General features: G+C 30.6%; 4 protein-coding genes across 10 annotated transcripts; 3 read left to right on the plus strand and 1 right to left on the minus strand.

Annotated features, from left to right (window-relative positions):
- Window positions 1-16,647: 16,647 nt before the first annotated feature.
- LOC112277635 (uncharacterized) lies at window positions 16,648-21,498 on the minus strand. 4 transcript variants are annotated; one of them, XM_073531769.2, is made up of 14 exons: window positions 21,369-21,498; window positions 21,066-21,187; window positions 20,777-20,845; window positions 20,515-20,563; window positions 19,972-20,192; window positions 19,619-19,720; window positions 19,210-19,367; window positions 18,900-18,981; window positions 18,674-18,766; window positions 18,418-18,482; window positions 18,235-18,250; window positions 18,029-18,109; window positions 17,749-17,857; window positions 16,648-17,333 (listed from the first exon to the last, which is right to left on the minus strand). In XM_073531769.2, the coding sequence occupies exons 2-14, from the start codon at window positions 21,183-21,185 to the stop codon at window positions 17,236-17,238; spliced, it is 1,263 nt and encodes a 420-aa protein (XP_073387870.1). In that variant the 5' UTR covers window positions 21,186-21,187; window positions 21,369-21,498; the 3' UTR covers window positions 16,648-17,235. The 4 variants fall into 4 exon arrangements, with proteins under 4 accessions (XP_073387870.1, XP_024365944.1, XP_073387869.1 ...); XM_024510176.3 differs by lacking the exon at window positions 21,369-21,498 and having other exon boundaries at window positions 18,238-18,250; window positions 21,066-21,328; XM_073531768.2 differs by lacking the exon at window positions 21,369-21,498 and having other exon boundaries at window positions 21,066-21,328.
- Window positions 21,499-28,696: 7,198 nt separating this feature from the next.
- On the plus strand, window positions 28,697-35,065 carry LOC112278174 (LRR receptor kinase BAK1). The gene is made up of 13 exons (XM_024511348.3): window positions 28,697-29,684; window positions 29,939-30,335; window positions 30,715-30,847; window positions 31,044-31,115; window positions 31,293-31,436; window positions 31,743-31,814; window positions 31,985-32,044; window positions 32,371-32,468; window positions 32,943-33,080; window positions 33,343-33,684; window positions 33,906-34,300; window positions 34,433-34,528; window positions 34,652-35,065. The coding sequence occupies exons 2-13, from the start codon at window positions 30,197-30,199 to the stop codon at window positions 34,868-34,870; spliced, it is 1,908 nt and encodes a 635-aa protein (XP_024367116.1). The 5' UTR covers window positions 28,697-29,684; window positions 29,939-30,196; the 3' UTR covers window positions 34,871-35,065.
- Window positions 35,066-41,433: 6,368 nt separating this feature from the next.
- Window positions 41,434-46,020, plus strand: LOC112278165 (uncharacterized). The gene is made up of 9 exons (XM_024511336.3): window positions 41,434-41,619; window positions 42,188-42,388; window positions 43,299-43,392; window positions 43,658-43,807; window positions 43,914-43,990; window positions 44,280-44,319; window positions 44,451-44,508; window positions 44,688-44,757; window positions 44,923-46,020. The coding sequence occupies exons 1-9, from the start codon at window positions 41,608-41,610 to the stop codon at window positions 45,496-45,498; spliced, it is 1,278 nt and encodes a 425-aa protein (XP_024367104.1). The 5' UTR covers window positions 41,434-41,607; the 3' UTR covers window positions 45,499-46,020.
- A 5,450-nt stretch (window positions 46,021-51,470) lies between these two features.
- Window positions 51,471-54,799, plus strand: LOC112278182 (uncharacterized). Of its 4 annotated transcripts, none has more exons than XM_024511361.3 (4): window positions 51,471-51,852; window positions 53,459-53,565; window positions 53,805-53,894; window positions 54,211-54,799. In XM_024511361.3, exons 2-4 carry the CDS (start codon window positions 53,488-53,490, stop codon window positions 54,418-54,420), a joined length of 378 nt encoding a protein of 125 aa, XP_024367129.1. In that variant the 5' UTR covers window positions 51,471-51,852; window positions 53,459-53,487; the 3' UTR covers window positions 54,421-54,799. The 4 variants fall into 4 exon arrangements, with proteins under 4 accessions (XP_024367129.1, XP_024367127.1, XP_073387868.1 ...); XM_024511359.3 differs by having other exon boundaries at window positions 51,471-51,741; XM_073531767.2 differs by having other exon boundaries at window positions 51,471-51,545.
- The last annotated feature ends 17,290 nt before the right edge of the window (window positions 54,800-72,089 follow it).

A 72,089-nucleotide genomic window follows, 5' to 3' on the forward strand; every position in this document is an offset into this window, starting at 1 on the left:
TATACTTCTAAGATAATTTTTTATAATATTTTTAATTAAATTCTTCTATAATAATTTTTTTATCTAATGATAATTCTATGATATGATAAGATATTATAAACATACATACTTATTTTAATATTTACCTATATGATTAAGTAGAAGTAGGTAAAGTAGTTTTATTTCACAATGTTTTTTTAAATAGCTTCTTAGAAGCTTCATAGACATTACTTTGATTTTACATGTATTTGTAGTTGATTAGTAGGATAGAAACTTTGTCAACAAGTTAATCACATGTTGGTAGCTTATAAAATAAGTTAATTATGTGGTGTATATATAAAAAACTTGCCTTGCAAGTTAAGATACATGTCTTGCAAAGTCAACACATTTTAAAGTTCTTATAAGACATTGTCACATAATTCATAATTAAGAATATATCTAGAGGCAAGAGTTAAGCGTGCTTCACTCTTCAATACTTTTTTAGTCCTTAGTCTTATTTCAAGACTTTCTAGTCTTCTTATCTTTGACAATAGCTATTTTACTTTAATACTATATCATCTTTGAATGATTATTTAATATTTTTGAGTGATACAAGAATGTATTGATATTTTAGTTTTTTGATGTTCATGTTGTTGATAATTTGATAAGAATCCTAACTTATTTTTATTATCTTATTTTAGAAATAAGTGAATTATTCTACTTCTATTGTTATATTTTAAAGATTGTAGATTATCCATCTTTAAACAAATTTTTTAATTTTCTAAAATTGATTTTTTTTCTTTTAAAAGAAAAGGTTATTCCTTGTTGTAGAAATTTTCATTTGATATTGAAGATTACGAATTACTTTCCTCTAATTTGACTTCTGGATTTGTTAAGTTATTTAAAATAAAATAAAAAAAATTATAGATGTTATACTTAGTAAAAGTGAAAATAGATTTGTAACTATTGCAAATCTTCAAAAGCTTGTCAATATTCTTAGGATGGAAATTTCACACATTATTAGTGCCAACCAAGAAAATATTAATCCTACACCTATGGAAGAAGTTCAAAATCTGCATCAAAAAATTGTATAGTCAAAAGAAGCAAGTAGATCGACCTCACAATCAAATCAAGGAGGTTTTGCTTCTATAATTATAATGTAAATAAGGATTATTATGCTTAAGAAGTTTCATAGAATAAAATCAAAATTTTGAAGATTTTTGCAATAAATCAATCTCTACTTAAGGTTGCATCTCCTCCAATGTCTTCATGGATTTACTTAAGTTGGAGTCATAGGCGCACTTCTATTTGAAATTCCTCTCTCTTGATTTGTATCTTTGATGGAAAAGAATTCACAATTTATTTATGATTTGAATTTATTCCTAGAAGTATTTATAGCCACATTCAAAAAAAATAATTAATAAAAAGTAGCACAGATCAAGCTCTTATCTTTACAAAAAAAATTACAATCAGCCATCATATATGTTGTTGAATTCTAAAACCTTGCTTGAAACATGAACTAGAATGACAAAGCCCTTATCAATCAATTTTGATATGGATTGAAAAACAACATCAAAGATTTGATATTGACAATGTTAAAAGCAAAATCTTAGAAATAATTTATTACTCAAGCCATTGCATGTGAAAATCAATAAATTAAAAAGTATCAAGAACAAAGATTTGATTGAAGAAGAATAAGTCAAGTAATAACAACTTTCAAGTTTTCAAAAATTTATTCATCAAGGCTAGAATTAATACAAATTAATAAGATATATTTACTTACTCTTACTCAGCAACAAAAGACTTATTATTATTAAGAAGGTTTGTACATATATTGTAGAGAATTTAAGTACATTTTTCAATATTTTCCAAAAAAATAATACAATCACAAAATAAGGAGTATAGATATCAAAGAAGATAATATGTCAAAAAATGAGTCTTTCTAACTACAATAGGAATTGTGTAATTAGAATCTTATACAATTCCTAGTAAAGATCATATTCTCTCTTCAAATCCCTCATCGTGTTCTACAATAGAAGTTTGTTTAGGACCAAAAAATCACAAAGTCTTAGTCTTATCGGATTTGGGAGTCTCAACCTCTTTTAAAGACAAAGACTTTGTCAAAAAATAAGATATATCTTTAGTTAAAAAAATCAAATTTGTGCACGTAGAAGTAATAGATATTTGTTCATTATTTTTTAAAAATGATACACATGAAACTATTCCTATAGAAGAAGCAATTAGTGGTTATAATAGTTTAATAATATTTAATGTAATTAAATCTCTTTTTAACTTAATTATTTTAGGATTATTATGGTTAAAAAAATATAACCTTCAAATAGATTGAATTTCTTGCAATCCTAATTTTTTCTATAATTTAGTCAAAGATTTTGCTAAGCAAACAAAAATCTATAAAACTAATACATCTAAATTATTATTGGTAAGTGCAAGAACTTTCATGAATGTTGTAAAAGAAGGATCAACTTTTATTATATATGTCACACTTATTATAAATAGAGAAAATATTTTAAGTGGTATTCTAAGGTAATATTAAGATTATCAAAATGTCTTTGAAAAGAAGAATGCAGATATTTTTTCAAAGCATTTTCTTTATGATTGTTCCATTAATATTTAAGAAAGTGTTCAACCACCATTCAGACCAATCTATAGTCTATTACAAAACAAGTTGGTTATACTTATGAATTATATTACTAAAAATTTGGCTAAGAACTTCATACACCATTTTAAATCTCTAGTCAAAGTTCTTATATTGTTTGTAAAGAAAAAAGATATATTTCTAAAGATGTATCTAGACTATCAACGACTCAACAAGATCACCATCAAAAATATGTATGCTCTTATCTTAATTTCAAGACTTTTTGATCAATTGAATCAAGCAAAAATCTACATAAAAATAGATCTATAAAGAACATATAATTTGATATACATTTAAAAAAAAAACAAATAAAAAATTATGTTTTTAACCAAGTATATGCATTTTGAATATAATGTCATGCCTTTTGGACTCACAAATGAACTAGTTTCTTTTCAACATCTAATGAATGATATTTTTTATAAATTTCTTGATAATTTTGACATTTCTTATTTAGATGATATCTTAATTTATTCTAAGAATACAGAAGAGTATAAACTTCATATTCATTGTATATTACAAAAACTAAGAGATACAAGATTATATGCTAAGATAAAAAAAAAAAAAAAAAAAAAAAAAAAAAAAAAAGTGAATATTTTACACTACTCAAATTAATTTTTTACGATACATCATTTCAAACAATAGACTTATGATAGATTTTAAGAAGGTTCAAACTATCATAGATTGAAAGATTTTAAAAAAAGTCAAAGAGGTGTAATTTTTTTTGGAATTTTCCAATTATTATGAGATCTTCATTAAGAACTTTTTTCAAGTTGTAGCCTTTCTTATATGCTTGATATATTAAAAAAAACTAGAGTGGAACAAAGAAGCTGAAGCATCTTTTTAAGCCTTGAAGACAATATTTATTTTGTACCAATCTTGTATTACATTAATTTTTTGAAGACATTTTTTATGGAAAAAGATGTATTAAACTTTGCAAAGAACAACCACAATTCACAACAAATGATAAAATATGGCTATTTTGTTACAATATCAAGACTACTTGTTCTTATGACAAATTGGACTATTATAGGCTTGAATCTTTTTTTATTTGTAAATAAGTCAATCCTATTGTTTATTGATTATAAGTATCAAAGTCTATAAAGATCTATCTCATATTTCACATATCTCTTTTTGAATCATATAAGATAGTGAATATCTTGAAAAAACGACAAATACCACATCTTCCTATAAAAGTGAATAATAATCAAGAATTCAATATAGAAGAAGACTTAGATTCAAGGTGGTACCAAAAGATATTATAATATGTTATTCATTGGTGCAAATATGATATTAATGAATGTACATAGGAGCCAACAAAGAATCTTATAAATGCAGTAATAAAAATTGAGGCTTATTATTGATGACATCTATCAAAACAAAGATAAAGAATTCTAAGATCCATAAAAGATTATAACTACTCCTTATAGAACTCTTCCTTTGAAAGAATGATAGTATCACAAATATACATACTTATTTTAATATTTATCTATATAATTAAGTAGAAGTAAGTAAAATAGATTTATATTATAATATTTTTTAAAAGAGCTTTTCAAATGCTTTATAGACATTACTTTGACTTTTTATATATTTTTAGTTAATTAATAGGTTAGAAACTTAGTTGACAAGTTAATTACATATTGATAGCTTATAAAACAAGCTAACTATCTAGTACATATATAGAAAATTTGCTTGCAAATTAAAATATGTATCTTGCAAAGTCAATATGTTTTGAATGTCCTATAGGATATCACCACATAGCTCTTAATTAAGAATATATATGGAGGCAAGAGTGAAGCCTTCTTTACTCTTATCAATGCCTTTTTAGTTCTTAGTCTTATTTTAAGACTTTTACAAGGATAATATTCACCTCTCAATCCAAATTACAAACAATTGAATTGTTTGTAATTGGTGGTATAAAGCGAAAGTAGCAAGAAATAAAAACAAAGGAAGAATAATACAAAAAAAATAAAACAAGTATAGTCATGTAATTCTATATTACAAAACTAATTATAGTCTATTTACTAGATTTTTATCCAATAAAAATAAAAAATAAAAAATAAAATAAAATAATTTAGATAAATATTTTTTTATCTTTTCATTGATATAAAAAATATATAAATCCAAATTACTATGAGTAAGTTATGATAGATTAAAGATAGAATATAAATAATAAAAAAATTAAGTGAATGATTTTTACCTCAAGTATAATTTGCTTAAGAGATGAATAGTTTGAGCCTCACCAAAGCTCACAAATAGTATATATGGATTTTTAAGAGAGGCTATAAGGCCTTAGTTTTATCCTTTTAATTCTTTTTAAGGTGCTACAATCCATATAGGACTTGTGCACCTCCTTTTCTACAACGACCACACTAGTTTCTAGTCCTCCTATTTTCTATTAATAAAACTCATAATTTTTCATTTTTGACTTCACCAAAATATTTAAAAACATCCAAATAGCTTAGAAACCTTACATTGCCTTCAAAACTTGTTCCATTTTTTCATAATAGCTCCTGAAGTGATAAAACTCAATTTTACCAAGGTCTTAAAATCTTCTCTAAAAATTCTTAATGTTTTTTAAATAAATTCTAAATAAATCTTAAAAAATCTTATAATATTTTTATAATACTAACATCTATTTAAGGCTATATTTTCTTACCTTTATAATTTTTTATAGTAATAAAATAAACTTAAATCCACTAAAAATCTTATTTTTTATGTAATTAATTAAAAATATATGAAATTCTTTTTATGCTTATTTTAAATATTAATTAATTATTAATATTATTTTTATAAATATTACATGTAGATAAAAGGCAAATAAAGATATTAGTCTTAATAACTAATCCTTAATACTTAACAATAAGTAAAAATAATAAATCAACTAAGATAATTGCTTTCAAGATTTACTAAGAGTCCATTGTTATAACTTTTCTTTTAATAAGACTTTTGTAATTTATAAATACTTCTAAATTATTTTAAATAAATAAATAGTCAAAAAAAACTTTCTAATCTTAATATTTGTATAAAGAAATGACTTAAAACTATATTTTTGACTAATTTATCAATTAAGATGCATTGATGGGAGTCAAAAAAATTTAGTCTTATTTTCTTTAGCAATAGCTATTTTAATTTAATACTATATCATCTTTGAATGATTTTTTAGTCATTTTGAGTGATACAAGAGTATATTTATATTTTAATTCATTGAAATTCATGTCCTTGATACAAAATTATTTATTACTATAATTGAATTGAAAAAACTACTATGGATAGAAGTATATTCGATACAAGAGAATCAAGAAAAGTCTTTGATGGAATGAGAATGAAACTTTCTTTGATAATTACATATAATCTAGAAGGTAATAGAAAGAATAAGCATAGATATTTATTATTATTAAGGCATTAATACATACACGTAATAGAAAAGTATATCATTAGCTTAAGCTACTATCATTTGTATTAGTAAAGATTGTACAACTTACAACATAATGACAAAATATATACTTTCTAATTTAATGTATGGATAAAATCTAATAATGTCAATAGAAAAAATAGTTCCTACATAAGATATATTATCATAAAAGAATGATCTTAATTAATAAATAAATAAATAAATAAATAAATAACTTTTAGCATTATAGATTCAATAATTGAACCAAAAAAAAAAAAAAAAAAAAAAAAAAAAAAAAAAAAAAAACATGTTGAAGCAATAATAGAGACATTAAAAGAAGCAAGGAAAAAAATAATAATAAAAGATTTTATAAAAACCATTACTTAAAATTTAAGGTAATTAAAAGAAGTTTTGCAAACATATATAATTACTTAGATAAGAAGTATCAGATAGAAGATAAATGTAAGTAGATATCATGGACATACATAATTATTTAAATAAGTAGTAAATAGAAGTTCAATGAAAGTAGATTTGATAATATCTTGATAATAAAGATGGGGATTTGACTTTATATATTTTTGTAGTTAGATAATAGGTTAAAAACTTATTAAATAAGTTAGCCATGTTGTTGTATTTTGTGAATTTTATTTGAAAATGCACAAAATACCTAATTTTGGAAGATAAAATGGAAATTACAACAATAAGGTCTTAACAATTCTAATATAATTTTAAACGAATTCCAATTAAATCTTAACAATGATAATCAAAATTTCATCAAATCTAAAATAAGTCTTATAGAAATTATAAAAGAAATATTAAAAAAAACATATGTTAACTTCAAAGATATAGATATATATATATATATATATATATATATATATATATATATAAAATTAAAAATCCTAAAAAAATTAAAAAATAGAAATTTTAAAGAAATATAAAAAAATATTTAAAAAATATCTAAAATAGGAATTTTAAATGAACCTTAATTAAATCTTAATATAATTCTAAATAAATCATAATAAAATTCTAAATCATTTCTAATAAAATCTTAGTCAAATCCTAAATTTTAATCAAATTTTAATTAAATCCTAAAATAAATCTTATTCAAATCTTAATCAAATTCTAACCAAACCTTAATAAAATCCTAAAAAAACTATAAATCCTAAACCAAAATTTAATCAAATCTTAAAGAAATCCTAAAACAAATTCTTAACCAAGTCTATAGTAGATTGAATCTTTAATTACTAATAATTTAATTGCCAATTTCAACTCAAAATTTGCATATTTTTTAATTACTAAATTAACATAAAATATAAAAAAATTAAAAAAGATCAAACTTACAAATAAAACATAAGTCCTAAGATCCACTCAAGTATTGACTAGCCTCCTTCTCCAAAATTGTTGCCAATCTTTCAATGTTGATATTCCTAAATAGAATCATTTAATAGTTTTTAAATTAAAATAATTTTTAAAAAATAAAATAAACTACTATTATAAAAATTTATGACTCAATTTAACTAAAAACAATTATACATCTTAAAAACTTTCACTTGTCTTTTAAACTCCAACTCTTAAGATCTTAGTATACTTAAATTCCAACAACCTTTAAAAAAACCATTAGATCAAGTTCAAACTTATGATACAAATTCAACACAACTATATTTTCATAATTATAAAGTTTCATTTATAGATCATCTACCAATTTTATATAATTCTCTAAAATATAAAATCTTTATATTTTTCAAAATTCAAAGTCACTCTAGAAATAACTCTAACTTTTCAAAACCTTTATAAATTTAACATAAACTCAAATCACTCAAACTTAATGCCAAAAAAACTTTTCACAAGTTTGATTTTGAAACTCTCTCCTCAATCAACTAAAAATTGGTATAAATTGGCCATGTGGTACAAATTGGCACATCACCAATAAGCATACAAATTCATTCTTTTATATTTTTTTAAAAGAAAATAGTTTATTTTAATTCTATTATTATATTATAAATTTTATAGATAATCCACTTTAAAATTAATATTTTTTATTTTTTAATATTAATTTTTTTAAGAAGAATAAACTATATTTTTTGTAAAAATATTTATTTGATATTAGAAGTTATAAATTATCTTCTTCTAATTTAATTTTAGATATATTAAATTCATTTATATTAGATGTAGAAAAAAATTTATGGATGCTACATTTGATTCTATTTCTATTCCTATGGAAGAAATCAATAATAAAGTTCAAAATCTATTCCAAGAAATTATGCAATTAACAAAAAATAATTGAATCCAAAAAATCTTATTATTACAAGTTTAAGAGAGGCAATGATAAGTTTTTTGAAGAAGTTTCATAAAACAAGATAATAATTTCAATAATTTTTACAACCAATGAAGCTCTATCTAAAGTTGCATCCTTTCCAATACTTCGATAGATTTATTCAAGTTAAGTTTATAGGTGTACTTCTATCCCAAAGTTCTCTCTCCTGCTTTGCATCTTCAATAGAGAAGTTTTATGACTCTTCTATGATCTAAATATATTCTTAGAAGTATTTATGGCTACATTTAAAAAGAGTGATTAAAAAAAGGTAGTAAAGACCAAACTTTTATTTTTAAAATAAGGATCATATTTAGCCACCATATATGCTATTGAATTCCAAAACCTTGCTTATTAGATAAAAAATATATATATATAAAATATGAATTTTATTAGCTTATTTGATAGTTTATTATAATTTATGAGTAATTACAAAAATTTTAAATATTAATAGAAAAAATCATTAAAATAGAATCTTAATCACTCTTAGAAGCAATTAACTTTGTTGGTTTAATATTTTTACTTATTGTTGAATATTAATAGCTAATTATCAAAATTAATATCTATATTGGTCTTTTATTTATATTTTTAATTATTAAAAAATCTATAAATTTTATTTATTATTTAAAATAAGGATAAAAAAAAATATCATAATTTTTTAATTATTTATATTAGAAATATAAATGTTAGTTGATTTAAATTTATTTCATTACTATTAAAAATAAAAATATATATATAAAAAATTATAGTTTGAAATTGATATTAGAATTTTAAAAATATTATAATAATTTTTAGATTTTATTTAGAATTTTTTAAGAATTTTTAGATATAATTTTAAGACTTCAATAAAATAAATTTTTTCCACCTTAGGAGCTATTTTCAAGAAAAAAAAGCAAGATTTGAAGACCTCACAAGGTTCTGAGAAAAAATAGATATTTTTAAACATCATAGTGAAGTTAAAAATTCAAAAAATAATAATTCTACTAATACAAAATAAGAGGATCAGTAGCTAGTATAGTCCTTGTAAGAAGGAGGTGCACAAGTCCCATATAGATTGTAGCACCTTTGATGTAGATAGGAAGATAAGCCTAAAGCCGTGATGCTTGTCTATAACACTTATATACACTATATATGAGCCTAGGTGATGCTCAAATCCTTGCTTTATGAACAAATTATCCTTAAGGTAAAATATTTTTACTTAAATTTTTAATTATTTACTTGACATCTTTAAACCTTCATAACTTATTCATAGTAAGTTGAATATTTATGTTTTTTATATCATTGAAAAGATGATAAAATTAATATTTTATAAACTTAACTTTTAATTTTTATTAGATAAAGACTATGTGAACAGATTGTAACTATGTTTTAAAGTATATAATTGCTTGATTCATGCATTTCATTTGTTTTTTGTTTGTTCTTTTTTTTCTTACTATTTTATTTGAAGGATTAATTTTATCTTTGCAAAAATATTTTATCATTTAATTTTGATATGGCTTGAAATTTAATGTTAAAAATTTATTATTGATAATATCAAAAGTAATTTCATGCTTTTTTTAAGACACTAAGAATAAATATTTTTTTGGAGAGATACAAGTCAAATCATGGCAATAATTTCTAAGTTTTTAAAAGCTTATTTATTGAGGCCAAAACCTATGCAAATTACTACAATACATTTCAAACCTCTAAGCAAGCTAAAAAAGATTCAATATTATTAAAAAAATATTGTGCTTATATTATAGAGAATCTAAGTACATTGCTTAATATTATCCAAAAAAACTATGCAATCACAAAATAAAGAATTTGGTTGTTGAAGAAGGTAATGTGTTGAAAAATAAGTTTATTTTGCTACAATAGAGATTATGTGGCTAAAATCTTATGCAAAATCCACTAAAGATTATATTCTTTTTTTAGATCCCTTAGCTTATTTTATAATAGATGTTTTTTTAGGACCAAAAAATTACAAAGTTTTTATCTTATTAGATTTAAGAGCCTTATTTTATTTTATAGATGCAAACTTTATTAAAAAATATAAAATAACTTTAATAAAGAAAATTAAGTCCACGTATATAGAAGTAATAGATGGTTGTTTATTATCTTTTTAAGATGTTATTTATAAAATTATTTTTTTAGATATATCAATAAATAGATTTAAAAACTTTGTAATATTTAATGTAATCAGATCTTCTTTCAATCAAATTATTTTAGGATTATTTTTGTTTAAAAAGTATAATTCTTAAATAGATTGGATTTCTTACAACCTTAAAGTTTTTTGTAGTTTAATTCAAAATTTTACTATGCAAGTAAAAATTTATAAGTCTAATAAAATCAAAAATTTATTGATAGATGTAAAACTTTTATATATGCTACAAAAAAAGTCATCTTTTTTTATTTATGCTACATCCAATTATAATCATAGAAAGACTTAAAGTAACATTTTAAGCCAATATTAAGATTATTGAAATATTTTTAAGAAAAAAAAATATATAAATATTTTTTTAAAGAATTTTTTCTATGATTATTCAATTTATCTTCTAAAAAGATCTCAATTGCCATTTGAACCAATTTATAGTCTATCATAAAAAAATTTGTTGTATTTAAAAAATATATTGATAAGAATTTAGTTTAAAATTTTATATATCATTTAAAATTTCCGACAAAAGGTCATATTTTATTTGTAAAGAAAAAAGATGAATCATTATGGATGTGTATAAATTATTGAAAAATAAATAAGATCACCATCAAAAATAAATATCTTCTATTTTTTATTTTAAAACTTTTTAATTAATTAAATCAAGCAAAGTTTTATATAAAAATAAATCTAGAAGAAGCATAAAACTTGATACACATTAAAAAAAAAAAAAAAGATGAATAGAAGAATGTATTTTAAATCAGATAGAAGTATTTTAAATATGTTGTCATGCCTATTGGACATACAAATACACTAGTTGCTTTTAACATCTTATAAATGATGTTATTCAAGAATTTTTAGATGATTTTATCATTTATTATTAAAACCATATTTTAATCTATTCTAATAATATAAAAAAGAATCAACTTCATATTTTTTATATATTATAAAAACTTAAAGAGAGGAGATTATAGGCCAAGATGGAAAAGTTTGTATTTTATAAAATTTAAGTTGACATTTTAGGATACATCATTTCAAATAATGGTCTTATAATGGATCTTATGATGGATCTTATGATGGATCTTATGATGGTCTTATCTATCACAAGACCATTATTTGAATATAATTTTTATATAAAAATAGATCCATCATAAGACTATTATAAATTCAAACTATCATAGATTAAAAGATTTTAAGAATATGACAAATGTTCAATATTTTTAAGAATTTGTCAATTACCAATGAATCTTTATCAAGATTTTTTTTTCAAATTGTAATTTTATTTATACATTTGATTTATAAAAAAAATTAAGTAAAATAATAAATTTCAATAACCATGTAAAAAAATTTAAATAATTTTTATTTGTGCACCAATCTTATATTGCATCAACTTTTTTAAGGAATTTGTTTTTACAAACAGTTGCATCAAACTTTGCTTTGAGTATAGTATTGTTACAAATGAGTGCAATTGATAAACTTCATCTAGTAGCTTTTTATTCAAGAAAATTTTCAAAAGTCCAAATCAACTATAAGATCTATAATAAAAATATTTTTGCAATTGTGGATTTATTTCAAGAATAGTGCCTTTATTTGAAAGGCCCTTGAAGTGCAGTTCTAGTATATATAGATCATAATAGGCTCAAGTATTTTACATTAATATGTAATCTAAATTATTGCCAAGCCCAATTGGAATATATCTTTATTAAGATTTGAATTCAAGATCATTTATCAATATAAAAAATAATAAGGTTTTTTAGATTTTTTTTTAATTTTTCTTATCTTATATCAAAAGAAAAAGATATAATTTTTGTTCAATAACAAAAAAATCTTTTAAAGCCAAAGAAATTTCATCTTTGAGCTTTAAAATCAATATTAATTTTTGATTTAATTTATTTTAAGCATATTCAATCAAATATGTCTTTAAATCATCTTGTATATATATTAAGAATTCTATTTTTTTAATTTATAATATTTCTAAATTTAAATTCAATAATAATCTATTCTAATATAAGAATGGTTATATATTCTAAAAGTTGAAATACAATTATGTATTCTTCAAGTTCATCATGATTATCTAACTATAAGATATTTTGAATACAACAAGATCTTGTAGCTCATAAATAAAGATTTTTAATGGCTTTAAATGTAGAAGGTAGTCAAAAACTTTGTACAATCATGTGATGTTTATTCAAGCTGAAAACTCCTTGTCATTGACTTTATAGACTTCTTCAACCATTACCTATATTCAAACAATTATAATCTTTTATTTGTATGAATTTTATGACGAACCTTCAAATCTTAAGTTTTTATGATTTTTTTATTTGTAATAATAAATTTTTTCACTAAGATGATGTATTTTTTATCATATAAAATATCTATCAAAAGTATGAAAAAAAAAAAAAAATTATCCTTGACAATATTTATTAGTATCATCAATTGCTAAAGAATATTGTATTAGATAAAATGACTTAATTTATATTAAGGTTTTAGATAATTCTTTTAAGATATTAAAAGGCTTTCCATCTTTAAATTGATAGATAAACAAAACATGTGAATCAAGTTTTAAAGCAGCATTTAAAATATACCATCAACCACCATTAAGATTATTGACAATACTTTTGTTATTAACAAAGTTTATTTATAATAACACAATACATTTTTCTACTCAAAAAATAATATTTTTTTAATTATAATTATCATTCATGATTTGATACCTTTAACTTCAAAAAAATTGATAATTTTGTATCAAAAGATTTGAAAAATTGTCCAACAAAGCTTTAATAAAGTTATAATTAAAAAAAAAAAAAAAAAAAAAAAAAAAAAAAAAAAAAAAACTCAAGAATAATAAAAGAGGAATGCAAATGTATATTATAAAGAATAATCTTAATTTTACATGTGTGACAAGATATGATTAATTTTTTATATTATCAAAACTAATTATTCTTATGAGAAAATGGATTATCATAGACTTAGATTATTTTCTATTTGTAAAGAAATTAATCCAATTGATGATTGATTAAATCTATCAAAGCCTATAAAAATCTAACATATATTCTATATGTTTCTTCTTCAACCATATAAGACAATGGATATATTAAAAAGAAGACAAATATCACCTCTTCTTATTGAATTGGATAATAATTGAGAAGTTGAAATTGAAGAAGTTTGAGACCTAAGGCAAAGCCAAAATAGGTTGGAATATCTTGTATATTAATATAGATATGATATTAGTAAACTCATATAGGAGCCAACAAAGAATCTTAAAAATATAGCAAAAAATCTTGCAAATGCAGCAAAACAGATTCATGCTTTTTATCAACCAAATCCATCAAAACTAAAATAAAAAATTAAAATATCATCATTGTTCTTCATAAAATTTGTTTTTAGAAGAAAAATAATTTGGTATGCATATATAATTATTTAAATAAAAATTATTGAATAGAAAATAAATAAAGGTAGATTTAATGATATCTTATAATAAAGCTTTATAGATATGAATTTGACTTTATATGTATTTATAGTTAATTAGTAGGTTGAAAACTTAACCAATAAGTTGACTACATGTCATACATGGCAATTTGTAGTACAAGTTGGCTATATAACGTACATGAAGGAAACTTGTCTTTTAAGTTAGGTACATATTTTATAAGTTAAATATGTCTCAAATCTTTTGGAACATTTCGACATAGTTCTTATCTAAATAGCATATGTAGAAGTAAGAGTGAAGCTTTTTTTACTCTTACCAATACTTTTTTAGTCTTTAGTTGTCTCAAGAGTCTCTAATTTTCTTGTCTTTGGCAATTGCCATTTTAATTTAAGATTATACCATCTTTGAGTGATTATCTACTTTTTTTGAATGATATTAGAATATGTTTAGGTTTTTATTATTTATAATTCATATGCTTGATCTAAAGTAATTGGATCTTAATTTATGATAATAATTTATATAACCAATATAGTACATTATAAAAGTTTTCTAAACATTTGTTTAGACCATATGTTGTAAAAAAATTTTATAACAATAGTATATGCTTGTTATAAGAACTTAATAGACAAAATTAAAGAAACTTACAACATGCAAGGAAGTAAATTTATTTTTAAAAAGATGTAAATGTACATATTTTAATAAAGAATAAAATCCATAAAGTAATATAGAAATGGAAGGAAAAGAGATAATTGAAGACCATGAATTTTGCAAAGATAAAAAAGATTCCACATCAATGTAATGATAAAAAAAAAGTTTGAAAAAGGTAGATATTATGTTATAATATTTCTAATAAATAAAAGAAAAGAAAATATGTATATATATATATATATATAAAATCTTATTTCAAAAAATAGGAGAAAATTACCTTAGAAATATAGATAATAGTCAAAGAGGTAGTAAAACTAAAAAGTATTTTTTTTTTAATTAACTTCTATTTACTTTGTAGAACCATAAATAAGACAAAACAAGGTAGATTAGCAAAATTAGTATCATGGACATCTTAAGATAAAAATAAATGATAATTTCTAATAAAAACTATCTAAAAAAAATTAGGTGTTGATACTCAAAGAGAATAGTTATGAACCAAGATTATAATCACATTCCAAGGCACAAAACCGAGCTCTATTAACAAATCCAAGGTTCCATGTTTTTTATAAAAGATAAATTAGAGAAGGAACTTACTAGGATTTGATTGAGTATTTATTTTCAGTGATTGGGATTAGTATTTAATTTTTGATAATTTTTCAAAGTAAAAGGCGTTTTAAATGGTTTTGATTTTTTAGAAATAAAATAGAGTTTGTATGTTTAAAACTTTTGTGAGCATTTCAGCATATAGAGAGGTAAAATTTTTAAGCTTTTGCATCTACATATATTGATTTTTTTTGTGAGTTTGAACTCAATCTAATAATTAAATCAAAGATTAATAAAATCCAACTAAGTTAGGATCTTACAATCTAGATTTTAAATGACAATAATAATTTCTTTGATCTAGGATAATTTGCTCGTTGGATTCAAGAAAGCTTTTATGAGCAAATTGCAAACTTATTGAAAAATAAGTTTGCTAATTTTGAATGTAAGTGAATAGTTTAATAATGAGTTATTATTGCTAAAAGTTTAATATTAAGGTTAGACAAAGAGGACAACCAACACTTGAGCTATCAAGGAGGTTTCTCTTCTAATTGATAAGTTGGATTCTTCTTTATATTGTTGTGATTGTTGTTAACTATTAGATTGAAATTTATGCAAAATTTTAAGCACGATCAACAATTTAATCAATAGTTATTGAGGTTTTAAGATAGCCTAGGATTGAGTAGGATTGGTTAGGTTTCAAGTAGGATTTTATTAAGATTTGTAGGGTAATTTTAGGATTCATTCAGATTTTTAAGGTTTTGATTAGGACTTCATTAATGTATATAGGATATCATTAGAATTTCATAAGAATTTGTTTTGATTGGTAATAATTGTTAGGTTAAATATTTTTAGAAAATAAATAATTAATTTTTATATACATATATATAAATTTTACTAGATTAGAAGTATAAAACATTCAAGTCTTGAAATAATTTTTCATAAATTTTAAATATATTCAAATCAATCTAATTTTCTTCAATCTATTAAATTAAAAAATAATTATAGACTTTGAAATAAAAAGCTTTTAATGTCTCTAAAACATTAATAATAATCATTACATCCTTGAAACCTCTATACATACAATAAATTATTCAAATTAGAACAAAACATTGAAAAAGGCTATTTCTACATGTTTATAAACTACAATCTCAACAAAAGCAATCTTTTCATATTTTCACAGTATTTAAATCCAACTATTTTATAGCATATCCAAAATTGGTGTCTTTATCAAATCATTTAAAACAATTTATTAATGAAACAAATAGAGGAATGATTCGACAATGACATAATGGAAAAATCCAATTAGTTTGCTTTTGTCATTCCCTTTTCCAATTCTAGACAAGGAATGTTCATTCCCTTGGCGAAGGTTTGTCGTGACTAGCTTTGGCATCGAAGTCAAACGATGGTGTAAGTTTCCAGTCCATTTTGATCACTCTCCCATGGCCTTCATGTTCACAACTTCAACTGGATTTGATGTAAACGTTAGGTTTGAATCCAGCAGCATTTCGAACCCCAACGATACGAAGTCTGACAACAAAAGAGACAAGTCTGTGTCACCAGGGTGAAGGAATACCAACGATGAGGAAGGGTGATCAATGTCACGCTTGAGATTTACTTGCACGTAAATCACAGCACAATTAGGAGTGGAGCACTGGGGACCAACTACACGAATCTTCAGGAACGATCACTTCACAAGTCCAAAAGAGCATGGAATTCCCCGAGGCAGCAAGTCCAGTGGCTGACATGGAATCTATCACTGGACCTGTCAACACCCTTTCCACAATTACAGAATTATGTGTTCTAAATTCACAGGATGGAGTAAAGCAATGGCAACGAAATTGGATAACATGCAACACAACAAGGTTGTACAAATCTAGATGATTCTGGTGCAGCTATGGCTTTCACTACACAATGAAACTCAGTCGTGGGTGATTTTCAGTAGACTGCATTCGCTGAGGAAGAGTCCCAAATATGGAGTTTCAATGAGACTACGGGTTAATGCGCCTCCCCATCATAAGTACGCTCCATGGTCAGAATCCCATCAACCTAAGAAGTTGACTTCGTGTTGATGTTGAGCTGTAAGAAAACTGGACTATGTAACGTTGCACCCGAGTTGATCCAAGTCTGCATTGCCTGTAACGTTATCTCACAGCACTAGTTTTATGCATCATGCATCTTCATTGACCCGAATGCGGAAGGCATTTTCGTCAGTGATGAGGGGAGGAATTGTCCAATCTCCTAGAACGTGCACAGACTTGCTCCCCCCTGCCAAGTTCAATATAAGGGCTATAAATACCATCTGAGCAACACCACTTCAGCCTCTTCAAACAGCTCGGACACATGCCAATGAAACCAAGTGCACTAGAATTGGCTAATCATTTCTTTAGGGCATATCATGTAGGTCAATTCTTACAAAATTTTCATTTGTTCACACCACTTATGTATTTATGTAACTTTCATTGAATAGCACTGGTTCATATCCACTAACATGAGCAAGTACAGTGAAATGTCTGATTAATGGAAATGACATCAAGAACTTCTCACTGCCAGTTCAGAACTGTTTAGAACCAAACACGAGCCAATCCCACAGTGGCGCAAAATACAAGGCCAACCATACATGGATACATACGCCAATGATTCGCAAACTATCAACCAATTTCATTGTAGATGAAGTTGTCACCTTCTTTTACAGCCTCCTCACACCGCTGTGTGTATTTATCTCGAATATCCGGTTCCAAAGCCACTAACAGTGCTTGGTATTCGTCTTCAATTTTACTAATGAATTGAGCCTGTACATTGGATATTTCAGATACTAATACTTCAGACAAGAGATTCAGTAAATACACGTCAAGTCTTACTATGTCCGGCCCCAGTGATCAAGGATATATAATAGGAGGTAAACAGATATGCTAGCAGCACCTGGACTCAAACAGTTGAACTGGTCAGAGATGATATCTTACGAGCTTGATGGGGGCATCATTAGACCCATACGTGTGAACAAACATACGAAGCACATTAAAGGTGTTTTTGACTACATCTTCCTGCACACACATACGCATCAAATTGTAGTAATTCTCTGAACTCCCAGATAATTTTTCTTAAACAGAACCAGCTTCCAACAAGGGCTAAGCAAAAGATGCAGAAAGTCCTTTAAGCAGATAAGAACCACCTCATAGTCGAACCTGCCAAGCCAGTGATGAAACAGAATTTAGGAAGACATTTATTTACGACACTGAAACCAGAGTACGAAGAATTTCTAAAATCTATTTTTGGAGATAACAGCAAAATGAATTTCAGAAATGCAATGTAATTTAAGGAAATATCAAGAGGGATCCAAATCCACACTTACAAATCATCGCTTATCTCTACAAGTAGTTCCGAAACGGAGAGAAACTCAAAATGAGCCTCATTGACCTGTTCAATAGCAAAAACTATCAAATATCAGAGCCCCAGTCGGTGCAAATCAGAATTCGCAAAACTAAAACTTTGTCAGCATAGTTCGCAGTCTGAGAACGAGAATTGAGACATAGCTCCAAGGATAAAACAACATAAAAGATTAATAGAAACTAGATAGAGGATTAACGACAAAGATGATAGGAACTGACCGGTTCATGGAGCAAGCCATATAGAAGAAGGTTAAGTATACGATAGTCAAATGATTTGAGTCGTAGAGCTCGTAAAACATCTTCAGGCTTTACCTATTGAAAACCACTTTGCTATTAGTTAAGTACACTCGCTATTGCTTATGCTAGACGAAGACATCAGCACACAAGACAAACAGAAATATGTGCAAAGGGCGGAATGAGATAAAGAGAACTCTGTACAACGTGCCTCTTTTCCAGTTGAGAGGGCAGTACAAAGGGACTGCTCCAAACACCAATACTTTAGACCATCCTTTAGTTCATTATCAATCCTGCATTCAATGCAGATCCTATAATCAATTCCGAAATTTAGGATTATCAAGCCTCATCCATATGTCGACAGCAATAATCGGTAGCAATAGCCACAACCACAGCATAGATTGATGTTGTACATATATGCATTTATGGCGTACCTGCCCCAACTCAAGTTGGCGATGATCGATACTAACAGACGGTTAGATAAACCGCACAAATAAGAGTAAAAACTCCAGTCTTATTACCTCTCCGTTAGTAAATCCTGTTGTTGAAGTATAGACCGCATTCCTGTGAATGGGTCCTTCCCTAAACCGTATGCAAATTCACTTGAGACATCATGTGACCGATTGGAACCACCCGTCCCTTCCGATAAGCATAGTTGATCTTCATTCTCCTCATCCAGCTATTTGCACAGTCACAACCATTATAATTATCTTACCAGATGACAGATATGGAGATGCTGAAACCTACAACGAAACTCAAGACTTAACTCATAAACGTATACCTATCCAAGCTAGGCACAGCTCTTTATACTTCAACAACAACACCAGCAAAGGTTACGTATCATTTAACACACGGTACCTCCAAAGCCTAGGATCAACGAACATTATTAAAGCCATAGCATAAATAAGAAGTGCAACATATAGGACGAACCTGATATATGAAGGACTCGACAAAAACAAGGAGCGGGAGATAGCGAAAGATATGTGTGGGATTCTGTGCGTCCATGCCATGAAACATAAAGTACGATCTGCACTGTCAACAGGGACCCCATGATCACAACCGAAACATCATGCGCTGTCCAAAAGTGAGCCAAAGACCTTGCAGCGATCTGCAGGTTAACTGAAAGAAACTACTTGATACCCAACTTTTCAGCAAAATGTATTGAGTTTAAAACATGAGCTTAAGTAAAATGCTGCAGATGGATTTCTGGTCTAAGCCTCGAAAACAAATGGCGAAACCGCAAGATTAAAGATTACTACTTCGAGGTGTCGCGGGTTACTTACGAAATCCTCTAGTGTGGAGCGAGCTCGCTCCATGCTGTTAAAACTAATCATGCAACTCAACACAGAACGCTCACAAGGAGCACTTCGTCGTTGTTGTGTAGTCAGTACTTCTTCACCAACAACTTCGCTCATTTGCAAAGTTACAGAATCGGCACGTACATGACCTCCTCGGTGATTCAAACCCTTGTGTAGCGTGAAATTCTCCATCGTGAGCTTGTCTTCTGCAAAAGATTGTATCCTACGTGATATAAGGATCGGCTTGATACCAGCAACCGCACACCAATTGCAACCAAGAAAAAATCCTCTTTTACAGAGAAGACGACAACACAACTACATATTGAAACAGTCATCATATTCCACAAATCTATATGAAGACCGTATAATGAACATGAAAGACAAGACATACTAAGAGGGAATTGCAAAACAACGGTACATTAAATATTCTGGATATGTACAAATGTATCTTGTATATTTTATGCAATACCACAATCACAAGGAACAAGGGCGGAGCTTCATAAAAGTGTGGTAGAGGAGTCAACATACCCGAGGAAGTTGCCCTCGCCATCTCATCAAACAACGACGAACCCTTCATCTGTCAATAAAAAAAGTGATAACATTGTCACAGTCTCGTCCGGTGTTTTCTTTCCATTCAGAAACTGAGGCTGCTGCAGAAGAGAAACCCCAAGAAGCTTTGTATCCATGGGGCAAAGAGACTGACCCATTTTGAGCTACTTAACACATAAGATTTATCAGTGGAGGTGAGGAGACCGACACACTGATTTTGATTCAATGAAAAGAAACTCACCTTTGGAACCGCGTCAAGTAAGACTTCGCATAACCTCTGCATCTCGACATAACTCTTGCCTGACTCACCCTGTATCATCGAACCGAAAACAAAAACCAAATCATAGACTGTGGTAAAAAAATAAAGAGATGCCTGAAAATGAAGAGATGCCTGAAAATGAAGAGATGTACCCAAACCCCATTTGTTCGTGGGAGAAAATCACAAACCATAAAAGCACACGGGTGAGACTGTTGCGCCAGCTGGGTTATGCCCCACATGGCATCAAACGACAATGAGCGGCGTCACCCACCAGCAGCAGCAGGAAATCGGCGAGGAAACGATTGGATGGGTCATGCGAGGTGGCGATCCCGTGCGTGTGGAGCAGCTGCAAGTGGACATGAACTACTTCCAGACGCTCCAAGGCCTCCATTGCTGATCCTCAAAAGAGCTCCAAAACCATTAAAGACAAAACCTCTACGCTCACCCAAACACTCACGTAAACACACACACGCACACATACAAACAAATAAGAGCTCCACACACACAGACACACACACCCACACCCACATGAACATACACACACAGAAAGAGAGAAAACCCTTGTATGTGAGACCTTTGCATTAATTTGAGCAATCCTATGTGATTGCCCCACCGAAGCATGAATTCCTGGAGCATGAGAGTCTCATGTTGCTGGCATGGCACCTCATCGGCACAAACTCATGGCTGCCTGCTATTCTCATGCAACACCTGGTTTGTAGAAGTACCAGAGCACATTTTGTCTTCGTTACTGCAAATTTGTGTTATTTGAGCATTTGTGAACTTTTGCAAAGTTGGAGAGGTCTCTTCTGAATTCTATGTAAAGCTCAATTCATGAATTTGTTATGGAGAATTGTCTTCTGGGTTCTCTTTCTCCATTCTGTGTAAAGATTGGTTAATTCTTTCTTATTTGAGAGATATTACTAGTGAGCTATAGTTGATGTTTTTGAGGATTAAATAAAGAGTATGATGTTTGGTGATAAGAGGCTTGTGGGTGATTTTGTTTTATTGCTTTGTTGTGTTTTTCTTCTGTAAAACTAATTCTTTTTTGTGTAACAGGTGTATCCATGCTTGCTTCACGAAAACTATGCATAATAAGTATTCTACAGAATGCCGTAGTTACTTTTCTTTTACTAGTTTTAAGTATGTCCAAAAAAATATTCACAAACAAAATTATAGAATTAAAAATTATGATTTATTTTCTTAATAAATTAAATGAATCTATGTAGATTCTACATGTTAGAATAATTTGTTTGAATGCATATTTAACAAGGCACCAACCACAAACCTTATTGTCGTAAAAAAATAGCAAACTGCTACGTGGAAAACTCCCTTTTAATGCATAGACACTCCTTTTTACTATATGTACACACCCTCATTTTATTGTATAGACACCCCCTATTATCAAGTGGATAACCTCTTTCACCACTTGAACACCTCCTATGTCACACCAATAATACACCACTACTACAAGTTTTTCAAATATTTTAACACTAACGAACAATATTATAACAAACAAAAGATTATTGAATTTTTAGTTGAATCAATTCCATCTATACTAACATGTTGAGTTTGAATAATAAATGCACGACAAAGTAATAATCTGCTGTATTATTGAAAAAAACTGTACACTATTATCATAAAGTATAGTTGGTATAAAAACCATCCGGCATTTATTTTATATATATATATATATATATATAGATATTTGAGATAACCCAATATTAAAAACAGCATTATTTTTCAAAAGAAAAGAAAAGAAAAGAGCTTGATAGTCTAATTGCTTTTGATTTTTAAGCACAGTAGTATTGTGAAAAAATGCATGATTGAAATTTTAAAATCTACTTTAAGAAATCATTGGGTGTGCTGTACCACACATAATTAAATATATAATGGCGAACTACTGTAGAAAAATATTACTGAACACATGGAATGATTTTTGGTGTTATAGTCGAGTGAAAAAAAAATAAGATCTCATATAAATATATAATTCAAATCAAATTACTCTAAAACCAATAATTATATGTGATATTTTATGTTCCAGTTTTGACCTTCAATGTTAATCGAAAGAATTGAAGGCCTTAAGCACAGCGTGTGATTTTGTGAGATTTTTTTAATTATAACTAATAAAATAAATAGAAGTACCATTTCATTGTATCAACAAAGATTCTAATATTTTAAACTAGAAACTGTAATTATCATTTATTTACAGAAATGGTGAATTGCCCATAATACCTTGGATTTTTTCAGAAAAAATAATATATTTGTATATGCAATATTTGTTTCTAAAAAAAGAGAGGTTATTATTATATTATATTTACTAATTATAAATATATGTTTTATTATTGTTTTCATTTGAACTAACTACCCATCAATGTTTACATATGTACACCAATTCTTTTTTTGTTATGATTGCACATTAATTCAATTATTGTGAAGCTATTGTAAATTAAGACATTATTTTGCTTAAAAGGTAAAATTTTATGCAAAATATATATTGCATCAAACTTATTTAATTACATTCTACAAAATGTATGCTAGGCTACCAAAAGTTATAAAATCCTTTTATGATACCTAACCACAAACTGTTCTTAACAAAAAACAAATGCTCAAAAAATAAAAATCACTTTAAATATACATATATATATTGAAATAGTAAAAGGAACTAGTGTATTTTATTTCAGCATTATTGTGTATATGCATTTTAATATATTTTCATTGTATGTGATTTTTTTTCAAAAAAGCCAGCAATAAAAATTATCACAGATTAATTGTCACAAATTTTAGAACACATATTCAATTATTAACCTGGTTTTGTTTTAAACGTCATAAAAAAATCAACTTGGTTTAAGTACAAGATAAAAAGGGAGAAAATTGAAGTTTCCAACAAATCAATGAAACAATATAAAGTAAAATTAACTTTCTAACAATTAAGAAAACACACTCTTCCTTACAATTTGCACTAATACTAACATGGTAACAACCCTACAATGTGCATGATACACAACTGATATCTCAACCTTGTGATTACATTAACATGCAAATTCTAATCAAATCACTTATCCATCCCAAAACCCAATTCCTCTGCACACCCACTCATATGCGAGCAAAAGACAAATTCACAAATAAAATAAAACCGTTAATTGGCATCTAGTGGAAATGATGCTTTGATTGGAATCCCACTTATTAGATTTGCTAATAACATTGCTAACCCACCACACTTCCAACCTGGTTTGAATTCAACATCTCATCATCTTTTCAGGGGGGGGGATTGTGAAAATCCACTGGGCAACAACACTGCCCACTGCACAATTAGCAGCATGTTGACCACATGGATGTCAGAATTAGTGGGCTGGATTAGAAGACTAATTACAGGGAGAACGAGCAGAGTAGCGAAGAGTAAAGAGAGAGAGAGTCTAGTCTAGTCCTGGCATTAGTCTAAATCTTATCTTCTGGTAGCCCCTGGAGGAGTCTTGTGGCTGGTCACATCCCTTGTACGTGAACCTTGGGCTTGAAAGTTGTGAGGCAGAAAAGTAAAAGTAAAAGTGATAGGGAAAAAGCAAGCGAGAACTAGGCCAACAACTCCTTTGACCCTGTCTCGACTGTTGACTGTGGACTTCTCGATCCGGGTATAGCTCCTCCCCTCGATACACGGATATCAATACTAGCCTTCACCCTGGATTTACCCCTCGATTCTTTTGTTTTTGTATATATTTTTATATTTATAGGGTTTCAATTCCTAGCTGAGATTGAATGCTGTTAGCCCAACTGATATTGTCCTCTGTACTTATCCACACATCCAGAAAAAAAGTTGGTGTTTATCCTTTAAATGCAACTCTAAAGCCTGGGCTCACATCGAAAAAATAAAAGTGATCTTGAACAATAACTATATATGTGTAGATATTTATATACAAAACTTATTGTGAAGTAAGCATGAGTTTCTGACACCAAATCTGAAGAATGACGCAGAAGCTTTCAATTGTTGTGTTCATTCATTTTGGGTCATAAGAGCTCTGTTCCTTGGGATAAAGTCCATCAAATGAGCCCCATTAAAGGGCCACAATGAGGGTTATATTCATTGAGAAGCATTTACTTTACTTTTCTTTTATTTATTTTTAAAATTTAATTAAAAAAAAAACAAAATCAATCTCTGTCTAGGAGCGGTGATAGGTTCCATCGGACACGGGTCAACACGCCGTCACGGACCCATAACCGTGGCGTTTGAAAGCCCATGTTCATCAGTCTTTTCAAATGTACGTTGTCTTTGATGGCTTCTTTTTCTTTTTCTTTTTCTTGAATGATAATAAAATTACGAATGGCATTAGAATTTTTTTTTCCCTTGTTGGATTCCCCTCCTTATGAGTTGTATAATTGCTCAAAAGAATTGAAAGTCAATGAAGCTAACAACTATTTGAAAGCCCTCATAATGTTTAAGGTAATCTCATCTATTTATTTCATTTTCATTGTGTGAGAATGTGTATTTATATATATATATATATATAAAATGGAGACTTGATGAACAAGTGTTGGTTGTGGGTGATGTGATTGTAGGGTACTCTTTTACTTGATGATGTTGGTGTGGACCATACTTGCCATCTCTCTCTTCATTTTTTTAGTAATTTTTTTAGTATTATGACAACTACATCTACTCTTGTGTCCGACCCTCCTTAACTTGTAAACCTCTCCTCTTTACCGTATATATAAATATATATACTTTTTATTGTGTATATCACTATCATCATCTTTGTTGCACAAAACTGTTTGCAAAACAAAAGAAAGAGGAGGAGAATCCAACCAGAATGTGACAAAGTCTTGCTGTTAGAATTTGATGATTGAATCAGTTTGGAGTTTAGGAGCACAATTTCAAACCCTCTCAAGTAAAATATAACCTACCAATAATATATTAAAAAAGAGTGTTTGAATATTCTTAAAAATAAATAAAAAAATAAACTCTTGGAATGTTTACAACAAATCTAAGATAAAAAAATGAAGATTACTGTGTTTTGACATTATTTATCTTTGTTTATTTCATGTCATTGGGATCTGGTGCATGATTTGTATGTATCAGTGTGCCAAATTGAAACATATTGATACAGTTTTCCTTAAGCATTTCAATCCTCAGAAGCAGTTCACCCCAGGTTCCTTTCTAAAAGCAACAATAATTTATCTGGGAACATTTTTTTATAGTAAGAATTAAAACCACTCTTGGCTTCATGTGAGGTTTGCATTAGCATCAAATTGTTTGAGCAGTTAGTGCAAAGAGTCTTTAAGCACAATGATTATCTGAATAACTTTTTTAAAAAATTTATTTTATTTGACTTTATTTCACTTCATTTTTCAAAGTAAAAAATACACAACATTATACTTAATTAATTTTTGAAATATATATAGACATACATACATATACAGACATTTCCATTTTGGTCTACAATCTTCATTCATATAGAAGACTACCATATAAAAAAATATATACTATTTCAAGCAATACAAACAACTACATGCTGGAAGCAATTAATAATTGTTAAAGTATTTTTTATTTTTTTTATCTCTTAAATGCAATTAATTGTTGTACTCAAAGTATTTTACAAATACATCATAATAGAAATTTGAGGGTTTGTAAAATTTAAAATACTGCTGTGATTGATTTACATATTACACAAAAATTACTTATCTTGAAATTTTTAGTACAAACAATATTTAGTTCTATTTATAAGAAAATTATGATATCCTACAACAATTGGTGGTTTTGCTGTTTCATTGGAATTAAATTTTATGTGTAATGAAATTACAGGAGATTGATTTTTACATTTAAATCTGGTAGGATAGAAAAAGCAAATAAAATTTTGGGAGTTGTAAACAGATTTATTTATTTTAGTTTCTAGAAATACCTAACACATGGTTGGTAACAAATATTTTTTAATAATAATATTATTATTAGGATTACTGTTTTATGATATTTTGACTTAGAGACTGAACTTGATTTTTTTGAAATAAGTATTAGCTCAGAAATCATGGTGGAAGTAAAATGTGTGTATACATATATATATATATATATATTTTTTTCCATGGTTCCAAGCTTTGTAATTGAAAAGGAGTAAAAACTCTCGTTGTGTATTTGGATATTAATATGCTGCTGATATATACTTTAAGATCTTTAACCAATGCCAAAGGAATGAAAACACTTGTAGGTAATTCATTTGTTGATAATCATTTTTTTGGTGATTTAATTTTAAATCTTCATGTTTTACTTAAACAAAAAATTATGATTCTCAAATTGTAATTTTTTTTCATCAAGTTATAACCTCAGTCTGCATCTACAACTTTAGTTTTTGATGCTAAACTTTTAACATAGAATTCATTTCCTTTAATTCCAATAAATATTCCTCAACTGCTTGTTAGTAGATATTGTGAAAAGAAAACAGTGGTAGAAATACTTGTACAAGCTAATTCATTGTAATTTAATGATTTATAAGTTTTATTATGTAAAATACTCCATCTTCTAATATCATTTGCATTTTATCCTTTAATTTGTAACCAATTAATTTGTCAAACACATTCTTCAATTAACCATAACATGTCTACTCAGTTCATGCTTCAAAGTTGCTCCTTTAAAATTTATCCTTAACATCATAAAAACTAACAAATCTGAATTATTATCATTACCAAGAGGCGCTTACTTAAGAAAGACTAGCTGACTAACTAACCAACTAACTATAAATATACACATATATTTATTGTTATTGCAACTTGCAATGTACACTTTGAAAGGCATTTATATGTTTGTTTCAACATTTTTGGTTTCTAAAGCTTTCTAGGGCATTACAAAACCGGGTTTCATGTGCTAAACCTCATAAACAAAGGACACAAGCCAAGAGTCAATTTCACACACAGCCATCATGTTTCTACACTAGAAAATGTGCATGCCTTTTCTATCCCTTGTACCTCAATGTTAATTTTATTTTTATATGTGTACTTTTATTTTTAGTTTTTTTTCACTCCTTAGTAAAATCCAAAGCCTACACAACGCTTTCTTCACATGGGAGGTGGGTACAAGTGCCAAGAGAGCTCTCAAATGAGCCAAACGGGCCTTGGTTGTCATGGCCCCCTTTTGGTTGTTTGGGAAAAGCATTGGGGGTTTCAAAGGGGAAAACAAAGCACTAATTGGGAACCATGCCAAAATGAGGAGCCATGGGGAACAACAGCCTAGAATGTGAGGCAACCCCCATTGGGCACCAATCCCTAGAGAGGGAACAAAAACTGGGGCACAGTTATGTCTACATTTTTCTTTACTAATATATCTATTAAATGAGGGAGCCACAGCATCATTTTGTTGTCTTGTAAGCTTGCAACCCAAGGAAACATTCTCCAATGACAAAATAATCCCTTGTTCCCACCCACACACAATCATGCTTCTGGGTTCTTAAAACAATAATAACAATAATAAACAAAAAACAAAAATAAAATAACTCTGGGAACAAGGGGGGTGCTCAGGGGGGCCCGCGAGCTGCTGTTCCGTTGCGAGAATACGAGCGCCGTTTGCAAAGCAGCGCCTGGCTTTGCACCGGAGTGCGAGTTTCCGCAACTGATTGATGCGTGCGACAATGCAATGGGAGTAGAGCATGAAGAAATGGGTTGATTTGCGGAGAAATGGAGCTGGAAGGGCTGTGGTGGTGAAGCTGTGTGAGGAAAACTGTTGTGGAGAGACAAGGCCAGGTTACGGCACCATTACCTGGAGGCGCAAAGGCGTGAGCTCCATGATGAGGGGGTGGGGATGGGGTTGAAGGCACCAGTGCCGAGGGGCAGGATGTGTGTGTGCGCGCTTTTGTGAGAGGGGGAGCAGAGCTGCTGCTCTGTCAAGGAGGGCGAGAGAGGGGGAGGGGGGGATGGCTTCAAAGGGGGATTATCAGTGCTTACTATGTCAGGGCTAGCTGGGGTGTGGCCCCAGCGCGGTTGTCAGACGGGAGAAAGCCTCTGAGCGTGATAGCTCTAGCTGGCAATCAAGACTGTACATGGCTTGTCACTTCGTCCTGGACAAGTTACAGCTTGCCGGTGGCGGGGGTGCTCTCCATTGAGAAGGAGGAGGAGTCTGCATACCCCTCTTGCATTCCTTTGTGTTGCTGGGTTTGATACCTACTAACATTTGTACATGTATTCTACGTTGTGAGGAGTGAGTGAGTGAGGGAGTGAGTGAGAAGGGGTTGGTGGGGTAAGTTGGTGAGATGGGGACGGAGTCACTGCAGAACGAAGCCCCACGGACTTGATGAGACCGCTGCGTCGCTTGAGGGTGATTATACAGTGCCACAGACATGACACGGGCGTCATTTCCATGTCCGTTGCTGTTGTATGTCATGGGTCTCTGCAGCAGGGCAGTGTGCAGCGCAGATTAGACGTATGCATGGTGTTGAAGACGAATACCAACGACGCTATGGGTATTGTGTTTAACAGGTTTAAAGCTGAGGGACTGGAGAAGTGATTGGGAGTGAATAGGAGTGAATGAAGGGGGTCTTAGTTGTTGCTACAGAGCTGCACTCATTTCTTGCTATAAACCCCCTGACAGCGGAGTTATAGTGCGCTTGTGTGTTGATTAACCCTCGTCTTCTTTTCCTAATCGAACTCCCTTTAATCTGCATAATGACGTGCTGCTGCGAGGGTAGAACATTTCTGGCACTTTTGGATTGCTGGTGAGGCCTCCTTTTATGCCGGATCAGCTATCTTTGCCCTGAAGACACCAAGTGCACACAATAGACTAGTAGAGTATGTACCAACTCTTCTTTCGAGAAAGGTTGGCGACTTTGAAACGGTCCAGCGCCTGTGATGGAGTTGAGCTGGAGAATGACAAGGGAAGACTGTCGTGTTTGGTGCTCAATCGGTGATCACTCTGAACTTGAACCAGGTATGTCAAGTTGTGCACCCGCCATTAGGTTCTTACCCCCGGCTTCGAGCTTTCCGGGTGCTCACTGACAAGGAGAATAAAGAGAGGGGAATTGTGAGCGTTATGTAACTTGCAAATTTGGGGAGAAAGTGCTGGCAAGAGTGAAATCTTTCAGACTTAGGGTATGAGATTTCTTGTCACTCTCTACTTGCATCCTGCATTTGTCTTCGAGCATATTGCTGCCCTCCTCAGTTCCCAAGCCGTGTGTATTGTAGGATCATGGCAACCTACAGTTAGAAGACTTCGATTTTGGAGACTGCAGAATCTGGACCCTTGATCTGTAGATACTGGAGTAGGTGTGTTTACTGGAATTGTACCGTGACCAAACGCCTGTCATTTTGAGAAAAGAGAGATGAGCGTATTTACAAATGAATGAAGAAGTGAGTGTGGGGATCGACAAGTGATAGAAAACGGGTAAATTAGCCCTACAATGAGTACAATTACAACAATCAAGAGAAAAGGAGCTGCCACCAATGGGGAGAAGAGTTAGCCACAAGGTGTGCATGCCAGGCCCTGCTGCTGGAGTTCAGCAATGGCTATGGCGAGCATTCACGTTACTCCAAGTTCTGACTCTCTTCACCAGTGTTTGTAGCCTTGACGGAAATCCTGAAGGTATGGTCGCTATTTCCTATCATATTGCCTGTTTCTTTGGAGAATTCGGGATCTCCTAAAGTATGGTCGCCATAGCAGTCGAAGTACCGCTGAGAGTGATAATCTCTTGCCTTAATAAGGTGATGGGAGATGCAAATATTGGTTACACTAATGAAGATGTTATCCTCTTTACTATTAGTATGCAGAGGCCTGGTTACTCAATTAAATTCTTTCGTGAGCGTCCAAGAAACCGAATCAATCACCAGCTGAGCAACATGCACTGTGTGGTGCGACAGGAAGTTTCGGATTTCATGGGATCTTTGATGTCTAAATTTTAGATTTAACTCACTGAATTCGAATTTATGAGGCGTTAACGTTGAGCTGTGGAGTAAATGTGCAGTTAGATCTTTGGCTGCAATAAAGCAAGCGTTCGAGGATCCTGAGAATGTACTTGCCTCATGGGATCCGAACTATTTGTCACCGTGCACCTTCGCCTTTGTGGAGTGTGATGCTAACCATTCTGTCTATGGCTTGTAAGTGTTACTAAGCCATTTCAGATGCACACGAGAAACCATCGTTGTTTTTAGAGATTTGTTTTCATTAAAAATGATTCTGAATGTTTCATGTGTACGAGTGTTAGACGAATGAACATGTAACAAAAGTATAGATCTGGTGAACCAAATCTGGGGGAATTTAACCATTGCTTGTCGGGGTTCTTTGGCAATGCAGGGCGCTTCCTTCGCATAGTTTATCTGGAAGTTTGTCCCCTCTCATCGGAAGCCTCCCAAATCTTCAGCGCCTGTATGCACCTTCATCACTCATAGCCGAACTTACTTGCAAGCACATATTTCTTTGGAGGCGATGGCATTTCTTTTTGGTTTACTTCAATTTATTTTTAAAATATTTGTTTATATTGTTGCTGTTGTTGTTATTATTATTGTGCCATGTAAATACATCATTTCCTTGAATTCTTGGCAGGATAATCACTAACAATTCGATATCCGGCCCGTTACCGTCGGAGGTCGGGAATCTTTCAAAGCTTATGGTTTTGGACTTGTCCAGAAATGCCTTATCTGGTGCAATTCCTCGTGCTCTTGCCAACTTGACAAGCCTTGTAACTTTGTAAGAAACACTTTCATGCGTGAGAAGTGGCCAGTGGTTCTGCTAACCTTCTTTCTGATTCGAGTTTGATTCATGCACTCCCTCTCGTATGTTCTTGTCTTGGCTTAAAGGTAGTATGATGATTCACTCTCAAAGCCTTTCACCTTTACCCCTAGACATTTTCAATTGAAATACTGAAAGCTCTTTTTTGAAAGCTTATCACTTTGTCATCTTCTTCGGCAGTGGTACGCTATGAATCGATGGAACTTAACATGACCGTTTTACAACTAGAGACAATTAAACTCACTTTTTGTGCGGTTTGTTCAGAAATCTGGGAAGGAATCACTTCAACGGAAGCTTTCCAGTATTCGTTTCCAATATGCCCTCCTTACTCTCAGTGTGAGCTCCTGTATTTCTCGCCCTGACCCCAGAAAGACTTCCATACTGGACATGGTTGTGATTTGAGAAAATTTATGTGTGCGGGAGATTAGTGATGCAATGACAAGCGTGTATGTTTTATGCTATCTCGTTAACACTCAAGTCTGATAGTTAATCTTCCTCAATGTCAGGGATGTTTCATACAACAACTTGTCGGGCTTTGTGCCTAATCAGACTTTGAAGAACTTGATGTAAGCATCTCAGATACCTGTAGTTGAGACACCAAGTTCTATCACATATCATATGGAGCCCTGAATTCGTCTGATTCGAATGCACTGTTTGTTTTCAAAGAAGGGTGTATTAACAAGTGCAGAGAGAATGCGGAAGCTGCAACAGGATAGAATGTACTTGTAATTCTCTCTCTTGATTTTGGGGTGAATCCTGAAGGTTTCATGTAGGATGAGGGAAATTGTTGCTTACTACTGGTTTTATGTTAAGATTTCTTCCAGAAAAGAGCTAAATTCTACGAATACTTACTGACACTTTTGTGATCTGGGTGCATCTTGCAAATTATTAGGGCGGATGGCAATCCGAGTTTGTGCGGATGGGCCATAAGGAAAGAGTGTCCCGGTGACCCTCCACTGCCCAATCCTGCAAATATAAATATTATCGATAGTGCGTTTCCATCCTACTCTTTCGTGAATATTGCAAATCAGTGCTCTTTAAATAGCAATAACTGTCAGGCATGGTTCTGGAATGGGTTGTAATGATTGTGAGAAAATGATGTCGATATTGCAAACTTTGAGAATCTGGAAGGACTGCATTTATGGCAAATCAACACTTGCTACTTTCTTGATTATTTGTGTAATACAAGCTTTGCCCTCCTGACCGATTGTGCTGTTTTTATTTTTGTTTGTTTGTTTTTTGTGTTGTGTTATGTTATTTTAATTTATTTTATTTACTTTAAATAGTTGTACCGTTCGATCCACTGCAAAAACTCCTTGTTCTTGCCCTGCTGTTAGTGGATATATGAATTTGAGATGGGATAGCCATTGAACAAGAGGCGGAGTAAGAAGTTGGTCATAAGAGATTCAAAGAACAGGTACATCAATTTATGTACTGACTTTCAGTATGAATTGTTGGCTTCAGGCAGAAATAAAAGATCAAACACTTCGGCTGTGGCGGCTGGTTTATCATTGGGAGCTGCAGTATTAGTCGGATCGTTTGTGCTGGGATTTTTATGGTGGCGTCGCCGCAACGCTAAACAAATTTTCTTTGATGTGAATGGTACAAGCACTTTACCAGTGAGTCCATGTTGAAGTCCTACTTAAAATACCATAAATCGAATGGGGAGGCGGAAGCTAACATCTCTGCACTAACTCTCTAGATTACCTAAGTCACAACACCCATAAAATTTAGAGATGAAAATTACTTACCACAAAAATTAGCCAATGATGTGTAGAACAATGTGGTCTGCTTGCTGTGTTGATCTTTGTTATGCGTTGCAAGGTTGCTCCCATCTCTCACGTGGAAAATTGCAATGTAACAGAGCAACAAGACCCAGACGTGCTGCTAGGTCAGCTCAAGAAATTTTCATTTCGAGAGCTTCAGATTGCAACTGATAATTTCAACACAAAGAATATACTCGGGAAGGGCGGCTTCGGGAATGTTTACAAGGGTCATCTGTCTGATGGGACAATTGTGGCTGTCAAGCGTTTAAAGGGCGAAGGCAGTCCTGGCCATGAAATGCAGTTCCAGACTGAAGTTGAAATGATCTCGCTGGCTGTACATAGAAATCTTCTGCGCCTGCGAGGCTTTTGCATGACCCCTACTGAACGTCTGCTTGTTTATCCGTATATGCCCAATGGCAGTGTGGCATCTCGTCTTCGAGGTGGATTCATCTTCTATTTCTCCCATTCTTTTGAGGCCTTCTAGTTATTACTGCCATCTTTTCATTCACTATCTTTTAACGCATGAAAGCCATTGGAGATTTTCAGCAGTCATCGTCCCCTTCTAGAGTCCGGGCTTCCACAGTAAGCATCATCACCTTGCAGCCATATCCATTTGTTTGTAAATCACTGGACTAACTTTTTCAACATGTGTCATTATTAGATACCGTTGCGGGCAAGCCAGCATTAGATTGGCCGACACGCAAGAACATCGCCCTGGGAGCCGCTCGAGGACTACTCTATCTGCACGTGCACTGTGACCCCAAGATCATACACCGGGATGTGAAGGCAGCAAATATACTTCTTGATGAAGATTTTGAAGCTGTAGTCGGTGACTTTGGTCTGGCGAAATTGTTGGACCATCGAGACTCTCATGTGACCACTGCAGTTCGTGGCACGGTTGGGCATATTGCACCAGAGTACCTCTCTACTGGCCAATCTTCTGAAAAGACTGACGTCTTTGGTTATGGCGTGCTCTTGCTCGAGCTCATTACTGGCCAAAGAGCATTTGAATTCGGCCGGCTATCGAGCCAGAACGACATGATGCTTCTTGACTGGGTTAGGCTGCTTTCTTTGAGCACAATGGAAGAAATACGGCACCCAAAACGCAAGAATAGTAATCATTTTATTTGATTAACTTCCTGAGATCTTCATGTGACTGACGGTGAATGGTGATTGTTTGATTACCAGGTCAAGAAACTTCAAACTGAGAAGAGACTAGATTTATTGGTAGACGCACAACTCATGTCAGAGTACAATTCACTCGAGCTGGAAGAGATGGTGCAGGTGCAAAGTCACAAATAAAAACTCTCAAAATCAATTAGCAGTTAATATTGTTCGTATTCTTAAGACGGTTTATGATCTGCTCCCCCAGAAATGCTCATATTTTTGCTCTGACATGCAATTCAGGTGGCACTGCTGTGCACACAAGTCCTCCCCTCGGAGCGCCCCAAAATGCTAGACGTTGCACGAATGCTGGAGGGCGATGGTCTGGCAGAGAGATGGGAACAATGGCGCGAAGTGGAGAACCGAAGGAGTAGGGAAGCGCTGCTCCCACGGAGGTATTGTGAATTAGTAGAGGATTCTTCATGGGACATTGAAGCCATTCAACTATCAGGGCCCAGATAGCATGCATCCAAGCCTTCATTGTTCACTGTCATGTTTTCATGATTATTTTGACCATTTTTAGAACACACAGTTGGAAGACTTGCAGGAAACCAGGCACAGAAGCCCTAAGATGTGACCTAGTCCTCTTTTGTGTATTCTTGCTAAAAGCATACCATTTTCCTTTAAAAGCTCAGATCACTTCGTTCGCAACAGAAACTCAAGGTACAATGAGATGAGGTGGCAATTGTTCCTGTATCTTAATTACCTTGATTATATTACCTTGATTTATTTCGTTGTTAAGTTTCAAGATATGGAAGTGTAAAATCAGAGTTTGCCATGGACAAATTGTGGATCTCTTCACAACGCACCTCCAGCAGTCCTTATACCGATTGGAATTACTAAATTTGCAGTAATCATTAAATCTCACACTAGAATTCACTACTGAAAATGCGGATGTGTGCTTTTCCAACAAGAATGTAGGAACTTAGTGTCGAAGTTTATGTTGCAATTGGCCAAGAGAATCTCTCCGCTTTCTTCTTCCCCCTGAAACGTCTGTACACCGCAAAACGTCGAGAACATTCCTAAGAATATTCTGTGTTTCCTTCTATTTCTAAGTTTCTATTCTCAAGTCACTTGTCACCAACAGCTGTACTTTCCGATGATCGACGACATGAAACATGTAATAAACGCTGCGCGAACATGCAGAGGTTATGCAGAGATCCACCAACTCTTTTCGGAATCCTCATCACATGCTGTATTGATGAGATTAATCTGCAGATTCTCCACATTTCATCAGTCGTCGCATGCTACCACACTGCGAGCATAACATGCTAATCGTGATGGTTCTGAACGAAAGTTGTTACACTTTGCGCCGGAAGTGTAGAACTAAACTGACCGTGAGAAAGGTGGATTGGCTCTAGAGCCATAATGTTCTCGCTCTCCGAAGTTCTGAAAGGTGTAACAAAGCTTCCTCACACTTCCCAACACTTCAAATTCTTGCTCTGGTGCCATTCCACCAGTATTGACTGCAAGGATCACTAGTTCTCGTGAGCCTTCGTATGCACTTACAAACACATTGTCCGAAGGATTGTGAGTTGCATTCCCTCGTCGAAACCCAGGACGAATGTACTTAGAAAACTGCCCAATTATGTTCCCTTTCTAATTAATCCTGCCGTCTCGAATAATCGCACAATCGAACACTTTCATAGCCCACCAGATATCGCATTGTAATCCGCGGCTGCCAAACAGTCATGGATTTCGACTGCAATGGATGACACTCAAACTGCGAAAACTGCGATTTGAGTGTCATTTTCCTTTAGAAAATGTGAAGTTTCATGAGTTTCTTGAGTTTCATGTATGGTGAATCTTTCATGAATTGCATGAATTGCTGTTTTTCTGGTTAAACGACTATATGTTTGTCTGTATGTGTGTACATAAATACTTGTACATATACATGCATTATATATTTGCCAAGGAAACTTGATTGTGGAAGTAACTTGATAAGAGCGTTGTGTATATATATATATATATATATATACACACACAATATATTGTATATGGGGGTAGAACTTTAAATTCCAAATATGGAAGTAAGTATCATCCACTATATATGGAAGTAGAACTTTAATTTTCCAAATATACATACAATACATATGTATATATAGATATATTGATTTATTTGCATCAGAGTAACCATTGCTGGTGGATGATAATTTTGGAAGTAGAACTTTAAATTGCTAAACTCATTCTTGAATTGTATAAATAAAAGATAAAAACCAAACTGTTGAGCTGTGCATGAAATATGGTTCATTCGGTTTGAAAATATGTCATGAAGTTAAAATATGAATGCACTTTAAAAAAATGTATACATTTTGAAAATTCAAATATGTCTTGTAAATTTTATTGACACAAGATTTTTTAAGAACTTGTTTAAATTATATTAATTTAAGATAATTTATTGTAATTTTTACACAAAGTCATGTTTGTATATGATAGTAATTTTCTAACTTTGAAAATACGTCCACAAGAACCCATGTACATTTCATAGGAAAGTCTCTACTAAAATGAGTTAAATGATTTCACCTTGTGCACATATTGGTAAGCACATAAAATTACTAAAGCCATTGATTACTTCAATAATATCTTCAACATGAAAGTGTACATCTTCTCATATATATATATATATATATATATATACATATGTCTAAAAAATGTTCCATGAAGATCAAATGAAATAGAAGATTTCTCCCTTGAAGCAACAACCCAAGACAAAAAAAAGAAAAAAGAAAAAAAAAGAAGCTATGTTTCCTTTGAAGGTCCAATTTAACTTCTTCATAAACCTCCTCCCACTTTACAAAAAGATTAATTTGATAAACTAAAGTAAGAGGGAGAGGAAGAAAAGCCACCCCCAAAATTATCACAAAGACAATTCTAGTTGATTGTTCAAAAGCTTGTTATGATATGGCCTAATGTGCCTTTTCAAAGCAGCAACTAAACACTCATTGGCAACTCTATAATTAATCCTATTATCATTGGTGTAATATTTGTTTGTATTTGCAATAGTTGTCGAACAACTCACAACAATAAGGATGTCACAAATGATCCAAAACAAAATCATGGGGACCCTCTCCACCACTCCATCAATTAGATGAGAGCCGCAAGGCAAAGCTTGAGTAAGCCCATGCCCACAAAGAGCTTCTTCCATTTGGAATGATATGAGACTGTGGGATATAAAGCATTGAAAAAAAGATGAGGAATTGGAGGCACCTCATTGAAGTGGCACTTGTCATAAGACCCATTTCTTTAATGGATCCCGCATCATCTTCACTTGGCTCTTTATGTGAGGCCCTATGTATAGTAGACAATCTTGGCCTCATGTGGACAAATTGCTTCTTATGATGGAGCTTGGCTTTTGAACATTCTTTGAAACATTCTCTTGGGAATATGCTTATTCTCACCTTTATATTTATTGATGATTTCAAGTTTGAAGGAAAAACAAAATAAAACAAAGCCTTTGATATATATACATACATGTACATGTGTAGTGAAGTAATAATACAAAAATGATGCAGATTTTATTTTGTTCAGGCAACCTTTACATGACTGATTCCCAGTGATCAGAAGTTGATATTAAAAATCAAATATTGATTATCCAAAGGTTCATATTCGAATTTGTTTTGATTTTTTTGATTTTTTTAATGAAAGGCAAGAATTTCTTCAACAACATGCTACTGTTAATAACTATATACATACATACACATATATAATATACTGTTTGGTGTGTGTATGTGTGTGTGTGTGTGTATGTGTGTGTGTGTGTGTGTGTTTTTTTTTTTGAGTTCTGTTGTTTTCTTCTTTCTTGTATCAGAATTTTTACTGCTAAATTATTTAATAGTTTTAGTATCTATTTCATGAAATACGGATTAGTTTCGTTTGATTATTTCAATGATAACTGAAACCAAATGCTTCAACTCAGAGTAATGGGACCCAGCAAAAGTGGCAATGGTGAACCTGGGTGCCAACTGCTGGATGCAGCCCCATTCAAGGAGCCATGAAGTTTTTATTTACCATTCCAGAATGATAGACATTTTATGTTTCTTTTTTCAAATGATCATAACATCTATTATTACAAGGAAGTTCAGGTATAAGACAAAGAGACAAAGAAGCCTTCTCATTTGCTGAAACCAAAGAAATTGTTAGCCAATAGAAAGCCCTTCATAACTTGCAAAAAGATTTTAAGTTTACTATCTATACAACAAATCATTTTACATCTTTGTTGTGCCTAACTGCATGGGTTTCCACTAGTTTAATATATACATATATATATATATATATATATATATATTCCCCATTTATAAGCATTAAAAAGATAAATTAAAAGTTATCCAAGATATTACAATAATACTATTCATAACATTCATTCTTATATATATATATATATATATATATTTCATGAATTTAAGTTTTTCAGTGCAGATTCACGGTACAATCCCACAAAATGAATCCATGTGCAATAAGAAGTTGATTTCTAGAGGTCCTAATCTCTAACCCCTATGTCCTGTAGTCTTGCAGGCATGGCAACATCCATGCAGACATGGTTTTGTAAAACCTAAGTTCCGAATCCTGAGCTCTCAACCCTAATTCGCAATCCTGAAGCAGCGGTGCCTCAAAGCTCCGCCTGGGTCGAGAGCTACGATCACTCATGTACTTTTTATTTATTTATTTGTTCTGATTTCGATAATGGTCACCGGTAAACAACGCCGCAGACTGAGATCGGTCTGCAAAACTTCCTCTCACGCTATCGTGCAGACGTAAAGTCAGTCACTCGTTCGATCCGAAGTGTTCATGCTCTGCAAGCATTCAAGGTAGAGTAAAGCACATTGATGATTCTAGGGGGTTTTCAACAGTGAATTCCGAAGCAGAATTCTATGGTCGCCGACATTGCAGGTCTTTGATATCGGTGGGTTTCGATCGACGGTGGTTCAAGTCCAATGCAAACTCCACTCAGGGAGGCGTCTTCATCGAACCTGCATCGACATCGACCAGTCACGCCCCAACCCGGGACTTCGCATCTGCAATCCCAGTCGTCAAGACCAACGCTGAGACGACCACACTGAAGCGGAATCGGTACTAGTAAGCTGTTCCGACCCTGGACTACGCATGCATGAACAAAAATCATGCGCCGCGGACCTACGGTGGTGAGATCGTTGCAGATGATCTCAGCCACAGTTTGATCGGCACAGTCGGGGTGCGGTCGTGGAGGTAGAGTTCGAAACGAGGGGAGCTGGATGGCCTCGCGATTCAACGTTCGTGGCCATGGCCGCAGCATGTGCCGGGAATCTTGTGAAACTGTGGCTGCTTCCGACGCCGAACGTGCTCTTTCTCCCAATGCTCGCGTGCTCGTCGGCAGCTCTTCAGCAGCTCACGTCACGAGCTTGTGTGGGTGCCTCGCATTCGTCTTGTGCTCTTGTCCTTGGTCGTCTTCTGCCCTGAGGGTTGTTCGTCGTGTGCTGGAGCTGAATCTTGTGCCGCGGAGTATGTTCGTCATGTGTTTTAGACCCTTGGAAGTTGAATGTTCAGTTTCTACGACTGTGCTAGTTTTCTTTTGCATTGATGATTGAAGCTTTTAAATTTATTATTGATCAAATATTTTAAATTTCAAAAGGTTTTTATAAAGTTGAAGTTTTACTCCTGTTTGTATTATTTTCATTATTTTAAAAAATTATGAAATACATATATATATATATATATATATGTATTTTCCCCCTTCATACTGATAATAAAGATGAAGTGGAATAAAATTGTAATTGTTTTCAAATTAATTTTAATTTTAATTTAATTAATTATTTCGATAAGCTGCTTTGTGGTGTTAAGTCGGTTTCGTTTGTCTTTTTCATGATTGTAGAAAATTTTAAGTATAATTTTCAACTAATTTGAATCTGAAACTCCATTTACCATTTTAAAGACAACACGTCACAGTGCATTAGTACAAAATAAAAATGTTGATCCATAAATTCATTTGAATATAAACAAATTTAAACTTTAAAACTATTTTTAAATCAGATTTATGTATACTAAGAAAAATTGTGATAAGTAAAAGTTTAGATTTTTTTTAAATGTCATATTTTTGTTTTTATTTTGATAAATTTATCCACAATTTTATCCATTCTATACACAGCTTCAAAATAACATTAATTCTAGAATATTGATTTAAAAATAAATATTACAAACTTATGATTCAAAGAAGCATGCACTCATTTCATGTGGAAAATTATGTATAACAATAAATTAATCACTCTTTTACACCTATAATAAGCAACATATGATTAAATTATAACTAATACTTTGTAATATGACAAATTACACACACACATATATATATATATATATATATATATGTATATCTTACTCAAGATAGGGTAAATTCAATGCTTAAATTATGTAAAGTGTAAGTACATAACATAACAACTTCCATCCTAAAACTTGTGAACAGTCTGGTAGAAAGTTAACCAAAACTAGACCCACCTGCATGATTTGTTTATGTTCTACTGTATCATGCATGATAAGACCATTTTGTGGCACTCTTGAGTTCTAATGTACACACATATTGAGTCTAGATTTAATCATATTCCTAGTCATCCATACATTGTCCCACTTATTTAAGAATCGAAACTTATAGTTTTGGTTATTTTCCAACCTTTTGACACATTGAATTCATTAGATTTTTCCTCATTCAATAAGACAATAAAAGGGCTTGTAAGACAAGACCCAGGTGAAGCGAAGTGGTGGTCTTTCGAACCATTGTGGGTCCAACAAGACACAGACTTCGTCAATCTCACCCCCGTTCGTTCGCAGTCTCGTCCCTTTGTCCGTTCTTCCGTCCGTACATTTGTTCGTCACTACCAACGATCTCGTTCGACGATGACAACTGCAATTTATTGTCGGAAATACCCACGATTGCGTTCGTCGAAGAGAATCGTTCGATTGTTGGGTCAGTCAGAGGCTCCGCCTGCAGTGGCCGTCGCGAGGAGAGCCACCGGGAAAATCTCACGTGCGCGCCTGCCGTGGCCTACCTTCTCATCATCACCGTAATCGCTTTTGTTTCTATGGCTCTTTCTATTGCGTCTTGTGCAGATGCCGCGGGATTCGTCGACTTCCGCCCACGGGAGGAAGGAAACCTCCGCTAGCAAGATTTGTCAACTTGTCTGGGGTTGAGTTTTCCGTTCTGGGGTGTCCAACAATCTCTGCTGCCCGCTCTCATGTGGAATTCGGTAAGTTGGTGTCGTTTGAGGGATTGTGAATGAGAAAAAGCGTGCGAGTGCGGCAATAACGGTGGTTTGCGTGATGACTCGGTTAGAGTTGGTGATGTCGAGGTTTAGTTTGGGGTTGAGGGAGTGGTATTGGGTGTGTGTGTGTGTAAGTGTGTTTTTCTGATGGTGGAAGAGATTCTAGGGGAGTTTGTAGAATTTGCTGAGTTCGGTTTTGAGCATAATTCAGCGCGATTGCTGAAACCGGTGGGTTTTTGTGGCGAAGTCGGTGGTTGGTAATGGGTTACGTTGTTGATGTCTTAGAATTCTGGGGTAGAGGTTGCACGGATGCTTTTGTGAGGTGGGTTACGTTGTAGAGTTAGCGGAGGGTGTTTAATAGGTTTTGGAGGGTTTGATGATGAGTGGAGGGATTTGCAGCCCTCTCCTTACCTCTTTCGGGGAGCATTTTGCGCAGACTAATGTTCATGGCGAGGTCACGCTCTGTGCTTCGAACTCGTGTGTGTTCTATGGAGTTTTTGATACAAGTCTGTGAGAGTGGAGAGGTGACATGAGGTTTATTTTGTGTTATCAGGATATATTACAGTCTCCGGAGGAGCAGGCAGCTTTGCCTCCGGAGGGCGTGTCATTACCTCCCTTGCCGACAGCTGAGCCGGAGACCGATTTATTTGGGGGTGGAGGGGAATGGTTGACATGGAATCAGCTTATGCCTGAAGAGGACGTTATTGCCAGTTGCTGGACCCAGCTTATCGATGTCGAGCAAGACGATGGAAGGGTAATTTTTTCTTGCGTTTGCGTTTGCATTTATTTGTGTGTTCAAATTCACATATATGTAGCCTTGAAAGGTAGAATTCTTTGTAGCATTTACTTGTCTCAGGTTACAAACTGTTACACTATGCTGAAAAGAATTCACTATGAAAAAAAGAAGTGGTGGGTTAACAAGAGCAGTGACAGGAAACGGGAAGCGACAAATGTGAAGTTTATTGTTTAATGGCAGAGTTGAGACAAATAATTTGAAAGAACAGAAGCGCACAAGGATACAGTTCGGAAGGGGAACTTCATTTTTGTAGGGTTTGGCCCTGTAGTGTGTCCATGGACACGTGATTTTTGGGTGAATGTATGTAGAGTGGGGAATAATGCAGGATTTGTTTTCTACAGGTCCCTACAGCATGTTCCTGCGTTTTAGTCCATATGCTGAGACCCCTCAGGGTGGAAGCAATTCTTTATTATTGAAGATAGATACTTTCTTAGGGTTTTAAATCCAATAGTTTTAATACAATTTTCAGTCCATCAACCACACCTGATATTGCCTCATCCCTAGATACTGAATAGCTGCAGGGTACGCGTTGCTTAATCAATCCGTGGGAATAATCGCGATGGAGAGACTACTGGTCTGCTCATGTTGAATTATCTAGTCATTCCATTACGTCACGAAGGGGCATGCATGTGGTGAACCTAATAATGATATTCGATCTTCGGGGGGACTACGAGACTGGACCTATGATTTTCATTTCTTAGATGCATGCCTTCTATGTTAGGAACTTCTGTTGTTATTGGAGTAAGCTTTTGAGTCAACTCGAAATTTAGGAGCGTAGGCATCTCGGAAGTATTGTATGCTGTGAATATTTAACTGGAGCACAATTTTCTTACGTCTCAGCTTTGTTGCGATTTCTTTCATGTCACAGACCTTGAACCAATCCATAAAGTATGTGCCACTTCAGACGCCCCTTCAGGTCGAACCGTTGGCTTCACACCCGCCTACTTCTGAATATCCAACAAGTGAGTTTCCTACTGCTATTTTCAACGTTTTAAGTAATATTGGTTAAAATAATATGGTACCTGTGCACGGGATGGTATTTTAACGTTGGAGGACATTTGAGTAAGAGTGTCACTAAAAGTGTTTATTGATCAAGTTTGGGTTAGCGTTTCTGTGTCATCCACGATGTTGCTGATAGCCATATCAGATATCGACAGACTGTTGAAATTATTGTCACATTCCTGATAACTTGACTCGGAAATGATCGGGTCTTTTTTGAATTCGTAGGTTCATCGGGTGCCGTGTCTTGCGGGAGTCCGAAACCATCTTCCTCAGCAGCTGCCAAAGAAGCTTCAGCTTCAAAGTCTCGACTTCGATGGACTCCAGAGCTCCATGAGAAATTCGTAATAGCTGTGGCGCACTTGGGAGGAGCAGATCGTAAGTCAGCTCTAGGAAGGGTCTGGCTGGTTGCGGTGGAGCTGATGACAGAATTGCCAATTCTTAGCTGGAAGAGATGTCTGACGCGCTGTTTGTCCCTGTGAAGGTGCAACTCCGAAGGCTGTACTGAGATTGATGGGTGTTCAAGGCATAACTATCTACCACGTGAAAAGCCATCTCCAGGTTTGAGATCTGCTCTATGTCAGTTTTAGATCCTTCTCCCTGTTATGTGATTGTACTCTTGCAACTTCATATTTCACTCATCTCAGGCGTCTACACAGCATCTGTAAACTAACAAAAAAATGGTCATCATTGTCAAGTTGTTAGTAATGAACACAGTTTTCTTTCGTTGTAATGGATCAGAGATGTGGTCGTGGAACATAAAATCAAGATAAACTCTTGTAAGTTTCATTTTGCTTAAAACCTTGGTTTTCCTGATTGCTTGTGATGCGGCGTGGTTATTGTGTTTCAGAAATATCGACTTGCAAAGTATATGCCAGAGATCTCGGAAGGTGTGATTCACATTGGTGCTTTAAATTGTTGCTTAGACTAGATGTGGATGTTGTATTTGAACTATTTTATGTATCAAAAGTTGATGGGTTTCTATTAATGTTAGACTGAAGTAATTAAGTTGAATGTACAGAAGCAAAAGCTGAACGGAGAAAGCACGACTGTTTGTTGACATCTCTTGATCTTGGATCGTAAGTTGGCATTTTCACGTGAACAGATACCAGTTCAATTTGTTGGTCGATTAACTTAATCGATTTGCAGTACTCCATTGCGTCTTCAGTCTGAAGTTGTGGTGAAAGTTAAGAATTGGCCATTGGAGTTCTCATTCATTGATACTTTTAAATTAACATCTTGTTATTTCTGTGTACAGGGGTCACCAGATTGCACAAGCATTGCAAATGCAGATGGAAGTGCAGAAGAAGCTTCATGAGCAGCTTGAGGTCTGTTCTTCATCTGTTTGTTAGAGTTCCATGTTCATTCGCTGTAATGCTGATCGAACCACTAGGTTTGTGGATTTCATATATTTCTTGTACAGCACCGGTAATAACCTCTATATTTCTGATACGCTTCTTGACTTTGTTCTTGGTTTAACTGGCATCGTACAGATCCAGCGAGAGCTTCAACTACGCATTGAAGCTCAAGGTCTATCGCTGCAAAAAATGCTTGAACAACAGGCTAAATTAAACCACCCTGACTTGCCCAGTGGTGAGCCCTCTGCACCAGCAAATGTAGTTGTTCCTACTCCATCGTCTCTGGCGCCCTCTAATAGCAGTAATACAACCACTCTCTTGGAGGAGCAACCTACAGGGAGTGGTTTAGTGACTCACACACCGTCATATACTGATACGACGATGGAGAGAAGCAAGCAGAAGCAAATTGAAGCAGGATCAACCTCGCCCACATCACTTGATGGGCATGCTGCAAAGAGGGCACGTACAGATGCTAGTCCCCAGGTGAATTTGTCTGGCCAAGAGCACAATTTTCTGGCTCCAAGTACCAAACCTTCTTGTACATGGGAATCTTTCTCACACCAGTCGCCACAATTCCAGCGGCTTACAAGAACAGGACAAGATCCACAGTATTTGCAGACCCCAACTTCAGGAGGTTCACCTCAACAAGCTCATGCAGATTCTATACCTCAGCACCCTGGGCGTGCAGCTCAAAAGCCTGTGCAAGCGTGAGGGCGGATTTGTCTTCTGTACAAATTCTTATGTTGTTCTTTTTATTTAAAATTTTTATATGAGGCCAGCTGGTTTGCCCCGACCCTCTTTGTAGAAGGAGAGGTCGGAGAAGGAGCTTTATACGATGTTGCTGCCAATCTGCCATGAGCTGAACGAGTTTTTTTTTCGTTTGGGATGAGATTGTGGTCGGATGCAGTACAATAGCAAGTCGAGTTTGGGTAATCTCTGAAGTGCCAAGTTTTGGAGGTAGCCGGCATAATGGCGAATTTTATGCCATTTCATAAAGAGATACGTCATGAGTTCAATCCAGGTGGTTGGATTTAGAGCGCTCAAAGGTGAGCACATTTCTGGATTTTAATATGTATTGAATCCCATGGTTGCTGGTTCATTCCAGCATTCATTGCCCTTCGTTGAGCCAGGTTATTCTTTGGTTACTTAACCTTCCTGTAGGGTGGCTTCTCCTATCCTCACTTCGATGTAATGACACTGATTGTAATATTCTCTTGAAAGAGCTTGACACCCTGTTTGCCCTCTTTACTAATATACTGAAGTTGTGCTGTTGGGATGCGACTGATAAACGACACTGAAAAGTAACTTGTGTCCTTCAAAGCAACCTTCTCGGATTGATTGTTTACGTTTTTAAAATAATTTTACAATGTCTTGGAAAAATCAGTCATATATATTTTTTTTAAGGATACAATGCAGGTTTGATGCAAGAGAAGTTCATTTGGAATATTGATTTACAATTGTAAGGATGATACTAGTGTAAATGTCTGGTATTTGGAGTACTTCAAATACATGTTGGTATTACTTATACTACATGTATATGATGTTAACTGATTTAATTTGAAATAAGAGTCACAAGTACTAAAAAAATAAATGTAAGTAAAAGATACATAATAACATTTGTTCTGAAAAAATTATTGAAAGATGTTTAGACTCATTAAAAAGTTTATTCATTTAAAGGAACATAAAATTTATAACTTGATGCAATTTGTTGTGAAATTGAATAATGTTTTTGCCATTATTATTTTAATATTAGATGTTCATAAATTTATTTTAGACAATGTTTAATAAGCTTCCAAGTAGCATTTCAATAATATGACTTTTTCACAATTTTATATCATGTTTGTTGCACTCAGTTTCTATCAAATATATATTTAGCAAAAATGTAATCAATCCTATACTTCTCATTATTGTTGTTTGAAACTAGTGAAGCCAAATGTGGTTTATGGTGAGGAAAAGAAGATTGATAAATTTCATATATATATATATATATATATATACATGTGTATATATAACATAATAAAATTGTATAAAGAATGTAAAGTTTCTTAAGATGATGAAACAATTTTTGAAAGTCACAAAAGGATCTTGAATGTTTAGATTTTAATATTGGACTTTGAGTATGATCTAATTTGTACCTTCTTTAAAAAAAAAACAAAAGAAAACAACAAAAAATAAAATAAAGAACATTGCAATATGTATTGTATATATTGGTTTATTTTTTATATAACTTGTATTATTTGATTACAATATTAAAAGAAATTTAATAATTATTATTGAAAGAAATATGCAGAAAGTAGGACAATATTACGTTGATCAATTAGTATTTTTACAAATTATAATATGAATTCAAGAAAGTGCTATTAAAGTGTTTTTATCTTTAAGTTTTAAGCCAAGAAACATGTTTTGTTAACAATTTTAACAATTAATCTTTTGATTTATTTTTAAGAAGTTGAAAAAAAATAATTTTAATGTTTAAATTATTTTAGAAAGAACTATGAGTTTTTAGATGTATAACTACAAGTGAAAGATATGCAAATTTGTATTGCATAAATTAAATTTCTTATGGCACAAAACATAACTCTTTGTCAATAAAATAAAATAAAAGGTTTTTAGTTACATTGAAGAGAGTCTAAATATATTGCATCATATTAGTAAAAAAGAAAAAAAACAATACAACTACAAAATTATAAATGTCGTCCCAAAAAAGAACAACTTGTCTGAAAGAAGCTTGTCTGGTTATAAATAAAAAATAATAATTGAATTGTTGTACAAAATTATGTGATAAAATAATCATCTAATCATCAATTAATTTTTTTAAAAAAATGGAATTTAATAATTATATAATTTCTAACTTTATCATGTCGAACTCTAGACCCACTACTTATTTTTGTAGTATTTTTGTCACTAATGAAAAACAAATATATATATATATATATATATATATATATATAATTTTAGTGACCAACTACTAATTTTTATACTAAGATCCAAGGTTCTTTGACCTATTAAGTTTTAATTTTATATTTTTAAAACTTTTTGGAGAAAAAAAATTAAATAAGTATTTTTTGAGAAGAATAGAATATAATAAAAAAAATGCCTATAACAATGTCTTATAAATACTTTGTTGAATTGAATAAATAAAATTCTATTAATATTATTAAAAGATTAGTTTTTTTTAATTTTATATTTCCATAATTTATAGTTTTTTTTTCAGCAATTTTTTTTTTTCAATATATATAGGCATATTTTTATACATAATAATTATAATTCCATATTTTTCATAAATAACTAAAACAGATAATTATCTTTAACCTTCATAGATGTTTTATACACTAAAATTTCTAATTAAATTAATTTTTTAGAAATATAATAATAATTTTTTGAATTTAATTGAATTGATATAAAATTTAGATAGAATTCTAGTACAAGAAAAATTATTAAAATATTTATAATCAAATTTAGATAAATCCTGAAATATTTTGTTTAAGATTGTAAAATTAAGCTTATTGCAAAGACCAAAGACAAAGTAAATTCAAAAGTACAAGAGAAACAAGATACTAAATTGAATATAAGATTCAATACAAAATTGAGGACAAGAAAATATATGTGGCCTTTATATTTATTTTGTAGCAACTTAATTCTGTAAATGTTTTCAAGAAAGGTTTTTAGAGTTATAAAATATTTTAAAATCATAATAATTTTTTTGTAGAAACTTAATGCCAAATTCATAATCTTTTAGATATTATTGGGATAATTTTAGATACTTTTAAAAGTCTATAGAAGATTTTAACATACAATAGAAAGTTCTAATGGTTTTTAAACTTCTGCAGAAACTGAAACAAATATTTATAAGATTCCAAAAGGCTCTAGACTATCTTACAATATGTTTATGATTGTGGCTTGTTGTACGTTTGTAATAGAAACCTACATTAGTTTTGCAAAGGTCTTCAAAAATGTCTAAAAGAATATCTTGAAAAGATGTTTAAAAATTATTAGATATATATTAAATATATATAATTTATATAAATTTTATATAACTATATAACTTTATATACAAAATATAGATATATAAATATAGTTCTTTTATAGATATATAAATATAAAATCGTAGTCAAAATAAAATTTTGACAACACCCTCTTTTTATTTTGTTCCATACCTTTCTGGAACCTTCTGTGAGCCCAATACGTTATAAAGCTGTGGGAGGTTGCAGTTCCATAAATATTTATAATTCATAATTTTTTTAATGCCCTTCCACTTACTCTCACAGTATCACGTCTCCACTGCTAAGGCTTACATCAGCCACTTTCCACGAGAACTAATCCACAAATACTTTAAATACATTTATTGAATTGATTTGTTTCTTATTTTTAAAAAATAAAAAAGTGTATTACTCCAGACAAAGCTGTACATTCCACCTTCAATGCTGATGTGGCATGAATTAGAAAACGGAATTTGATGACGTTGTCTGCCACGTGTGAGGTCCATGTGGTTGATTGTAGTGGAAGGATTATTTGGGTTGTATGGTGCCCATAGCACAACCTCCAGAAAAAAATATTAAAAAAATAAAAATAAACGAACCATATATATATATATATATATATATATATATTGTTATCTTTTGCTTGTGTGAAGCATCAAGATATTCTTGTGATGGTACTTCTCTTTCTTTTTCTTTTTCTAAAATGAGGTTAAACAAATGAAATGCTTATAGGGGTAGATGATTAGCACAATAAAGGAGAATCAATATTTAATAAAATGGTAAATGTGTGGTACAAGCCATTTTTGAAGTGGCAAAAATTGTGAACTAGTTGGTTTAGCCTGTTTTTACGACTTTAAATTGATTGATTTTAAAGTCGGAAATAAGACTTAAACATTTCTGTATTAATTTTTGCAAAAGAATGAAGGAATTCTTTGATTTAATTGAATATTTACAAGAAAATTATATTTTACGAGTGTTTTTATCACAGCGTTGATTTGTTCTGTATAGATAATCTTTTGCAATTTTGTAGATAAAAATGAGTTATTATTTAATACTTTTCCAACGTGATTCTTCAGAAGAAATTGATAGTATTGCCAAACAGTTACTCAACAATGCTTTTTGGAGATAAATGATAGAATGACACAATGTTAAGAAATATTTTGAATGCAATATTAAACATTATTTCCCATGTTGTAAATAGTGTATGGATGTAGTTATTTTTAGATCCATCAACTACTCTCCTTATGAATCAATGATCATTCCCTTTGATATGAAAATAGATTTTGACTATAGCATCTTCTCAAAAGGTATCGGAAACTCTAGTGATAACTTTTATTACTGATATGATACATTGTTTAGTTGTAATGAAAATTGAAATAATCTCATGAAATACTTTAAAGTCTTAAAATGAAATAAGATAATATAAGGTCTCCACCAAGTTTAAATGTTTTCTTATTTTATTTCAATAATTTTACACAATAAAATCAATAGCTTGGTTGAAATCTAATGTGATCAAACCATGAGTTATATTAATTTTGATAAATATTCATATGAAACATGAGTCCATTTTTTACATTTCATTTATCGTAGTGATTGTTTGTTTGACTTCAAACTGTTTGGTAGTTTAATTTATTTTTTACGGATGTTTTTGTATGTGTATTCATAATGCTTAAATTTTATGCATAATTTCAACCCAACTGCCTTTTACTTTAAAAATGTACTCAAATGGAATTAAAGTGTTCATTTTACCTTTAAATTAACCCTTATTTATTTGTTTCATGTGTGTGTAAGAATGGTATCAATTGATAACAACAATCCATCACAATGTGTAAGGACAAGTCTAACAACAAACCCAAATCTAACAACAATGTGTGTGTAAACATATTTAATTATGTATATATTCTCCAAAAAAAGGGCGGTTGATTGCACAATCAAACAAAAGATGAATAAAAATGCCATATACATATTAACATTTTTTAAAAAAAAAATCATTCAATAATTAAAAAACTATTTCCCTTAATGTATCATGAAACGGTTTCTTTCTAGTTAGTAGTTCAGGTATTAAACTTTGATGTTTTAATTTTAACCACAAAGGAAAAGAATTTCCTCTAATAATATACAAAGCTAAAAAAACTCCATGTGAGAAAACTTAACCAACCCAAAGCCAAATAATTTGGAAATACAAATGACTATGAATCCCACATTTTTTTAATTCTGCTTTAATTTGTGAGTCATGTATGCTACACCAATGGTTATGTATATTGAAGTACATGGCAATGTTTTATTTATGTCTTTCTTTTTGGTTTTTTGAAAATTCTCTTGTTATGCAATTTTTATATAAGCATATTCAGCCCTGGAATTAGCATAATTTTAAAAAAATAATTCACGACATATCTCCAACAAAAATAGAAGTGTTTGGGCCTTGATCAATTAATTAGGTTTTTAGATCCATTTAAACCGGGATTCAGTGGTGCATTAAAAAAAACCCATTAATACTCAGACACCAGCCTGGCGCTCGTTCCACGTAAGACAAATACTCTCCAATCGCTGACACATGATGCCACGTCGGATGATCTCACATCGACAACTGGTGCACGTTTTCCCGAAAAGTCTTGAAAATATCTCGTTTCATACCGGCCTTCTCCCGAAGAACTGGATGGTATATGCTTTTCACTTCGGGTTAGTTCACCGCGTTGTAATATCTCGCGCCCTCTTGCAGCAGCAGCAGCCGTGCTGCCACTGTAACGAAGCTTCAAGTTGATGCTCTCTGAGAAGTAAGTAAGCTTGCTTGCCATTGCTTCGTCATTCTGCATTGGTCCCGATTTCTTAGCATCGTAGCACAGTAGTTTGCTTCAGTCCTCCCTGCATCTCCGGCGGAAGTTTTCAGGGCGCTTAATGAGCAGGTCGCGGATCGCACAATCGCGTGTTCTTTCTCTGCGTGTTTCTGTGCGCAGTCGAGCCGCATTTCCGCTGTGTAAGTTGTGGTGTTCTCTTGTTTGGCGGAAGTAGAGTGTTTGCGGAATCTTGGTGTCGGGAGCGGCCTTTGGTGGCCTCTGCGGGGCTTTTTTCGAGTGTTTGCGATGAGGTTTCTGCCGCTTCCGTTTGCTTGGCCGGTGTTTAATTTCCCCGGGGGTTTGCTCTAGTTCGCACTTAAGTTCGCTAATTTTGGAATCCTTGCTTCTCTTCCCTCGAACGCCTTAGGTTCTGTTTCATTTGTTTTCGAGACTCCTGTAACTTCGCTGTTGTTGAATTTTAGGTGATTGCTTTTTTTTTTTTTTTTTTTTTTTTAGCTTTTCAGCTTCTGCTGCTGTTTTGAAGTCGTGTTCGTGACCTTCTTTTCTTTAAGTTTGCTTATTTTGTAATTTTTTGTAATCAAAGATCAAAGGATGCTCATAGTTTGTTATACTCTTGCACGTTTCAGTGCTCTATCCTTCTTACATTTAGCTTTTCAGCAGTTTTTTGTGAATGCTGAGGTGACACTCTTGTTTCCGTTCTCTGAAAAATCTATTGGTAGATCTCACGCCCTTGGTTTCTTTCGTTTCCCCTCCTATTCAAGAGATCTCTATCTTTTCGCTTTCCTTTTCTTAACTTACCCCTCAGCAACAAGGTGAGTTTTAACCTCATATTAGGCTTCTTGCTGTGGTTGAAGCCGTGAACAATTTAACTCCAGTACTTTCAGGAAAGGACATCTAATTTGGCTCCAATCATAATCAAAAGTAAATTGCTTCTTCTGCTTCTGCTTTGGGCAATGGTCAGCTGCTGGAAACCAACAAGCAAAGCTCCGTCTAATTTCTCTACATGATGTGAGAGGTTTATTAGTAGAATGTGAATGTACGGCATGAAAACATTGACCTGCTTATTTTTTTAACTTTTTTTTATGTCATTGTTTTGCCTTGAATTTGCTATCAATGTTACGATTTATCACTTTGGTATTAATTAACGTCGACTGTACGCTATCATTGATATTTTATATCAGAGCTCTCAGAATTTGTGGAGATTTGACCTGGTTTGTAACGTGTCATTCATACGTCGCGAAGTTATCTGTAGATTTAATTACTTGTTTGTGTACTCTCCACCTAACATGTTCCCGCGTCTGATACATTTTTTGGAGTTTGTTTTTGTAGGTTGAATGTATTGCCTGAAGCAGTGTCTACTAAGTTTTGTTTTCTACCTGGAATATATGTACAAGTATCCTATTTTCTACGTTTGATTTGAATTTCTTAGTTTTGGAGTGCATTTGGTTGCCTTATCCTTTCAGCCGAAATATCTGTGTTTCAAATATTACTTTTTCTGGATACTAGATGCACTTCTTTTTTCTTCTTTTTAATTTCTCTCTGCCTGCGATGTGTATGAGACCGACGAGTTTCCGAATTCTGCAATTTAATTACGGTGTTCGCGTGACATTTTCAACCAGTTTTTATGTATTCATTTTGTTTCTATAAGTTTGGACAGAACTGTGCGCTCGCTCATTCTAAGTTATCTTGTGCTGCTGTTTCACCACATACCACCGGCTCGTGTTGCTTTGGATAAATTTAATGTGTTATGTTGCTGAGTTGTTTTGACACCGTTCTAGATGTTCGCACATTTACATGGGGGTCTTTTTCATGTGCGAAATGTCGGTACCGAAAGTTTGAAATTCCATTTTGCCCTTTTTCACTGTTGACGGCCGTATTTTGGCGACAATTGCACAGGAAATCTCGAGATCGAGGCATCCTACTATATGGCAACTACAACTTTATCCATGAGCCCCAAAAGCCCTTTGAGAAGCGGTCCTGCTGCTCTGCATTGCGACTGCTCTGTAAGTGCCTCCAACTAGTCTTGCGTTCTTAGTATCTCTTTTCTGTACATGTGAGAACTTGCAGACAAACTTTTGTCGCGAGTTTCCATGGCCTCAAAACAAAAGCGTGAAAGCATGTGTATAAGCTTGCTTGGTCTGTTGCACTACGCTCTTTCTTGTCTTAATCGAAGGGATATTCCTGTAAGGTTTTTTAGCCTTTATCGTTTCATAATGCTCCCTAGATAACGTTTTCTTGACAGGCTCCTCCGAGGAACCATGAAGCAATGGATGCTGAGTCGGTTGAACCGAAATTAAGCTCCCCAGGAGCACATCTTCAAATCCAACTGGAGGTATAGTTCTTAGTCGTCTCTGCATACTGTCAATGGTGGTGAAGAAGAAACGATTCCGATTGGATTTTGGTTCCGCAGTTTAAATTAAATTGCAGTACATGAATTGGAAAAATGCTGCTCATCCTGTCAGGTCTAGAGATTTGGTAGCTTCAAAGTAGGTTAGGCGAATCGCTTTGTACAAGTCACTCACAAATTCTACATGTGATATATCAATCCTGTTAAAACTGGTCCAATCTTAAGTTGTCAAGCTACGGCTTGAGCAAAAGGCTAGCGTTAAACTTGAGGATCACAATCAAGTTGTGCGTGTTCCTGGCAGGAGAAGTATTTATTGGAGAAAATTCCATCTCCAATCAGAGTAAAGCCCGTGAAGTCGACAGCTGAACCTTCCTCTCCTGAACTTTCTCCGCCTCCATCACCGAAACGCAAGAGAGAGGTAGAATTTAGCAGAGATTTGAAGGATGTTGCTTTTACAGCTGTTCTTCCTGCAAAGAACGTTGATTTGCATCGATCCCAATCAACTTTCTAGCTGAACTTGTGCTTTTATTCAGCATTGCATCTCTTACAACGTTGCCGGTATGTAGGCTTAGCATCAGCGCACTTGGATGCTAGTAGACAAATTATTGCCAAGAAAGATCAATATGTCATTTTCGTGGAGTTTTGCGTGCCAACTTGACGAGTCTTGCAGCAAAGCTGTAACTTAGTAGGTAATGGATGTCACCTTAGCATTTAAATTTCGTGGAGCTTGGGTGGGGTTTGAGGTAATGTAAGCCAATATCATAGTTGTACTCGTAACAGTCCAGTCTTGGTAATATGGAGAAGAGCCAAAGACGTGCAAGAGCTCGTCTTTCACTATGTACATAACTTGAACAGGAAACCAGCTCCTCTTCATTTGGCTTTGTATTTTATATCCGTGTACTGGAGTGTACATTTCATCTCAAGGATGTTATACTATGTAGCCCTTGAGTGATCTTTTGGCAATATGAATTCCACACATACTCAAAGCAGACAACTTAATTTGACCTCTCGTCCCGTATGGTACAAGTTGCAGATTGGATATTTGTTGGACAGGTGTATTTATAGAATCGATTGTAACATCCAGGCTTGAGGAGGTCTGCTGTTGATACAATGTCAAAATGTTTTGAAAACTGTATGGTATGAAAAAAGTAAAGTAAACCCTTCTAACATCCATAAAATTTGTGCAACTTCAAATCAAGATATTCTTTGTCATGTGTTTGACCATAGTTTGTGCTACTACCCAGGAAATATGGCTCAAATTCATCCATTACAGGACAGATGGATGGAGGTGACTAGCATTACTATGCATGGGAAAATATATGGTTTATCTAAAACTTCAATTCTAAGTGCTTGATGATGACAATAAGGAAAAGAAAAGGTGAAATTATGCAATACATATGTAAATAAGTATATCAACAAGAGCTAAATTGAAGAAATATTTGAATTGGTTTCAAATATATATATACATATACATATTGCATGTTGAAGATTAGGAGGTGATTAAAGAATTGAGAAAAATATTTGGTATACTTACAATTGTAGATAGTTATTTTTTAAGTCTTGTAGTTTTTAAGAAATTTTTACATGGCCTTCTTGTCAATTAGAATATATAGAGTCAAAATCAAAGTCATTTTTGTCAATACATCCTTTGTATTTGAAAGCAACCAATCTAATTTATAATTATTAAAAGGATGTATTTACTCTTTTATCTTTATATATATATATATATATATTGATGTTTTTCTTCTTATCAGATTCAAGTTTTATTTATGGATGCTTTTTAAAATGTCTTTCAACAAATCAACAAAATCATTGAATTAAATTTTGTAAGATACTAATCTCATGTATAAAATTTTATTTTTAATCATTTTATCTTATAAAGTGGTGTATTTGAATGTAAATATTGTAAATTACACAAATGTAAATATAAATTAAAGAAAAAAATATCATATATATCTCTTAAATATGCTGAAATATCAAGAGTATTCTTGCATTATTAATAATAGCAAATCTACCCTTGAATGTAATAAGGTATCACCATTTTTATTTTATTTTTGGTTGCATTTGGGTTTTGGAGTGGCCCTTTTTAGCTTTGCAAATGCAATAAACTATTTGTTGCATAGGTTTTGGAGTGGCCCTTTTTGGCTCTTTATGGTACATTTCACCCAAATTTATATACTATTTTTAGATAGATTTGGCTGTAGCAATATTTAGCCATTGATTGAAGCTGAGATGAGAAGATTGGACATTGGCTGTAATTTGGTGATTTCTCCATGCTTGATGCATTAGCTTGATAAATGTAGAATCAATCAAAGTGATGTCTATTCTACCATACATATAAACATTTTATTTGACAATACAAATGCTGTGAATAAGTATAGTAATAGACATTATTGAAGACAAGTGTAGAAAAAGAATTAAAATTAGTGACAATAATCTTGAGGATTGGCTAATACCATGAATCTATCTACACGAAAAAACATATAAATTTGGTGTTCTTGATTTGGAATTCCATGTGAGTCATTGTCTAAAGTATTGGATCTAAACATAGTTGTATTGATTGAAATCAATTGATTGTTTGTTCTTTGGTATTATTGATGGAAAAAAAAATGACTCTAAGATATGTATTTTGTGGCTGCAATACTTTTTAGAGATTTGATACTTAAAAAATAGCAACTTGAAACTTTTTGATAAGAAAATTTGAACTATTGCATCTAAATAAAATTGAAGCTAGTTGGTAGTATCTACCTAAGAAGCAATATGAGTAGCGTTAATGGATTTTGAGCATGGAATTTATTGTTTGTAAGAAGTGAGATATATAACATTGATGTCTAGTCTGTTTGTAGGAATAACAAAATCTTGAGCCATAGTTAGGTATAGTCACAAACATACATATTTACTCTAATAATTATTTAGATATTATGAATAGTTAAAAGTAGGTTAATTTAATAATATCTTATAGGAAAGCTTCCTAGAAGCTTCATAGATGCAATTTCACCTTTATATGTATTTATAGATGATTGATAAGTCAAAAATTAGGCCAACAAGTTAGCTATATGTTGCACGTATTGATAGCTTTTGGTATAAGTTAACAATATGATACATATATAAAAGACTTACCTTGTAAGTTAAGGCACATGTCTTATAAATTAGACATGTATCAGATGTCCTATAAAATATTTCCATGTATCTTCTAGTTAGTTAGTATATGTGGAGATAAGAATGAAGCCTTCTTCACTTTTGTCAATGTCTTTATAGTCTTTGTTCTTATTTCAAGACTTTCTAATCTTCTTATCTTTTGCAATAGCTATTTCAATTTCAATACTATATTAATTTTGAGTGAATATCTATTCTTTTTGAATTACACAAAAGTTTATTGAATTTTTGGTTCTTTGAAATTCATGCCCTCAAAAATTTGACAAGAGTGCTAATTCATTGTTCTTATCTTGTTTTTTGAAGTGAGTAGCCTACCCACTTTTATTATTGTATTTTGAAGGTTTAAGACTATTTACCTTCATTCTAATATTTTATGTTTCTAATAATGATTTTTTCTTTAAAAAGAGTGGACTATTCTTCTTTGTGGAATTTTTTTATTTAATATTAGAGGTTACACATTACCTTCTTCTAATATGATTTATAGATTTTTTTGAATTATCTATGGAAGAAAAAATTATGGATACTACATTCGGCAAAAATAAGAATAGATTTATAACCATTGCAAATCTTCATGAGCTTGTCATCATTTTTAAGATGGAAATCTCACATATCTCTAACATCAATTATGGAGGTAGTATTCCAATATCTATAGAAGAAGTCAACAATAAAGTTCAAAGTCTATATTAAGAAGTTGTGCAATTGAAAGAAGCAAATAGATCAAGTTTATAATTAAATCTAAGAAGTCTTTGTAGTATAAATATGAAGGAGGTAAGGATAAGAATGCTTGAAAAGTTTGATGGAACAAGATCAAAGTTTTAACGATGTTTACAATAAGTAAAGCTCTATCTAAGATTGCATCCTTTTCAATATCTTGATGGATTTACTGAAGTTGGATTCATAGGTGAAATTCTTTTTAAGAGCAATCTTTTTTAATTTGCACCTTTGATAGAAAAAGATTCATGATTATTCTTTGATTTAAATTTATTCTTGAAAGTCTTCATGGTTACATTTGAAGAAAGTGATTGAAAAAGAGTAGCAAAACCGAACTCGTATCTTTATGATAAGGATCACGTTTAATCACCATATATGTTGCTAAATTCTAGAATCTTATTTGTAATGATAATCAATTATAACATTATATTAATCAATTTTATTATGAGTTAATAAATAACATAAAAGTTTTATTGTTGACAATGTCATGAATATACTCATAGAATAATTTATTGCATGTGACAATGAATTCTTTAAAAAATATTAAGAATAAATATTTGGTTGAAAAAATGTAAGTCAAGTCATGGTGACAACTTCTAAGTTTATAGAAGATTATTTATCAAGACTAGAATCTATGAAAATTAACATGATATATTTCAAACTTCTTATTGAGTAAACAAAGATTCAATGCCATTAAGAAGGATTTTACCTATATTGTGGAGAATCTAAGTATAATACCCAACATTGTCCAAAGAAGCAATGCAACCACAAAATGAAGAACATGATTGCTAAAGATGATGATGTGTGAGAAAATTACTTTCTCTGGCTATAATAGGAATTATGTCGCTAGAATCTTGTACAATACTTAGTGAAGATCTTATCCTTTCTTTACATCTTTTATCTTATTTTATAATAGAAATTTATTTAGGATAAAAAAATTATAAAGTATTAGCTTTTTAGGTTCAAGATCTTCAATATGTTTTAAAGATAAAGTCTTTGTTAAGAAAATAAGAAATATCTTTATTTAAGAAAACCAAACTTGTGCATGTAGAAATAATAGATGGTCATTTGTTGTCTTTTGGAGATGTTATACATAAAATTATTCCTTTAGATGTAACAACTAGTAGTCATAATAATTTAATGTTATATAATGTGATTAGATTTACTTCTCATCTAATTATTTTAAGATTATTGTAGCTAAAAAAAATATAACTTTTAAATAGATTGGACTTCTTGTAACCTTGATCTTTTTAAAAAAATTGTTGAAGATTTTGCTAAGCAAGTAGAAATCTATAAGATCAATACATCCAAACCATTATTAATAGGTGCAAGAGCTTTTATGCATGCTGCAAAAGAAGGATCAATTTTTATTATATACACCTTATCTATTATTGATAAAAAAAAAATTTCAAGTGATATTCTAAGCCAATACAAAGATTATCAAGATATTTTTGAAAAAAAGAATGCAACTTTTTTTTAAAGCATTGTCTCTATGACTATTCCATCTATTTTTAAGAAGAAGCTCAATAATAATTTGGACCAAACTGTAGCCTATTATAAAACAAGTTGGCTCCACTTAAAAAATACATTAATAAGAATTTAGCTAAAAACTTCATATGTCATTCTAAATTTTCAGTCAAGGCTCCTATCTTATTAGTGAAGAATAAAAATGGATCTCTACGATTGTTTGTGGAGTATTAAGGATTTAAAATGATTATCTTAAAAAATAGATATTTTCTATCTTTGATTTTAGGACTTTTTGATCAATTGTACCAAGTAAAGATCTATATAAAAATAGATCTACAAAGAACATATAATTTAATATGGATTAAAAAAGGGGATGAATGAAAAATTACATTTCAAATCAAGTATAGGCATTTCAAACATAATCTCATGTTTTTTTGACTTATAAATATACTAATTGCTTTTATACATCTAATGAATGATGTCTTTCATGAATTTCTTAATGAATTTTTTATTTGTTACTTGCATGAAATTTTAATCTATTCTAAGAATATAAAAAAATATAATTTATTTTTTTAATTTTTTAATTTTACAAAAACTAAGAAATATAGGATTATATACCAAGATTGAAAAGTGTTTATTTTACACTACTTAAGTTAACTTCTTAAGATACATCATTTCAAATGATGGCCTTATGATGGTATCATAGATATACATATTTATTCTAATATTTACTTATATGATTAAATAGAAATAGGCAAAAATAGATTTATTTCATAATATTTTTTAAAAAGCTTTCTATAAGCTTCATAGATGTTATTTTGACTTTGCATGTATTTATAATTGATTGATAGATTAAAAACTTAGTCAACAAGTTAATGACATATTGGTAGCTTGGGGAATAAGCTATCTATGTGGTGCACATATAAAAAAATTACCTAACAAATTAAGATATATGTCTTATAAAGTCAATATGTTTTGGAGGTTCTATCAAATATTGCCACATAGCTCTTAGTTAAGAGTATATATGGATGCAAGAGTGAAGCCTTCTTCATTCTTATAAATGCCTTTCTAAGGTTGCATCTATTCTAATATTCTAATGGATTTATTCCAGTTGAATTTATAGGCACACTTTTATCTGGAAGTCCTCTCTTTTAATTTGTACATTTGATGAAAAATGATTTGTGACTCCTATATGATTTGAATTCATGCCTAAAGGTATTTATGGCTACATTCAAAGAAGATGATCAAGAACAAGTAGTAGAAACTAAGCTCTTATCTTTACAACAAGGTCGACAATCAGCTATCATATATATTGCTGAATTCCAAAATCTTGCTTGCAATGTGGATTGAAATGAAAAAGCCCTTATCAATAAATTTTGACATGAGTTGAAGGATAATGTCAAAGATTTGTTATTAACAATTCAAAAAGTAAAATCTTTAGAATAATTTATTCTTAGTCATTGCATACAACAATCAATTATTTGAAAGGTATAAAGAATAAAGATTTGGCTGAAGAAGAACAAGTCAAGTAATGGCAATAGCTTCTAAGTTTTTTGAAGCTTATTTAGCAATGTCAAAACCAATGCAAATTGATACGATGTATTTTTAATTTGTCACAAAACAAGAAAAGACTTAATGACTTCAAGAAGATTTGTGCTTATATTTTAAAAAAACTAAGCACACTCTTTAATATTTTCTAAAGAAGCAACACAATCAAAAAATGAGGAATATAGTTGCCAAAGAAGTCAATGTGTTGAAAATGAGTTTTTTCAATTATAATAGAGATTGTAGAAGTGGAATCAAGTAAAGGCTCTATTTTCTCTTCAAATCTTTTACCTTACTTTATAATAGATGTATATTTAGGACCTAAAAATCACAAAGTCTTTGCATCATTAGAATCAGGAGCCTCAACCTATTTTATAGACAAAGGTTTTATCAAAAAATAAGAAATATCTTTATTCAAGAAAAATAAACCTATACATGTAGAAATCATAGATGGTTGTTTTTTGTCTTTTAGAAATATTATCCATGAGAATATTCTTTTAGATATAGGAATTAAAATAAAAATCACTTCAATTCAACTTGTATATTATTGTAAATTTTAGATAAAATTATTAGACCTATAAATTTAATTTTTAAGTTATAATTTGCTCAAATTATATATCTTATTTTATTTTATAAAATCTAGAATCACCTAAAATAACTCTAATTTTGTAAAGCTCTTACAAAGCCATCACAAATCAAATTGCTTAAAACCAATGCTTTAAAAACTTCTATGAAGTCTTCTTCCAAATTCCACTCTTTGATTTGCAAAGAATTCCAAAGTTATTGTAGGTGTGTGATTTTGTGCCTTAGGATTTCATTTCAATCTAGGTTGATAACTGGTCCTCTCTAGGTATCTATTTTTGTCTTTTTAAGGTAGTTTTTGCTAAAATCAATTCTTAACTCTCTCTTACATATGCTTGCATTTATTATTTTTTTAATCGAATTTATAAAAAGATAATATTTATACTTTTAGTTTACTATCTTTTAACTATTATCTATATTTTTAAGATAATTTTCTATAATATTTTGAAATAAGATCTTTTAAAACATAATATTTTCTTCACTCTTTTACCTATTAGCCATGTTATATTGCAACATCTACCTTCTTTAAATCTGTGCATCCTCCGATATGCACTAAGTTTCTATATCAAATTTTTGATCTTTAATTTTTTCTTCTTTTTTAATCTCAATTTCTTATAATAGATTTTATTCTTTATTAAAAATAAATATATTTACTTCTTTGTTTAAATAACTTGATTTGTTTGCTTGCTATATGTATCTTCAATTCTGTACCATCAAGTTTTTGTAATAAGTATAATCCATTGTCATATATTTATTTAATAGTATAAAGTCCAAACCATCTCTTTGTAATTTTTTTTTATTGTGCTATGTTGATTGTCTAAGCTATTATCATAAACTAACATCCAATTGCCATCTTCAATTGCCTTAGATTATAATTGTTATTTTTTTATCAAATATTTTTTTATTATTATTTTTTCTTACTTCTTTCAACCTTTCTATTGCCACTTCAATATCATTAGGTCTTCTTTCTAATTGTTGAAACTATAATGCTAAAAATTCTTCTCTATTGAAATCTTTCTTTTAGGGCAATAGATTCCATATAGGTACACCACTTCTATTGGAATTATAGATTTTTGTCCATATATTACTTTAGAAGGCATATAATCTATTACTGAACTATGAGTTGTACAATCTGTCTATAGTGCAAATGATAGAAATCTAAGCCATTCATGTATTTTGCCATTGCATGCCTTTACTAATGCCTTAAAAATAAACAAATGCCCATGATCACTCTTATCATTAGCTTTTGGATTATATGTTGTTAAAAAAGTTTTATTCCTATTCTATTAAAGAATTTTCATACTTTTTTTGCATCCAATTTACTTCTATTTATTATAAATTATCCAATACAACTTTAACAACTTATAATATCTTTCAATAAAAATTGGCATGTATCTTTAATACTCTTTATTTTTAATGCTCGTTCTTCAATTATATTTAATAAAACTTCTCATGCACGTATCAAATACTTTATTTTTTTAAGTCACATAGGTATTGCCACTAAATCCACTCTCCACCTATAATATAAAGCTTAAAGATATGTTGGATATAATCCATCTTGATGTCAAATTTTTTAATAAACTTAGTAATTTTTAAAAGATCCTACAAAATTTGCTACATCTTTGTGCATGCCCTTCTACTAATATTTTTCTTTTAACTTAGTAAATGTTACCCAAATATCTCAATGTCCTACCCATAAACTTTCATGAAATTCCTTAATAATCTTTTATTGAGCTTCTAAACCATATATAATCCATTGTGATATTTTTCTTCTCTTCTTTGGATACTTCTATAAATATCCATTATGTAAAAAATATTTCTAGGCTTTTTTACAGATTTTCTTAAATTCATGATTTATCCAATCTTTTTATTGCTTTAATATGCTTAAATACTATCCAACATCTTTCCATTCTCTTTTATATAAATCTCTTGAAAATATTTCCAATAGTATATTTAAATATAAATCTTCTTTCAATGATAATGCATTAACACAAAAATTTATATCCACATCATCTTCCAAATCAATCATATCTTCTTCATTATGATATCTTACTCTTGATAATATATTTGCAAGTGAATTTATTTTCTTGCAATATATTTAAATTTTGAATTCATAAATTTGATATATGCTATCCATCTTAACATAGCAATATCACGGATTAAACAACTTATAATCATATCTAATAAAGATAAACAATCTATTTCTATAATTATCAATGTATTAATTAAATTTTTATTTTTATTTTTCATAGCTATTATTATATTCCATAATTTTTTTTTTGATTTGTGCATACATCCTTTACTTACCATTCAAAACTTTTGCTCTAAGCCCTATTACATATTTATATTCTTATTTATCATCTTATCCAATTGTCTAATCTATTCTAATTGGACTTGCATCAAATATTAATATCATTAGCCTTTTACATTCATAATTTAATTTCTTCAAAATTGGACATAAAATAAAAAAATTCTTTCAATTTTTTCATAGTTTTTATTTTTATTTTTTATTCTATTTTCCATTGAAAATTTTGATTCTTTTTTAATAACTCATACAATGGATCTACTACATATGCAAATTGAAGTATCTATATATGATAGAAAATATATGCTCCTAAAAATCTTTTGGCTTCTATTATTGGTGTATTATAAAAATATAATTAAAAATAAAATTTTAATTAATATTTAATCATCTTATTTTAATAATAATTCAAGATATTTAAACATGGATTTTATAAAAGCATCTTAGTTTATTTTCTTATCTTAATAGCTAGTACATTAAAAGTTGGTTAGTAATTTTACCTTCTAGGTTGTAAAAATTCTTTTACTACATTACAAATACTATAAATTGATAAAAATATGATAGAAGAGATAAATAGTTAATATAATTGATACTAGGTTTAATTTGAAGATAAGATCAAACTTTAAAATCTTTAAAATAGGTTGGATTGATATTTGAGGATCAACCATTTGTGGCACAAGATCAAAATCAGATCTCTAACCACCTAAGTCAAAGTATATGATATTCAAAGATCAGCAATTAGAGTTGAAGAGCTAGCTTTAATTCCATTTCAATGATGTAAGGCTTATTTTAATAGGATTTGGAATGACTTTATAATTATTTTTCAAAGTCAAGGTTTCTATTGGTGACTCTAGATTTGTAAAATATAAATCGTACTAGCATTCCCAGCTAGTTTGTGCAATTGGTATCACATCTATGTTTCAAAATTTGAAAATACTTAGTTGATTAGATGTGCTAAATATACATAAAATTTTCTATTAATCTAATGATGTAGTTGAGAAATGGCTAGTTTTTGATACAAGAAGGTATCAAAAGTTGGTAGTTTGGAGTTAGGTAGGATTTCTATGATATTTGAAGATCTACAAGTCAAAACAAGGTGAAATTTGGCATGGTATTAGAAGACTTAAAGATCTAGTTATATGCCAATTTTGAGCTGAAATTAATGATTGAAAAAGAAAAAATTACTATTGAAACATATGCATCAACTTTTAAGTTGGCGGCCAAGTAACATCAATGTGGTTTTTTAAATGTTTTTTCATAATTTGTAAATTTGATCTGATTGAATTTTTTTTAACATGTAGAAGACTTATAGTAGCATTTATATGAAAAATTTTGCACTAAGTGGATGGTCAAATTAAAAGTCAGAGCTTACTGAAGCTCACTAACTAGAATTAAGGCTTATAAAGAGAAATCAAAATTTTCTAATTATGAAAGTAATTAAAAAATTGGAATTTGTACATGATTGAGATTACTAAAAAGGTTGTTTTTGAGCACTTTGTATTGGATTTAAGTACTTTTGAATTGAAATTTGAATTATATTTTTCTTATATGGGTGAAATTTATTAGGATTTCTTAGATACTTGTAAAATATAACTTTACCTTCTATAACGAGGTGCCTCATGTATTTCCAAACAAAACAACATGTAATAAAATATAAGTGGTGAATCCAACATGAAAGTTTAGAATATAAGGTATTGAATTGTATTTGTAATTATTTGGAATTGATGGCACAAGAAGGCAAGAAAGTTGAATTTAGAGTTTTTGATAGAGCTTTTGGTAGAGCTTCAAGTGGATCTTCAAGTAAAGCTTCAAGTAGATTTTTTATCTTCAAGTGGACAAGGTATGTACTTTGATTCAAACATTTATATTATTTATGCAATAGTAAAAGAGCATTAATCTCAAAGAGGCTTTAGCAACCAAAGCATTGCAATTAGTAATTAATAAAATTGACCAATTTAATGGAAGAAATATTTCAAAGTATTTAAAATATTATATAGAAAAAATTAAATTAAATTAGATTTTTTTTAAAGAAGATGATTAAATTAGTTGGACTTACTATAATATTAGAAATGAAAAATATATTAAATAAATTATAGATCATTTTAGAGATTCATCAGAGATATTTTTACATGCATTAAAGGAAAAATAATTTTTAGATAATATTGATTGGATTACCAAGAAAATATTTTTAGAATGGATTAAGTGGCTTAAGAAGCATTTGCAAGCTACAAAGCTTTTGAAGGAGTTTTAGAGGCAATATTTTCAATTATTAAAGATAAAAAAGTTAACATTGGAGCTGAACAAGGTTGAATTATTTCTTCAAGCTGCAAATAGAAAATTACAAGAAAAACTAGAATTACTTCTTAAAGACAAAGAAGAAGATAAAAGATTGATAAAAAAGTAGAGAAATGTTGAAGATGCTATAGATTTATTTGCAAAACGTGAAAGGATGAAGGATGGGATTAATATTTCAAGAGTGATACATGCATCTAAAATTCAAGTATATACAATATAATTAATAATTATTCAATCTCCAACATCTACATCAAAGAAAGAAGTTATGAAAGTTGAAGAAATTATATGTGGATTGGAGGATCTTTAAATCAAATTGGCAAGACTAGAAGAAAAGACTTCTATAAATAATTTGAAGGCTATTTCTAAAGAAGGATATATATAAAAATATATTTAATGTAATAATACTTCTCATATTAAGAAGGATTGCAATGAATTTAATAATATTGTATAATAAAGAATTATTTTTTGGAATGATAGAAAGGTGGCATAAATGAATATAAAAGACTTCCTCTAAATCAATTTTGGCAAGGAAAGTATGAAAGCATAAATTCAAGACTCTTTAATATCACATAGAGTAGCAACATAAGAAAGTATAAGTTATGGTACTAGGATAGATGATGACTTTGATGGAAGTATAGAAACAAGTAGATTTTGGACTTCTACTATTTCTATGATGCAAAAAAAAAAAAAAAAAAAAAAAAAAAAAAAAAAACTTAAGAGACATTATTGAAAATTACAACTCCAATATGTTGTAAAACATGTTAGAAAGATCCTATCGAGGCTCTTTTAGTTCATTCATATATTGGTAAGAACCAATATTAGGCTTTAATAGAAGAAAAGAGATGAAGAAATTTTGATGATATAAAGGAAGGAAATTCTTTTGAGAGGCAAATTTGAGAAAACAAGGCTTAAGAGGTAGCTTCACAAGAATTACCTACAAAAGATATGTCAACAATATTGGAAGAAAAAGTAAAAGAGATAAAATATAAAGATAAATTGATAGCTTATAAACTACTTCCTAATATCAAAGCAACAATAGATTTAAAAAGAATGTTGGAAGAATATGTATTAAATACTAAGATGGAATTCACATTAAAAGAGATTTTAAAAATCTCTTAGAAAGAATATCATTATATCATTATTGACAGTATTATATAAAAGAGACAATTAAAAGCTGAAGTTGGATTAAATCATGCAATTGATGCATGTATATGTAAGGATGAAGAAGATGAATTTAATGATTTTTGCAAACAATCAAAAAATGAGGAAAGGAATCATAATCAAAGTATTTTTTTGATGATCAAAGTAATAAAGATAAAGAGGTTTTAAGTCATTATATTCAAAAGCATTGAGTTAGAATAATTATAAAGGCATTGGTGAAGGTTGGAGATATAGATGAGCTGGTTATTATTTTGATTAATTATAGTTTGAAAATAAATCTTATGTCCAAAGATCTTTACATGAAATGAAGGTGGCCAATTGATATAAAAGATGGATGGATAATATGTACAACTAATAATACATGATATGAGTTATATGGTGCTTGTCCAAATGTAAAAATTCAAATTGATGATGTTATAATGGAACAAAATTTCTTTATTTAAGATATAATATTTTATCTTTTTATTTTAGAGCAACTATATATTATTACAACTTAAATAGAAACAAAGATACATGATGATGGTTTAGCTTATACACAAATTCATAGTGAGGATGGGAGAAGAGTAGTACAATTTTTAACTATGCATCTAAATCATGAGCGGAATCAAGACAAATTGAAAGAAAGTCCATTACTAAAGATTGTTAAAGAATTCAAGGATTTTTTAGGAATACTACTCTAAAGTAAGATTATAGAGGTATAGAAGGCAATGTATTCTTACAAGATGTAGGTGCCTTTGATGGAAGTTTTATTGACATTTTTAAAAATAGAAGTATCATGTATAAGAAGATTAAAGATTTTTTTTTAAAAAAAAGAAGGATTGTGAGCTATTAAAAAAAATTATGAATTAAGAATATTAGAAGATAATGAAAAGACTACTAGTATTTATAAAGAAAATAGATTGGAGAATCATTTAGAATTAATTGCATCTATTGAATTAGATGACAATGATAAAGTTATAAAAATTTATTCAAGAAAAGTTTGTGATATAATTAAATCTTTTTAAGCACTAAAGGTTATGGTTAAAACAAAGTATAAGACAATGGATAAGAAGGTGAAACCCGTTGTTGGACCTTTGCTAAAAGATTTTAAAAAGAGATAGAAGAAACATCAAAGAAAAATGGTTACAAATATATATTTATTATAATTATTACCTAAGTAATATGAATAGGTAGAAGTAAGTAAAGATAGATTAATTTCATAATATCTTCTAAAAAATCTTCTTAAAAGCTTTATAGATATTATTTTGACTTTACATATATTTGTAGTTGATTAATAGGTTAGAAACTTTATCAACAAGTTAACTATGTGACACAAATATTGATAGCTTGCAGAACAAGCTAACTATGTGGCTCCCATATAGAAAACTTGTCTTACAAGGTAAGATATGTGTTGTACAAAGATAATATATTTTGGAGATCCTATAAAATACTGCCATGTAGCTCTTAGATAGCTAGTATATATAGAAGTTAGAGTGAAGCCTTCTTCACTCTTGTTAATTCTTTTTTTTACTTCTAATTTAGTTTCAAGAGTCTCTAATCCTTTTGCAATAGCCATTCCAATTTCTTTGTAATATACATACTTCTATATTTCTATTTTGTCATATTTCTTTGATAAAGTTTAACTTGTTTATTTGCTTTCATCTAATTCTTGTCCTTGAAAAATTAAAAAGAGTACACTTACAATATCAAAGCCTTATCTTTTTTTGATTAAAAATAGATTATCCCTTTTTCTTGATAAGACATAAGTATATTAGAAGTTGTAGATTATTCTCTTCTAAATTAATATTTTTTTTAATATTTTTTTTAATATTTTTTTTATTTTCAAGTTTTTTCTTTTACTTATCTTAAGTAATATTAGATTTTTTTTCTTCTAAGTATTATCATAGCAAAGCTTATCAAAATGAAGATTGAAATGGTACAAATGCAAGAATAATTGAAGGAGTTAATGCTTGTAATGCATCAATTTAATTTACCACTACAAAGAGAAATAAGAATGGCAAAAAATAAAGATATAGAGATAATTGGAGTTGCTTCAATATTTGTATCAAATCATATTCCTTCTCTTTTGATAGAATACCATTTAAGTACTAGAAAACCAAGAATTATCTTACCAAAGAAGTTTGATAGTACAAGATCAAAGTTTCAAAGATTTATCAATCAAGTACAACTAACAATAGAACTTTAACCTCAAAGCTATCCAACTCTAAGATCATAAGTGGGGTTTATTAAAATACAACTCTTTGATTTTGTGTTATTATAGTTTTTATCTTTTTTTAAACAATGAAATCTAATATTTGATAATTTGAAAGCTTTTTTAGCAAAGTTTCAATTTATATATAAGAAATATGATGTATTTTGTATTATAAAAAATAAGATTTTTATTTTGTAACAAAAAAATCAATCTATAATATTGTATGTTTTACAATTTTAAAAATTTTCAATTAATACCAAGTAAAATGATATTGCACTCATTAGTAAATTTTTTTATAGAATAAAATATGAAGTAAAGAAATTCATGCTCAGTTTACTTAATCTTCAAATATTGAGTTAAGCAATTGATTTTGCTATAAAATATGACAATCAAATTTTTGAAGTTTGGTCTAAGAATTGCATAAGTAGGCCTCATATCATTGTAATTCAATGGCAATATCAACGTCTTTTAAGTACAAACTTTTGAAAGTAGAAGATATGTAAATTAATGAAATACATTTCAAACCTCTTACTAAGCAAGAAAAGACTTGTTATTATGAAGAAAGATTGTGTTTATATTATAGAGAATCAAAGCACACTACTCAACATTATTCAAAGAAGCAATGTAATTATAAAATAAAAAATATGAGTATCAAAGAAGGTAATATGTCAAAAAACAAGTTTGTCTAGCTACAATAGGCACTAAGTAGCTGAAACCTTGCACAATACTTAATGAAGGTCTTATTTTTTCTACAAAATCATCTCCTTATTTTACAATAGATATTAGTTTAAGACCTAAACATCACAAAGCTTTTTTTTTATTAAATTCAGGAGCTTCAATTTATTTTTTAAATGATGAATTTGTTAAAAGGCATAATATATATATATATATTTTTTTAAATATATATTCATGTAAAAATCATAAATGGTCATCAATTGTCATTTAGAAATGTTATTTATGAAATATTTCTTTTAGAAGTAGTAATTAATGGTCATAGTAGATTTATGGTATTTAATATCATTTGATTACCTTTTAATTTAGTCATTTTAGGTTTATTATGATTAAAAAAATATAATCCTTGAATAGATTAGATTTCTTATAATTTTGAATTTTTGAAAGTATAAATAAGAGTGTAATTAATCAAGTAAAAAACCATAAATTTAGTATAACTAAATTTGTATTTGTAGATGCAAGAGCTTTCTCATATGTTATAAAAGAAGAATCTTCTTATGACATTTAGGCCATACCTATTTTTAATCATGAAAAGACTTCAAATGGAATTCTTAGCAAATATTAAGATTTTTAAGATGTATTTGAGAAGAAAAATATATATATTTTTTGAAACATCATTCCTATGATTGCTCAATTGATCTTCAAAAAGAAGTTCAACTCCCATTTGAATCAATTTATAGTTTATTACAAAATTATTTAGCTAAATTGAAGGAATATATTAAAGAAAAGTTGGCCAAAAACTTCATACGCCATTTCAAATATCCAATAAGAGCTCTAATTTTATTTATAAAAAAAAATTAAAAAATTAAAAAAAAATCATTGTAGATGTGTATTAATTATCAAGTATTCAATAAGATCATAATTAAGAAAAGTACCCCCTACCTTTGATATCTAGACTTTTTGATCAATTAAATCAAACTAAAATCTATACAAAAATAAATCTACAACAAGCATATAATCTAGTATGCATAAAAAAAAAGAATGAATAGAAGATTATATTTCAAACTAGTTACAAAATTTTTGAATATAATATCATATCTTTTAAACTTATAGATGGACAAGTAGCTTTTCAAAATCTAAAAAATGATATTTTTTAAGAATTTTTGGATGATTTTATTATTTATTATTTAGATGATATTTTAATCTATTTTAAAAATATAAAAGAATATAAACTTCATATTTTTCATGTGTTATAAAAATTAAGAGATGCGAGATTCTATGCTAAGATAGAAAAGTATGTATTTTATATTACATAAGTTAATTTCTTAAGATACATCATTTTAAACGATGGACTTATGATAGATTCTAGAAAAGTTCAAATTATTATAGATTAAAAGATATCCAATGTTTTTTGGGATTTGCCAACTACTATTGAATCTTTATTAAGGAATTTTTTAAGTTACAATTCTACTTATACATTTGATTTAAAAGATAAACTTCAATAGAATCTAAAAGTGGAAGAAGTATTTGAAGTTTTAAAATAAGCCTTTATTTTTTTACCAATTTTGTATTATATTATCTTTTTTAAGTTATTTTTTATGAAAATAGATGCATCAAACTTTGCTTTGGATTTTATATTTTTACAAATAAAAATAAATGATAAACTCCACTCAATAGCTTTTTATTCCAAAAACGTTTCAAAAACTAAAGTCAACTATAAGATCCACAACAAAGAACTTCTTGAAATTATCGATTTGTTTTAAGAATGATGCTATTATTTAAAAGATACTTTTAATCCAATGATTGTGTATACAAATTATAAGAATCTTAAGTATTTTATATCAGCACATATTTTGAATTGTCGCCAAGCTTATTAAAGCATTTTCTTATCAAGATTCAAATTCAAGTTCATTTATTGATTAGCAAAATAATAAGATTTATTAGACACATTTTCTAAACAAACTTATCTAGTACCAAAAGAAAGAAATGCCACTTTTGATCAATAATGGATAATTTTCTTGAAACCAATGCATCTTCATCTTTGAGCAATGAAATCAATAGTAACTATTGATTTAACTTTTATTAAACAAGTTCAATC

Source organism: Physcomitrium patens, chromosome 26 (genome assembly GCF_059467195.1).
Source record: "Physcomitrium patens ecotype Gransden chromosome 26, ASM5946719v1, whole genome shotgun sequence".
In the NCBI taxonomy this organism is placed as follows: Eukaryota; Viridiplantae; Streptophyta; class Bryopsida; order Funariales; family Funariaceae; genus Physcomitrium; species Physcomitrium patens.

Coding starts and splice junctions, on each gene's coding strand:
- LOC112277635 (XM_073531769.2), bottom strand. CDS start 21,185: ATGGAGGCCTTGGAGCGTCTGGAAGTAGTTCATGTCCACTTGCAGCTG. Junction 20,846..21,065: donor CCGATTTCCTGCTGCTGCTG/GTGGGTGACGCC, acceptor TCGATGATACAG/GGTGAGTCAGGCAAGAGTTA. Junction 17,858..18,028: donor ATGATGCCCCCATCAAGCTC/GTAAGATATCAT, acceptor TCCAATGTACAG/GCTCAATTCATTAGTAAAAT.
- LOC112278182 (XM_024511361.3), top strand. CDS start 53,488: ATGGCAACTACAACTTTATCCATGAGCCCCAAAAGCCCTTTGAGAAGC. Junction 53,566..53,804: donor CTCTGCATTGCGACTGCTCT/GTAAGTGCCTCC, acceptor TTTTCTTGACAG/GCTCCTCCGAGGAACCATGA. Junction 53,895..54,210: donor ATCTTCAAATCCAACTGGAG/GTATAGTTCTTA, acceptor TGTTCCTGGCAG/GAGAAGTATTTATTGGAGAA.
- LOC112278174 (XM_024511348.3), top strand. CDS start 30,197: ATGGGGAGAAGAGTTAGCCACAAGGTGTGCATGCCAGGCCCTGCTGCT. Junction 31,815..31,984: donor ATGCCCTCCTTACTCTCAGT/GTGAGCTCCTGT, acceptor CCTCAATGTCAG/GGATGTTTCATACAACAACT. Junction 32,469..32,942: donor AAATATAAATATTATCGATA/GTGCGTTTCCAT, acceptor TGTTGGCTTCAG/GCAGAAATAAAAGATCAAAC.
- LOC112278165 (XM_024511336.3), top strand. Junction 43,991..44,279: donor ACGTGAAAAGCCATCTCCAG/GTTTGAGATCTG, acceptor ATTGTGTTTCAG/AAATATCGACTTGCAAAGTA. Junction 44,320..44,450: donor TATGCCAGAGATCTCGGAAG/GTGTGATTCACA, acceptor TTGAATGTACAG/AAGCAAAAGCTGAACGGAGA.